This window comes from Panulirus ornatus, chromosome 23 (assembly GCF_036320965.1).
Source record: "Panulirus ornatus isolate Po-2019 chromosome 23, ASM3632096v1, whole genome shotgun sequence".
NCBI classification, from domain to species: Eukaryota; Metazoa; Arthropoda; class Malacostraca; order Decapoda; family Palinuridae; genus Panulirus; species Panulirus ornatus.
The window spans coordinates 6,312,755-6,366,932 of NC_092246.1; the positions used below are offsets into that span (position 1 = coordinate 6,312,755).

Below are 54,178 nucleotides of genomic sequence, written 5' to 3' on the forward strand. Positions count from 1 at the left end.
GATAAAAATCATACTATTATATTTGAACTCTACCACAGATTCAAAGAACAGAAAAACAAAAGGTACAAACAACAATGTTAGCAACTTTCATTCTATTCCACCAAGGCTTAACAGAATACCAGTCATCGCACCACCTCTCATCTTCCATAATGCTCCATCCAAAAATACATTAAACAACAAAGGTGATGTTACTCTCATTTATTCACTTAAGCACAATCAGTATTTCATGTATACACAGCAAACAAAGTATCTTAACACTTTTCTTTGGAAAAAATATGACACCCCAGAGAAAGGATTTTGAGAAATGCCCATTGGTCTTGCCTCCTATTGGTAGCCCTGCTTTCATGATGTCATACACTGACTGCTAGTGACATTTCCAGTCATTTGCTGAAATAACCATTATACTGATTTCATATTTTAATGGAAATAACTATAAAGTGGGACCACCAAAATTATTATTTTTTTTTTTTTTTTTTTGTCGCTGTCTCCTGCGTTTGCGAGGTAGCGCAAAGAAACAAATACGATCCATATTAACACTTTACTAACCCTACAGAGACAAGATGAGTCATGTTAATCTTTTCAAAATTCATTGTACTCATCCAGGAAAATCTATTTTTTTACAGCATGTACACCACTCAGTTTCCTAACACTGTATGCTTTCCTATCAACTCTACCATAATCCTCACATTTTGCACTTACTGTACACATGAAGCATATATCAATTGCTTTATGTATGTAGGTATTTGTGCATTTTTATGTAATACCATGTTTATGCAAATAAAACTCTTGAATACATTAGTTTTTCCTGTAATAGCTTCCATTAATTTGCCACTAGCACTTGGCACTCATAACTATGCAACAGTCTAAGATAATAACAGTCAGGAACAAGATTTCTGCACTCACTTTTAGTCAAACACTGGATGCCATTCAATATACAGAAACACGACTAGGTGCAGATACATAACATTATCAATTACATCAATTAATCTGCCATGTATTTCATAGTCTATTATGCAATTTAAAGGACAATAATATGAATTGGAAAAGGCATAACAAAAGACTGCCACACGTCTCATGTTTCCAAACTACTGCTGTTCCTATTCATATAAATCTACAACCTTATTTTTACATAAGATCTGCAGTGATGGCTTGTGTAAAAGATACTTGTAGCATGAGAACGGGGGAGGTGCGCAGATTAGAAAGGATAGTGAGTGGTGGAATGAAGAAGTAAGGTTGTTAGTGAAAGAGAAGAGAGAGGCGTTTGGATGATTTCTGAAGGGAAGTAGTGCAAATGACTGGGAGATGTATAAAAGAAAGATAGGGGAAAGAGGTGAAAAAGGGCAAATGAGAGTTGAGGTGAGAGAGTATTATTAAATTTTAGGGAGAATAAATAGATGTCTTAGAAGGAGGTAAATAGAGTGTGTAGGAAAAGAGAACAAATGGGAACATCAATGAAGGGGGCTAATGGGGAAGTAATAACAAGTAGTGGTGAAGTGAGGAGATGGAGTGAGTATTTTGAAGGTTAGTTGAATGTGTTTGATGATAGAGTGGCAGATATAGGGCATTTTGGTCAAGGTGGTGCAGATATAGGGTGTTTTGGTAGAAGAGGTGGTGTGCAAAGTGAGGGTGTGGAAGAATGGTTTGGTGAACAGAGAAGAGGTAGTGAAAGCATTGTGGAAGATGAAAGCCAGCAAAGCGGCAGGTTTGGATGGTACTGCAGTGGAATTTATTAAAAAAGGGGGTGACTGTGTTGTTGACTGGTGCACAGTGCCATTGTACAAAGGCAAAGGGGACAAAGGTGAGTGCTCTAATTACAGAGGTATGTGTTTGTTAAGCATTCCTGGAATATTATATGGGGGGGTAGTGACTGAGCAGGGTGGTTTCAGAAGTGGTTGAGGATGCGTGGATCAGGTGTATGTTTTGAAGAATGTATGTGAGAAATACTTAGAAAAACAGATGGATTTATGTAGCATTTATGGATCTGGAGAAGGCATATGATGAGTTGATTGAGATGCTTTGTGGAAGGTATTAAGAGCATGTGGTGTGGGAGGTAAGACATGTGTATGAGTAGGAAGAGAGGAAAGTGATTGGTTCCCTGTGAATATTGGTTTGTGGCAGGGGTGCATGGTGTCTCCTTGGTTGTTGAATTTGCTTATGGATGGGGTTGTTAGGGAGTTCACTGCAAGAGATTTCGAGAGAGGGGCAAGTATGCAGTCTGCTCTGGATGAGAGGGCTTGGGAAGTGAGTCAGTTGTTGTTCGCTGATGATACAGTGCTGGTGGCTGATTTGGGTGAGAAACTGCACAAGTTGGTGCTGAGTTTGGTAAAGTGTGTGAAAGAAGAAAGCTGAGAGTAAATGTGAAAATGAGCAGGGTTATTAAGTTCAGTAGGGATGAGGGTCAAGTTAACTGGGAGGTAAATTTGAATGGAGAAAAACTGGAGGAAGTGAAGTGGTTTAGATATCTGGGAGTGGATTTAGCAGTAAATGGAACCATGGAAGTGGAAGTGAGTCACAGGGTGGGGGAGGGGGCAAAGGTGCTAGGAGTGCTGAAAAATGTGTGGAAAGTGAATGTTATCTCAGAGAGCAAAAATGGGTATGTTTGAAGGAATAGTGGTTCCAACAATGTTATATGGTTGCAAGGCATGGGCTATAGATAAGGTTGTGCAGAGGAGGGTGGATGTGTTGGAAATGAAATGTTTGAGGACAATATGTGGTGTGAGGTGGTTTGATCAAGTAAGTAATGAAAGGGTAAGAGAAATGAGTGGTAATAAAAAGAGTGTTGTTGAGAGAGCAGAAGAGGGTGTATTGAAATGGTCTGGTCACATGGAAAGAATTAGTGAGGAAAGATTGACAATGAGGATATATGAGTCAGAGGTGGAGGGAACGAAGGGAAGTGGGAGACCAAATTGGAAGTGGAAGGACGGAGTGAAAAGGATTTTGAGCAATTGGGGCCTGAACGTACAGGAGGGTGGAAGGCATGCAAAGAATAGAGTGAATTGGAACAATATAGTATACTGGGGTTGATGTGCTGTCAATGGATTGAACCAGGGCATGTAAATCGTCTGTGGTAAACCATGGAAAGTTCTGTGGGCCTGGATGTGGAAAGGGAGCTGTGGTTTTGGTGCATTACACATGACAGCTTGAGACAGAGTGTGAACAAATGTGGCCTTTGTTGTCTTTTCCTAGTACTACCTAGTGTGCGCGCGGGGGAAGGGGGAGCTTTTTCATGTGTGGTGGGGTTGCAACGGGAATGGATGAAGGCAGCAAGTATGAATATGCACATGTGTATATATATATGTACATTTCTGTGTATGTATATGTATCTGTACATTGAAATGTATAGGTATGTATATGTGCGTGTGTGGGCGTTTATGTACATGCATGTGTTTGTGGGTGGGTTGGGCCATTCTTTCATCCGTTTCCTTACGCTACCTCGCTAATGCGGGAGAGAGCGACTAAGTATAATGAAAAAAATAATAAAGATCTGCAGTATAAAATGAAATGGAATTTTTCTTGTTCCCCATATAAATATGCTGCATGCTTTAATAATTCTTCAGGTGAATTTCATAAGTTGCATGAAGTTCAGCTAACAAACTTCTACATGCATTACAGAGTCAGATAATAAATGACTATAAATCATAAATTGCTTAACATCCTATGTTTTTGTAAGTAATGTATATGTTCACATGAAGTACATGGTATCATGAAAATATATGTACACCAGTATTATAGCATGATTACTCAAAATTATGGTGCACTGAATTACCAGTTAATCTGATTACTATTGACCAAAATACATGGAAATCTTAATTCCAGTGCACTAATTTGACATCTATTATTTTTAACTATTTTCAAACAAGGGAAAGGATGAGCAACACAGGATGCTCCAAGAATCAGTTTTGTGGAACTTGAGCCCCTGACCCCAGTACTTATAGGCTGGCACAAAAGCAGGTACAAATTCCCCAGGATAGATTTATTGCCTCATTCTTTATTTTCACTCAAATTTGGTAAATATTACCTATACTTAAAGGTTGCTGAGGTATCAAAACAAGAATTGCATTATCATTTGAGTAGTTAAGTGCAATTACTTAAAGAAATTACCCTAACACCACCACAAATCTATAAATCAATAATCTGTTAGAACCTGAATTGAAAAATCCGTTGAGTAGGTAAGTCAAAGCTCTAAGAAAAATTACCCTTCTACCATCCCATACCTACAGAAAAATATTCATACATATATTCAACATAAGAAAAAATTGATTATCTATAAATATATTACTTCTACCACAATATGATCTCAAGCAAAATACATCATTGTACAATCATTTTACACATTACACCTCTGTAATTTGTTTCGTCTTCAAGATAAGCACTTAACTAGGTTAAAAAGGTTATGATCCAAAGCAAGTTCATCCTTTTAATACAGTGTAATGCAAAAACATTTTTTTTTTATGTAAAGAATTAAACATACTCCCTTTCACTAATATATGCAATCAAAACTACTTCATATAGGTTTGTTCCCTTTACCACAGCATGATCTCAGACAAAACAAATTATTGGAAAGTCCCTTTAATACATTTTCATGGCTCATTTCTTTTTCAACCAAAGCACTTTACACAAATATTATTACCAAAACCATGATTCTAAAGTTCATTCTTTTAATACTGTCAGTATGATTTAAAATTATTCTTGGTATATAAACTAGAGACATTCCCCTTCATTTGTATTTACAGTCAAAAGTACTTTTTATGGTTTTGTATGCTGAAATATCAAGTCTGGAGGTTCCCACAACTAAATAAATATGGCAGAGCAATGATAACCAGATCATATCTTTGTGCAAATAGATACTTACATTACAAACACTGCATATTTTCAAACAAATCTCCTCCTTTGACCGTTTCAGATAACTGAACATGCAATGATATATTTTCTTTTTCAAGAAAAAAGATAACAATAGTAAAGAATAAAATACAATTATCACTACTTATATCAGGTAATTATTTCAGATCCCACCCCTACAGTCAACATAAAAAGGTGTGAATTAGAACAATATAAATATGATAAGTATCACAGAAATGTGTAGCCCAGGTAAACAGTAACCACTGACTTACGTCATCTGTCGAAAGTCTTCTAACACCAAAATGCTGCTCGACAACCTGCAAAATATTTTTTAAACTTCAACAACTTTACTTTAGCCAAGGACTCATCTAATAATATACCCATTTCATCTACAATTCAAAATACTTTATATTCTACATTCAGGTATGTTTTGACAAGCACAAAATAACAGCTCCCACCAGTTCCATCTTAATCTACACTCCATTAGACAAACACACTTGAAACCATACTCCCCAGACAAGTATACAAGTACAAGTTATACTGCCTCAGCTGCATTATGGGGCCACCCCATCTCTCTACCATCAAAAACACTGATTCAGTATTTTACAAAACCTCTCACATCATAGATTTAACTTCCACAGGGAAGACACCTCAATTGTCCTGCACTCACCTACAAAGAGAAACACACAGCACCACACTTTTTGACTTGTGGTCCTCCCTTGTGGAAGAGGCTATCTCCCTAAGCACTGGAAAAACCAAAAAGAGGGTGTGCTGAAATGGTTTGAACAAATGGAGAGAATGAGTGATGAAAGGTTGACAAAGATGATGTATGTGTCAGAAGTGGAGGGAACAAAGAGAACAAACTGGAGATGAAAGGATGGAGAGAAAAAGATGCTGAACAATTAGGGCTTAAACATGCAGGAAGGTGAAATGCATGCATGGCATAGAATGAATTGGAACCAGAGGATATGAAGTGTCCAGGATAAACTATGGAAAGGTCTGTAGGGACTGGTTGTGGATATGGAGCAGTGGTTTTGGTATATTACACATGACAGCTCGAAAATGGATGAGAACAAGTGTGGTCTTTCTTCTGTTCCTGGTGCTACTGCAATAATGTGGGAAACAACAATAAAGTATGAAAAAATATTCATATATTTAATAATATGTGACAAGAGGCCCATTCTAGTATTGCTGATCAGGCCTTGACTCCCCCATCCCAAGAAAAAAAGTGCTGCTGATGTGCCAACCTTTTGCAATGCTGTGTGACGGATCCTACCAACATTCTCCCCTCCTTTTATCTTCAATCCTTCGGAATCATTACCACTCACTTAGCCATGCTGCTTTCATAAAATAAACAATTCAGTATCAGCACAGTGAGTGCATTAACTCACCTTCCAAATGCATTAAAGAGGGAAACAATTTCTCCACGTGACAATTGGAACTTGGTTAGCCTTACTGCTGAGAGATCTAATTGCTGATCCACTGGCTGGTCAAAATTGCCAGAGAATAAGATCTTTAGGGCTGTCCCTAAGCCAGTGACCTGCAAAATCAACAAATGGTATAGAGAGAATGCAAGGTTCCAAAGATCTGTTAGTGTGTCATTCAGCCTACTTATTAAAATAGCATGGCTTACTTTGCAAAAGAAGAAAAAAAGTATTACCTAAAAAGGTCATCACTTAACTTTTGGAAGATTAACTACTAAGACCAGCTTCTTTGTTCTGCAATAGGTAGAACATGGAAGGACAAAACTAATGCAGAAGCTGATTTCATAGGGTTAGATATATTTCAGATGAGGGTTCTAAGGGAATGATTTTATTAAGAACATCAGAGGTGTTTTGTATATGAGCAGAGATGATAGCCTCAGACAGTATAAAAAGTAGTGTGCAAGCCTTAGATCTTGAAATATAAAAGTTGTGAATGTGACTGCATGAACTGCTTCCTTTTGCTTCATCCCACATAAATGGGATGGTATGAAAGATGTTGATAATGGATCAAGAAGTATATGTGTTCTTACACCACTCATTTTTTTAACTTTAATTCTGAACTCTCATAATGATGAAGTCTTGTACTGTGTTTCTTTCTTTACATAGTTTCAGACATGCAGAGGTTCTCTTCTCTCCCAGTTATTCTTTCTTTGTACTCGCACACAGCCTTCATTCTTCAGAATGTTTAGGTATTTAATGAATAATGCATTTTACTTGTGAGTAACTCGAGAGTTACAATCAAATTTTATTCTTAAGGCAATTTTTGTCCAAAAATATTTTCAAATCTTACATATAATCTTTGCCTCAGCAAACACTACACGAGAGTTGCCCTCTACCTGTGGCCTGTTAAGGGTGACACACTAAAGGTTGAGAAGTGGCACTGGAGTTCACTAGTTATGGTAACTATTGCCATTGCTACCCTTTTCAAGGAGTTCTAACTGGAACAGGTGTCACAGATATAGATAGATGGCAAGCTGCAAAAAATTACATGTAGAGGTTACTTATAAATATCCCAGGACCAATTTCTTTGAAAGAGCCCTATTGTTACCCAGGACCTCTTTCTAAAGGCTCATGAAGCCCAAGGCTGGGTACTTCCAGTAGCTGGGAAAAGTGGAATCCTTTGCAGTGGAAAAATCTTTGATGAGACTACACTCCCAATGACAATCTATCTATATCCAGGAACTCCCTCACAGGGGTGGCTACACCAAAAGTCTCCATAACTGGTGAACTTCGGTGCCACTTCTTAACCTTTAGTACCTCAACCTTAAGCTGCAGGCAAAGGGCAACTCTAGCACACTGTTTTCAGGGGCTCCTAACTGGTCTGACTGACAGTTTCAACCTACTGTGTCTATATAATATTCCTACCTAATATTCAAACCTACTACTTTTACCTAATGCTCCTGCTTAATGTTCTTATTTACTACTTTTGCTAAGTGTTTCTACCTAATGCTCCTGCCTAATGTTACAACCTTCTACTTCTATCTGTTGCTCCTACCATTTGCTAAGAGCAGGGCTAGCACACAGGGCTCACTGCAGGAAATTCTAGAGTTATGAAAATGAGTCGCATGAGTTTAGTGTTATAAGTCTTGTGCATGACAATGAAAGACAGTATGCTTGTGGACAGAATGTCAATAACCCATATGTGGGTGAGGTTAGAAAGAAAAGACAGCTATTTGGGTCAATGAAGTGCAATTTGACAACCACTGTAATGCTGGTAAAGCCTCTGCAAAGGTGGATTTTTGCCAGCAAAGTCCAGTAACACCCACGTGGAATTTGAAGAGGTGATTCAAATGATTAAAAAGGTAATCATAAATGTGTCCACAGGACATGAATGCTCCTTAGTAAATCAAACCATTAAGTTAAAAATGTAAACAATTACTTTTATGCAAAGTCAAACATAATTCATTAAACAATTCAAAACAGTCTTAAAAAAAATACCCCAAATTAAGTTAGTTTGCAATAAATGAATGCTCAAAAAGAATGTTTTAATATGTTCTAGGATTTCACCATACCTGGAGTTTACCCCACAACTTGCATTTTTCACATCCCACACAATCCATGATGCGACTTATGTTACGAAAGTGTTCCCGGAATTCATCTTTAAGTTTGCCAGCTTGTTGTCCCCCTGTGAACATAGTCCCTTCTTGGAAATGCTCTGGAAAGCTCCTGGGGGAAAATGAGATACATATAATGATTCCATCAAAAACATTTCACTCTAAACCTCTTAATTATAAACTCATAATCACAATCACTGTAGAAACAATACATTATTTTCTGCTACTGCATACTTCAGTAGTAGCAGACCTGGCCAGATACATGCTTGTCCTTGAGTTGTGTGATAACAGTAATATCTTAACATAGAATCAGCTATTGTAATGCAAAAGTGTCACAGACTGTCTTACCTTAATACCTTTTGTGTAATTTTTGATAACTAAAGTGAGTTTTACTTTTATCTTTCATGTTTTTAAAATGGCTGTTTCATTTCGGAACATTAACATATGATTCTCTATTTTTCCTTTTTTGTTTTCAAATCTAAATGTAAGGTAATGAGCTATGGAACAGGTGATCATGCCATATCCACTCCCAGGTATCTAAAAACTCCACTTCCAAAAATTTATGCAGTAAAAACAATTAACCAAATAATGACCATGCAGTACATTAGCCCCTAACCTATTCTATGATAAAACTGATTGTAATATCTACTGACTGATATTTAAATACAATACCTTTCCAATGCTATGGAATTAGCAGGTGATCAAATTTCACTTACTTAACAACAGTTAAGAAATCTCTGACTGCTTTACGCACATCTGCGTCATCATCTTCATCTCCAGTGTAAAATTCTAGGCTTTCCAAATAGGGTGCAGCTTTTGCCAAGGCTCGTAGTTCTTGGAAGAGATGAAAATTTTATCAGGTCATGGAACTTCTGAGTGGAATGGATTGAGAGATGTCATATCAGGCTTGCACAGATGGTTACAGGGGGAAAGGTAGGGAAATGTTTATAATGTATTATTAATATTATCATTACTATAAACAATTAAACAATGTTCTAATATCAATTATCATTATCACTGCATTATTTATTTATATTATCATATTATACTTTGTCTCTGTCTCCCGCGTTAGAGATGTGCCGCAAGTAAACAGACAAAAGAATGGCCCAACCCACCCACACACACATGTACATACATACATGTCCACACACGCACATATACATACCTATACATTTCAATGCATACACATATATACATACACTGACATATACATATATACACATGTATAAAATTCATACTTGCTGCCTTTATTCATTCCCGTTGCCACCCCGCCATACATGAAATAACAACCCTCTTTCCCCGCACGTGTGCAAGGTAGCGCTAGGAAAAGACAACAAAGGCCACAATCGTTCATACTCAATCTCTAGCTGTAATGTATAATCCATCGAAACCACAGCTCCCTTTCCACATCCAGGCCCTCTCAAAACTTTCCATGCTTTATCCCAGATGCTTCACATGCACTGGTTCAATCCACTGACAGCACGTCAACCCCGGTATACCACACCACATCGTTCCAATTCACTCTATTCCTTGCATGCCTCTCACCCTCCTGCATGTTCAGACCCCGATCACTCAAAATCTTTTTCACTCCATCCTTCCACCTCCAATTTGGTCTCTCACTTCTCGTCGTTCCCTCCACCTCTGACATATATATCCTCTTTGTCAATCTTTCCTCACTCATCCTCTCCATGTGATCAAACCATTTCAATACACCCTCTTCTGCTCTCTCAACAACACACTTTTTATTTCCATACATCTCTCTTACCCTTTCATTACTTAGTCGATCAAACCATCTCACACCACATACTGTCCTCAAACATCTCATTTCCAACACATCCACCCTCCTTCGTACAACCCTATCTCTATAGCCCATGCCTTACAACCATATAACATTATTGGAACCACTATTCCTTCAAACATACCCATTTTTGCTTTCCGAGATAATGTTCTCGCCTTCCACACATTTCTCAATGCTCCCAAAACTTTCGCCCCCTCCCCCAACCTGTGACTCACTTCCGCTTCCATGGTTCCATCCACTGCCAAATCCACTCCCAGATATCTGAAACACTTCACTTCCTCCAGTTTTCTCCGTTCAAACTTACCTCCCAATTTGCTTGTTCCTCAACCCTACTGTACGTAATAACCTTGCTCTTATTCACATCTACTCTCAGCTTTCTTCTTTCACACACTTTACCAAACTTAGTCATCAGCTTCTGCAGTTTCTCATCTGAATCAGCCACCAGTGCTGTATCATCAGCGAACAACAGCTGACTCACTTCTCAAGCCCTCTCATCCACAACAGACTGCATCCTTGCCACTCTCTCCAAAACTTGCATTCATCTCCCTAACAACCCCATCCATAAACAAATTAAACAACCATGGAGACATCACACACCCCTGCTGCAAACTGACTCATTGAGAACCAATCACTTTCCTCTCTTCCTACTCGTACACATGCCTTACATCCTCGATAAAAACTTTTAACTGCTTCTAGCAACTTGCCTCCCACACCATATATTCTAAATACTTCCACAGAGCATCTCTATCAACTCTATCGTATGCCTTCTCCAGATCCATTAATGCTACATACAAATCCATTTGTTTTTCTAAGAATTTCTCACATACATTCTTCAAAGCAAACACCTGATCCATACATTCTCTACCACTTCTGAAACCACACTGCACTTCTCCAATCTGATGCTCTGTACATGCCTTCACCCTCTCAATCAATACCCTCCCATATAATTTCCCAGGAATACTCAACAAACTTATACCTCTGTAATTTGAACAATCACATGTATCCCCTTTGCCTTTGTACAATGGCACTATGCATGCATTCCACCAATCCTCAGGCACTTCACCATGAGCCATACATACATTAAATATCCGTACCAACCAGTCAACAACACAGTCACCCCCTTTTTTAATAAATTCCACTGCAATGCCATCCAAACCCGCTGCCTTGCCGGCTTTCATCTTCCGCAAAGCTTTCACTACCTCTTCTCTGTTTACCAAATCATTCTCCCTAAACCTCTCACTTTGCACACCAACTTGACCAAAACACCCTATATCTGCCACTTTATCATCTAACACATCAACAAACCTTCAAAATACTCACTCCATCTTCTTCTCATATCACCACTACTTGTTATTACCTACCCATTAGCCCCCTTCACTGATGTTCCCATTTTTTTCTCTTGTCCTACACTCTTTATTTACCTCCTTCCAAAACATCTTTTTATTCTCCCTCAAATTCAATGTCACTCTCTCACCCTAACTCTCAATTTGCCCTCTTTTTCACCTCTTGCACCTTTCTCTAGACCTCCTGCCCCTTTCTTTCATAGATCTCCCAGTCATTTGCACTATTTCCCTCCAAAAATTGTCCAAATGCATCTCTCTTCTCTTTCACTAATAATCTCACTTCTTCATCCCACCACTCACTACCCTTTCTAATATGCCCACCTCCCACACTTCTCATGCCATAAGCATCTTTTGCACAAGCCATCACTACTTCCCTATATACATCCCATTCCTCCCTCACTCCCCTTATGTCCTTTGCTCTCACCTTTTTTCCATTCTGCACTCAGTCTCTCTTGATACTTCCTCACACAAGTCCCCTTCCCAAGCTCACTTACTCTCACCACTCTCTTCACCCCAACATTCTCTCTTCTTTTCTGAAAACCTCTACAAATCTTCACTTTTGCCTCCACAAGATAATGATCAGACATCCCTCCAGTTGCACCTCTCAGCACATTAACATCCAAAAGTCTCTCTTTCACGCACCTATCAATTAACATGTAATCCAATGATGCTCTCTGACCATCTCTCCTACTTACATATGTATACTTATGTATATCTCTTTTTAAACCAGGTATTCCCAGTCACTAGTCCTTTTTCAGCACACAAATCTACAAGCTCTCTACCATTTCCATGTACAACACTGAACACCCCATGTACACCAAGTATTCCCTCAACTGCCACATTACTCACCTTTGCATTCAAATTATCCATCACTATAACCCGATCTCGTGCAACAAAACTGCTAACACATTCACTCAGCTGCACCCAAAACACTTGCCTCTTATGATCTTTCTTCTCATGACTAGGTGCATAAGCACCAATAATCACCCATCTCTCTCCATCCACTTTCAGTTTTACCCATATCAATCTAGAGTTTACTTTCTTACACTCTATCACATACTCCCACCACTCCTGTTTCAGGAGTAGTGCTACTTCTTCCCTTGCTCTTGTCCTATCACCAACCCCTGACTTTACTCCCAAAACATCCCCAAACCACTCCTCACCTTTTCCCTTGAGCTTTGTTTCACTTAGAGCCAAAACATCCATGTTCCTTTCTTCAAAAATACTAACCATCTCTCCTTTTTTCTCATCCTAGTTACATCCACACACATTTAGACACACCAATCTGAGCCTTTGAGGAGGGTGAGCACTCCCTTGTGACTCCTTCTGTTTCCCCTTTTAGAAAGTTAAAATACAAGGAGGGGAGGGTTTCTAGCCCCCAGCTCCTGTCCCCTTTAATCGCCTTCTACTACACATGGGGAATGCAAGACCTATGATCCAGCACTGTTTGAAATTGTTCGGTTTATTCCCATGAGCCTGCAAAATACCCGTAAACAGCACAGAAGGTAAGACAGGTAACTTCAGAATGGATGTGTCACAGTTTGATGAGTTGATCTTAACACACCTTAGTAAACTTGTTTATGTGTCATATAAAATTACATAAAGAAGACAGCCATATCTACATATATCTGTGTACAACAGGAATTAAAATTTTTCACTTACCTAGTAAATATAAAAAATACAAATTTTTCAGACGTTGAGGTCCCTCCCCTCCAGTCAGCTCTGGGTCAAACCTCTGTTGGAATTCTTCTACATTGTAACCCCATAAACCTTCCTTCGATTCCGTGAAACCTTCCTTATCTGATAATAAACATTACTATGATGAAACCATTACAAATTTCACCAATACAACATACTATTCATCATTCAAGAAAATCTCAGCATTATGGATCACTGGAATGTAAAAGCACTGCAAGAGAAATCCTTAAACTGTAGTAAAGTCATTAATTTCATCACTTGTTTGGATGACTGGATATTGCCATCATTGAATGTACCAATGCATCAGCAAAGTTTTATAACTTTTGTGTAAACTGATACATTAATACGATTTTTCATGCATTATTGTGTTGGTAAACTAACATACCAATTATCCTTTATATCCTATCACAATCTTTTATACATTTCAATCCTTTCATTATGCCAAGCCACTATTCTAGTGTGACACAGAACTATGCACTGCACAACCATTGTGAATCTAAACCTTCAGGCTTTTATATGAATTTCCATGCAAAGTATGATTCCAAATTTATCCAAGGATGTCACAATGAACCTAACAACAGCTGGAAAATATATCATAATACACATAAACCCATAAATTATTTAGAGAATGCAACAATAAGCCTAATGGATACTGAAAGCCACATCCTAATTCTGTTATCTGTTAATGATCTCAACAAAATACATTTATGGATTTTGGGTTGTGCATTGCATGTGTGTGTAAGTGTGTTATGTGTACATGTTTGTATGTTAGCTTACATGTATGTATGTATACATCAAATCCAGTGTTTGTAGTTAAAGGCAGTATCTTAGATACATTTAAAATTCTGCTTCATGAATATTTTGCTTCACGTACATGACTAACACTAACTGCACCTCGTTAGTCACACGGAGAATTTGCAGGTTTTCCTCTCTGAATCATCTGTATGTCCTCTATTCTTAAAATCTAAATCTGTGCGTTTCTGATATCTCCACTATCATAAACAGCCTAGAAAAGAACTCAAGAAGTCTATTGCTTTTTTAATTCCTTCCTTTGTACACTTTTGGGGATATAGCTGCAGAGTAATGGGGCCACATCTCTTCAACTGACCCTAGTATCATACAACATTATACACTTTTGTATAGTGTCAGCAATCACAATTTCATTCGCTTAGCTTATTCCACTCATCTGTGTGTAAGTGCAGTTAATTATCTGTACAGTTTAGGAAGAGGGTCAGTAGTTGTTGGGCTCCATGGCTTGAACTTTATCATACAACCTTTTAAACATTTGTGTGGTGTCAGCATTCACAATTCTATCCCATTATCTTTCTGTACAAGGAGAAAAGGAAGACTGGAAAAAATGGTCACATATATAGAATCAACTGACTACAGCTCAGCATATTTCAGACATAGATGCCAGAGGAATGACTGGAGGGAGAGAAAGTACAATGGAATCATGTAATTTCAGGTTGTATAAATAGAGATAGTCTCACTTGACAAGAATACAAAGTCCAGGAAATCTTGTTTTAACATACTGGGAAAGGGTGAGCAATGTTGAGAGGATGTGTGTACCTGATCCAATTTAATAAATTAAATTGGGAATGGAGTAATGATAATACAGGATGATCTATATTGTGGTTGATTTGGGCAAATGTCTTTGGTTATCATTACCTCTTATGAATAATCAAAGAGGGTTTGAAGATTTTTTTTTTTTGATATTCATAAAAGTTAGAGATTCAAACATCTGTTAAAATAAATTTTAGCTTTCTGTTAAATAAATTCTCTCTCTAATTTAAATGTTACATTAACATGAAATTCTGGTAATGAGCTATATGGGGGGACCCCTGTACTTCTCTCGAGGATGTTTTTCCAAAAGCAATGAAGGTGACTGTATCTATTGCCAACTAAAAGTGCTATTTGTTAAAGTCATGTAATTTTCATGATATGTATACAGCATGTGCAGAGGAAGCTTCTCTGCTATATGAAGGTTCTAAATACTTATCCTTCTTTCATGAGAGAATACTGTAGAATATCAATCTGTTACAGAATTCAGTTCCCTAAAAAAAGTTTACAAATAAACAGACTACCATCACTGTACCTGAGAGAAGATAACGAGCTGAAAGATGGATATTGATGCTTGTGTGGAGCCCCGAGATGGCACGGTAGAATGCACGCTTTTCTAAGCACATATCTGAAAAATTGTACATAAATGGCTACTCTTAATCATTTCTATCATACACAACACTGAAGTGAAAAGTCATAAAATATAATGTCACAATAATGAAACTGACATATAACCTCATTTCACAAATACATTCATATCTTACCCACAGATTAATAACATTTATGAAAAGGAAAACTCGAGTGGATATCAAGTGATTTTCATGGAAAGAAGAGTTATCAAAAACTTACAAGAACTATTTGCTAACAGAAAGTTTTGTGGGGCCTGGATGTGGAAAGGGAGCTGTGATTTTGGTGCATTATACATGACAGCTAGAGACTGAGTGTGAACGAATGTGGTCTTTGTTGTCTTTTCCTAGCACTACCTCACACATGTGCAGGGGTTGTCATTTCATGTGTGGTGGGGTGGCAACGGGAATGAATAAAGGCAGCAAGTATGAACTATGTACATGTGTATATATGTATATGTCTGTGTATGTATATATATGTATACATTGATATGTATAGGTATGTATGTGTGTATGTGTGTGAGGACATGTATGTAGGTGGGTTGGGCCATTCTTTCATCTGTTTCCTTGCACTACCTTGCTAACATGAGAGACAGCAACAAAGTATGAAAAAAAAAATGTCACAGGATAAAGCTAATTAGTATCCATTTAGTATTCCCAATTATAACATGTAAAGATAAGAGACTAAATAGTGAGTTACAACATACATCATCATCTAAGAATATATCATGAAAAACAAAACTTTTTCTGAGACTGAAGAACAAAAAATAAATTGTTATTCTATATACCAATACCAATAGGATGGGGTAGTGCCAGGAATGGATGAAGGCAAGTAAGTACGAATATGTACATGTGTATATATGTATATGTTGATATGTATCTGTATGTATATGTGTGTGTCTGGGCATTTATGTATATATGTATACGAGTGGATGGGCCATTCTTCATCTGTTTCCTGGCACTACCTCGCTGATGCAGTATACGGCAATCAAGTATAATAAAATAGAATGAATATAAATATATATCCCTCTGGGGATAGGGGAGAAAGAATACTTCCTACATAGTCCCTGCGTGTCGTAAAAGGTGACTAAAAAGGAAAGTTGCCGGGGGCTGGAAATCCTCCCTTCCAGGTTTTACTTTATCCAGAATAAAATGTTTATTTATTCATTATACCTCCCCCACCTTTTAGAAAGTAAAATACAAGGAGGGAAGGGTTTGAAGCCCCCTGCTCCCACCCCCTTTAGTCCCCATCTACGACACGCAGGAAATACGTGGAAAGTATTCTTTCTTTCTAAAAGGAGAAACAGAAGGAGACAAGCAGGGAGTGCTAATCATCCTTGAAGGTTCAGACTGGGGTGTATGAATGTGTGTGGATGTAACCAAGATGAGAAAAAAAAGGAGAGATAGGTAATTTGTTTAAGGAAAGGAACCTGGATGTTTTGGCTCCGGGTGAAACGAAGCTCAAGGGTAAAGGGGAAGAGTGGTCTGGGAATGTTTTGGGAGTAAAGTCAGGGGTTAGTGAGAGGACAAGAGCAAAGGAAGGAGTAGCACTCCTGACGCAGAAGTTGTGGGAATATGTGACAGAGTGTAAGAAAGTAAACTCTAGACTGATAAGGGTAAAACTGAAAATGGATGGAGAGATGGGTGATTATTGGTGCCTATGCACCTGGTCATGAGAAGAAAGATCATGAGAGGCAAATGTTTTGGGAGCAGCTGAGAGAGTGTATTAGCAGCTTTGATGCATGAAACTGGGTTACAGTGATGGGTGATTGGAATGCAATGTTGAGTAATGTGGCAGTTGAGGGTATAATTGGTGTACATGGGGTGTTCTGTGTTGTAAATGGAAATGGTGAGGAGCTTGTGGATTTGTGTGCTGAAAAAGGACTGGTGACTGGGAGTACCTGGTTTAAAAAGAGAGATATACATAAGTATACGTATATGAGTAGGAGAAATGGCCAGAGGGTGTTACTGGATTATGTATTTATTGATAGGCATGTAAAAGAGAGGGGGAGGTGTGTGGTGATGAAGAGAGTGTGGTTGAGAGAGCAGAGGAGGGTGTGATGTGGTGGTTTGGATGCATGGAGGGGGTAAGGATCGACACGGGGATATATGTGTCAGAGGTGGAGGGAAGAGGGAGAAGCGGGAGACCAAATTGGACGTGGAAGGCTGGAGTGAAAAAGATTTTGAGCGATCGGGGCCTGAACATGCAGGAGGGTGAAAGGCATGCAGGGAATAGAGTGAATTGGAATGATATGGTATACCAGGGTTGACCTGCTGTCAATGGATTGAACCAGGGCATGTGAAGCATCTGGAGCCTGGATGTGGAAAAGGAGTTGTGGTTTCAGTGCATTACACATGACAGCTAGAGACTGAGCGTGAACAAATGTGGCCTTTTTGTCTGTTCAGTCCACTGACAGCAGCATCAACCCGGGTATACCATATCATTCCAATTCACTCTATTCCTTGCATATCTCTCACCTTCCAGTAGGTTCAGGCCCTGATTGCTCTAAATCTTTTTCACTCCATCCTTCCACCTCCAATTTGGTCTCTCACTTCTCCTTGATCCCTCCACCTCTGCCACATATATCCTCTTTGTCAACCTTTCTTCACTCATTCTCTCCATATGTCCAAACCATTTCAACAAACCCTCTTCTGCTCTCAACTACACTCTTTTTTAATACCTCCACATCTCTCTTACCCTTTCATTACTTAATCAAACCACCTCACACCATATACTGTCCTCAAACATTTCAATTCCAACACATCCACCCTCCTCCACACAACCCTATCTATAGCCGATGCCTCGAAACCATATAATATTGTCAGAACTACTATTCCTTCATACGTATCCATTTTTGCTCTCTGAGATAACGTTCTCTCTTTCCAAATTCTTCATCGCTCTTGGAACCTTCGCCCCCTCCACCACCCTATGACTCGCGACTGTTTCCATGGTTCCACTCACAGCTAAGTCCACTGCCAGATATCTAAAACACTTCACTTCCTCCTATTTTTCTCCATATAAACTCACATACCAACTAACCCTGCTGAACCTAATAACCTTGCTCTTATTCACATTTACTCTGAACGTTCTCCTTTCACATGCTTTTCCAAACTCAGTCACCAGCTTCTGAAGAAAAAAATAAATTCATTTCTTCATATGTGAAAGCTATGAATGGGGTTTCCCCAAACATGCAAATTATCAAAGTCATATACTATATCACTGAGGAGGTGTAAAATAAGAGACAGCAATAGATGAGCATCAAAGCACTTCCAAATAAGAGAAAAATAAGTACTATGAGATCAGTAGCAACCTCCCACAATTACAATAACAACTCAACAATGCATTCCTCCTCATCCTTCAATTCTACTACTTCTTTCACTCATTCTGTATACTGTCTAAACACAACTTCCTCAATAACTTGGACAAGATATCTTGGTGGGGAAGACAAAATCTGGTTTAGTCAAATGCCTCCAAGACTCGGTTTCTGACCACTGCTAGCAAAAATTCCTCACAACTTTCCACTCTCCATCGACGATTCTGTAATTGCACTTTTTGACGCAATGAATATACTTGGTTTTACTGTAACATCCACACTATCTTGAAAGCCTCACATTACAGAAACAGCTATGTCTACCTCTAGGAAACTAGGAGTCCTGTTTAGATGTTGAAATTTCTTTGCTTTCAAGCATTTGTTCCGATTATACAATGGATTGATCCGACTATGTATGGAGTACTGCTCTTACATCTGGAGTCATTCTAGCTCCACATCCTTACTTTATAGAGCTGAGTTGAAAGTGGTCCAAGTTATCAGCAGTCCCAGGACAATTTCAAAATCTGATCCACTTCCCCAGTGCTGCAATGTTGGTTACTTTCCTTTTTCTATGGGTATTACTTTGCTTTTTACTCCTGATAGCTAGTTGCTTGTGTGCCCCCACCACTAGCTAAACTGCACAACACTTGGCAAGCTGCTGTGTCACATGATTACTGTGTGGCCAAAGCTAACCCAAGGGAGGGCTGTTTTCATTACTTTTTCTTTTCCCATAACTTGTAGCTCTGGAAAACTGCCATCTCATGTCCTTCCCAATAACTATAACCTTGCACCTTTTCAAAGACAAGTGTTTTAATTCCTCCAAAATATGGAAATACTTTTCCTTTTCTCTTTCTTTTCCTTTCCATTAACCTCTTTACATTTCAATTATGGCTTGGCCACAATGTGGACCTTCGTCCGTAACCACAGCCCCCAATGGAAAGAAAAAAAATTTCCTTTGTCTACCGCAACTTAGCCACTAACTATCATCTTCATAATATCAGCAGTGATCCTCACCATTACAACTATGGCTCTACTGTCCATGCATTATGCCTCTCCAAGTGATAAAAACCTTTGTGTGCTGACTACCATAGCATTATGCTTCCCTTTCTTAACTAAATTGGTGATAATCTACCAATGATATCTTCATTACACAAGCATTAACCTTCTCATCTTCATCCTGAGGCATTCATTTAACCAACATAAGTACGATCTATCAATCTATATCTCTGAGGCCCATTCCTTTCGGGAACTTGCACAAGGGGTGGTCTCGGCAAAAGCTGCTTTTTAGCTTTTTGTACCTCACCCTTAACATGCCACTGGCAAAGGACAACTCAAGCACAGTGTTTTCAGAGGCTCCTACCTAATGTTCTTGCTGACTACTTTTGCCTAATGTGTCTACAATGTTCCAACCTACTACTTTTACTTAATGCTCCCGCCTATATTGATACCTACTAATACTACTGCTACCTAATGTTTCTACCTAATGCTCTTGCATAATGTTCCTATTTTCTCTCCATCTTGACTGAAGGTCATATCCTTAGACAAAATATTCTAATTAAATGACCCTTTGTTAATGATATAAAGTGATTTTAAAAGCAAATATTAAGTATCGGTGCAATGAACATAGGTAATGATAAATTATATCAAAACAGCAATAATGGTATAATCAAATACCTTTGGTGTCACTTACCTCCAATATTACTGAAATCTGGATATGGTCCACGGTTTCCCGTTGGTCTGCAAGAAAAGACTGTCATATGCAAATCCTTTACAAAATAAAATGGCTACAACTGTAAGTAAAGAGGATACTTAATTTGGGAGTAAAAATGCTCCTTGTTTTTCTCTCATAAGCATTAATACTTTCAAAAGAGATGATTTTTGCAAAGCTTTAAGAAAACTACATCTGAAGAATTTCATGTGAATAATATGAGCAATCACTAGTTAGAGAAAATGTAGAAAAGTACATAAACCCCCACACAGCAATGTCTCTTTTTCCCTAATAAATCTTAATCTTGGATATATCTGTTAACAATCAGTTTACACAAAAATGCTGCTTGATGATATTAATTTCTGCATTCAACAAAAATTCTTCAGGTGTATAAAAATAATGCAGGTTCTGGAGGACCATTTCTCTATTGTAAGTGTAAAAGAGAAATAGGATATGGGTAACAGGTGTTTGTTTTGAAGAATTTTAATGAGAAACACTTATATATGACAAATATATCCTCTCTGTCAACCTTTCCTCTCATTCTCTCCATATGTCTAAACCATTTTAACACACCCTCTTCTGCTATTTCAACCACACTCTTTCCATTACCATATATCTCTCTTATCCTTTCATTTCTTATTTGATTATACAAATTCACACCACATACTGTCCTCAAACATTACATTTCCACCAGATCCACCCTCCTCCACACAACCCTACGGTTGTAAGTACCATCTAAATGCCTCTCTTTTCTCTTTCACTAGCAACATCACTTCTTCTTCTCACCATTCAATACCTTTTCTAATCTGCTCACCTCCCACCTTTCTCATGTCACATGCATCTCTTACCCATACCATAACTGCTTCCCCAAATACATCCATTCTTCACTCACTCCCCTCACTTCATTTGCTCTCACCTTTTGCCAGTTTACACTTAATCTCTTCTGGTATTTCTTCACACAAGTCTCATTTCCAAGCTCACTTACTCTCTTCTCCCAAACATCGTTTCCTCTTTTTCATAATCTTCTACAAATCTTAACCTTTGTCTCCACAAAATAAAGATAAAAAATCCCACAAGCTGCCCCTTTCAGCACATTTACATCCAAAAGTTTCTCTTTTACATGTCTACATACTGATATTTTTTATATTCATTATTTTGCTTTGTCGCTGTCTCCCACATTAGCGAGGTAGTGCAAGGAAACAGACAAAAGAATGGCCCAACCCACCCACATACACATGTATATACATACGTGTCCACCACGCAAATATACATACCTATACATCTCAACGTATACATATATATACACACACAGACATACACATATATACACATGTACATAATTCATACTGTCTGCCTTTATTCATTCCCATCGTCACCCCGCCACACATGAAATAAAAACCCCCTCCCCCCTCATGTGCACGAGGTAGCACTAGGAAAAGACAACAAAGGCCACATTCGTTCACACTCAGTCTCTAGCTGTCATGTAATAATGCACCGAAACCACAGCTCCCTTTCCACATCCAGGCCCCACAGAACTTTCCATGGTTTACCCCAGACGCTTCACATGATATGTGATTGATATGTAATCTAATAATGCCCTCTGATAATCTCTCTTACTCAAATATGTATACTTGTGTATATCTCTCATTTTAAACCAGGTATTCTCAATCACCAGTATTTTTTGGCACAAAAATCCACAACCTCTTCACCATTTCCATTCACAACACTGAATACCCTATGTACACCAATTACACCCTCAAATGCCACATTAATCACCTGCGCATTCATATCATCCATCACCAATATCCGGTCTCATGCATCAAAACTATGGACTCACTCACTCAGCTGCTTCTAAAACATTTGCCTCTCATGATCTTTTTTCTCATGACCACATGCATAAACACCAATAATCACCCATCTCTCACCATCCACTTTTAGTTTTATCCATATCAATCTAGAATTCTCTTCCTTACATTCTATCACACACTCACACAACTTCTGCTTCAGCAGTGCTACTCCTTCCGTAGCACTTGTCCTCTCACCAATGCCTGAGTTTACTCCCAAGATGTTTCCAAACCATTCTCCTCCTTTACTCTTGAGCTTTCTTTCACTGAGAGCCAGAACATCCAGGATTCTTTCCTCAAACATACTACCTACTTCTCCTTTCTTCACATCTTGGTTACATCCACACACATTCAGACACACCAATCTGAGCCTTCGAGGAGGATGAGCACTTTGCGCTTGACTCTGTCTTCTGTTTCCTCTCTTAGAAACTGAAATACAGAAGGGGAAGGTTTCCAGACCCCAGCTCCTGTCCCCTTAACTTGCCTTCTTTCAAAATCATCATCTACTCTTTCTTTGCTTTCCTCTATCAGTTTAACATTCTGCTTACACATTTTATATTCTTCCCTCCTCCTTTGCTGACCTTCTATTGGTACATTCCTTAAAACAATTTACCATATGCCTTTTTCTTCTCTTCAGCAGCATTTTTAATCTCTTCTGTTTACTATGCACTGCCCTTCTTATTCCTATATGTTACATTCCCTGGGGAGAGGGGAGAAAGAATACTTCCCACATATTCCCTGCATGTCGTAGTAGGCAACTAAAAGGGGTGGGAGCAAGGGGCTGGAAATCCTCTCCTTCTTTTTCAAAAGAAGGAACAGAGAAGGGAGCTAAGTGAGGATTTTTCCTTCGGTTTGGTTCTCTCTTCTTAATGCTAACTTGCTAAAGCAGGAAAAGGCAAATGTTCATTAAAAACAATCTCATGACCTTGTCTCCAACTACTATTTCTGCAACCTTAAATAGTATTACTCTATACATATTAAACACCTTATTCACATTTGACTGTCCCTACTTTCACTGTACTTCCATCTAAGCTTTCAGTTACGTTCCTTTCATACTCCTCCCTGCATTTTTTCAGTCTCATCTTTTTGCTTGCTAACACTTTTACTTCTCCATTCTTTCTTACACCATACTTCCACTTCTCCCTGATCCTCACCCCCACAAGAGCCATGAAATGGTCAGTCCCTTCAGAGAATCCTCTCACAACTCTAGCATCTAGCACAGACTTTCTCAATCTTTCATCCACTGCCACATAACCAATCACAGTCTTTTGCCCTTCTCTTCCAACATTCATCATCCATGTATACCCGTAGATTATCTTGTGCTTATATACGGTGTTTGTAAAGAATAAACACCTCTCAGCACAGATATCCACAAGACTACTTCCAATCTCATTTACTTCAGGCACTCCCCATTTACCAACTATCTCACCATTTTCACCACATCCCACTTTCACTTTACCCATTACGATCATGTTTCTCTCATTCAAAAACTGTTTCCACTGTCATCCAAATTTCTCCAGAAATGCTTCATTTCATCCTCACCTCATACAGTCTTCAAATACACAGGTGCATAAACACATACCGATGCATAATTCATTATTCCTGTCTTTCCTTTCACCCACACTATTCTTAATCCATTCTATCCATACTCTGTAACATGCTTCCACACTCTCAGTGATACCAGATTGCACACCATTCTTACCCTCTTCCCCGATAAGTTTCATTCATTCCCATCCATAAGACTCCTCCTTCTATGCCCTCCCATGACTTGCATTCATCATTTCCATTTTCACTCTATACATCCTGCCTAAGGATATGGGTTTCCCCAATCCCTAACACAAGCTTTCTCCTTTTTACTCTCGCTGGTCACCCCATTTACATTCACCACCATCACCCTTAATCACTCATCTCTTTTACTCCTTGGCATAACTAGAAGACTTCAGTGCAGTTTCTTAGCCTTTTGTGCCTCACCCCTGGCAGGCCATTGCCAACAGAGGCAGCAAGGCTCAAAAACCGTTCCTCCCCCCCAAAAAAAACTAAAACGTCCCAGCACACCTCAAGTGTTTGTCTGCATTTAGAAAAGTTCCAACACTATAAGTGTAGTAATGAGGTCATCAGAAGGTGGGGTGAGACTTTGATACTTCAGAAAACTAAAGTATTCCCTGGAGGCACTAAAACTTGGAAACTTTCACTAATTCTGTGCTTATTCACAGTAGCAGCAGCTCCTAACCTCACTGGTTATGATACTGCCATTGTGCAAAGCAGTGGCTACATCTTTACAATTACTATGCAACTTACTGTTTGTCACAGAATGCTATCTATGTAACTTTAGAGGTATTAATCTAAGTACTAGCTCATTCTAAATCATCTTTTTCATCTTGTTTAATGAAAAAAAGAAAAGTTCATTCCTACTTGTTCAAACCAATTAATACACCTAATAAATGATAAAGAATGTGAAAAAACTTAAAAGTGGTTGTATACATGACAAAAAAAAATTACTTACTTGAAGCAATTTTCCTGGTATATGCTTCTCCAAATGCGATGTGCAGAGGGTCCTGCATACCCAGTATATCTCTCAGGGTTCAGAAGGAGGTCAACATATTCACTGTCTGCAGACAACTCATCATCTAAGTAACAAAAGCTATCTTGAACACTATCGTGTGCAGCCCAGCGCTCAAACCCATCAATCGATTCTTTGCTGCAAATGAAAAAATAACTGAGCTGTGGTAATTACACAATACTAAGCTGAACGAAAACACAAGACCTAGATATGATGAACTTAGCATTGGTAATGAAAAAAAATTCCCAACACTACCAGAAAGCATCATAAAAACAACACATTAGCATAGATTTCTTTTTTAATCCACTTCTGCCTTCGTAAGGTATGATCATTTGCACACATCCACTCACCCTCATCCCTTCCCACCCGCACACATCCCTTACTGTCCTGATAAAAACTCATCAATGCATTTAATTGCTTTCATTTACCCTTTATATTCACAACAACTTCTACAATGCCTCTACTTTTTCCAGATATATAAATGCTACACACAATTCACCCTCTTTCTTTAAGTATCTACCACACAAATTCTTCAAAGCAAACATCGATTCCATACATCCTTTTAAAGTTCTTCCCTCTTCATATGTATTGTGCCTGCCATCACTTTTTGAATCAACCCTCTCCCATGCCTGTTACTTGGAATACTAAACAGCCTAGCACTTCTGTAGTTCGAACATTTCCTTTTACATCCCTTGCCTCATACAGGAACACTAAACATATAGTCTGTCAGTCAATTACCTTCTGCCACATAGATCCTCTTTGTCAGTCTTTCTTTACTTATCCTCTCCATATAGGGGTCAATGTGCTGTTAATGAACTAAACTAGGACATAAAAAACAGTCTTGGGAATATGTACCTGGTCTGTTGAATTTACCCGCAGATGGTGGGCTTTGCTTTCTGTGCATATACATGATAGCCGTAGAGTATATCTGTGAATCAGTAACACTCTAGTTATGATTAAAAAAAATCCCAGATACAACATATTTAGTGATCTTACCTGAGAGTAGTGTTGAGGTAGCCTAAATCATTTTCATCATCACAGTCCTTAGTGTTCATATGAGACTTTTTCTTTAGTGTTTGTGACTTATCAATTCCATTACGGATGACAGTTCCCTTAATACCCTCAGGAACCTGGAAGAATTGGAAGTATTCAGTTTTGTAGCTAAATCTATTGTTCTCAGAGGCAAATTATTTATGGCAAAGCTAAAGTTAGTCACTACAATAAACAGCATGAATTCACCACAGACCAAGAATACTTATCGGAAAATGTACAGAAGACAGTAGACCCCCTACCACAGACCAATGCTAACATTACACATGGTTTTAATAATATATGTTAGTATATTCATCTCTCCGGCATCAAACACTTTTCAAAGAACAGCTCTGAAGATACACTGAACAAATATCTACGAGGTAACAAATACTCATGACTGCAAATTATATCACATATGGCCTTATCAAAATCCATCCTTATGAAACTCCCTAAAATGTTAAGTCATGTGTTCAAATCATATAATTTATGTCCATATACCATGGAAAGGTCTGTGGGGCCTTGACGTGGATAGGAAGCTGTGGTTACGATGCATTACATAACAGCTAGAGACTGAGTGTAAAGAAATATGGCCTGTTTTGTCTGTTTTCCCAGTGCTCCCTTGCTGAAGTGGGGGTAGTAATGCTACTTCATGTGGGGCAGGGTGGCACCAGAAATGGATGAAGGCAAGCAATTTCAATATGTACATGTGTATATATGTATATGTCTGTGTATGTGTGAGCATATTATTTATTTACTACATATTTTATCACGCTTTGTTGCAATCACCCGAGTATATACATACATGTCCACAAACGCACATATACATACCTATACATTTCAATGTATACATATATATACATAAACAGACATATACATATATACACATGTACATAATTCACACTTGCTGCCTTTATTCATTTGCATCGCCACCCCGACACACATGAAATGACACCCCCCTCCCCCCGCACGCGTGTGAGATAGCGCTAGGAAAAGACAACAAAGGCCACATTCATTCATACTCAGTCTCTAGCTGTCATGTATAATGTACTGAAACCACAGCTCCCTTTCCACAACCAGGCCCCACAAAACTTTCCATGGTTTACCCAAGACGCTTCACATGCCCTGGTTCAATCCAGTGACAGCAAGTCAACCCCAGTATACCACATCATTCCAATTCACTCTATTCCTTGCATGCCTTTCACCCTCCTGCATGTTCAAGCCTCCATCGCTCAAAATCTTTTTCACTCCATCCTTCCACCTCCAATTTGGTCTCCCACTTCTTGTTCCCTCCACCTCTGACACATATATCCTCTTTGTCAATCTTTCCTCACTCATTCTCTCCATGTGACCAAACCATTTCAATACACCCTCTTCTGCTCTCTCAACCACACTCTTTTTATTACCACACATCTAGCTTACCCTTTCATTATTTACTCGATCAAATCACCTCACACCACATGTTGTCCTCAAACATCTCATTTCCAACACATTCACCCTCCTCCGCACAACCCTATCTATAGCCCATGCCTCACAACCATATATCATTGTTGGAACCAGTATTCCTTCAAATGTGCCCAGTTTTGCTCTTCGAGATAATGCTCTCGCCTTCCACACATTTTTCAACGCTTCCAGAACTTTCATCCCCTCCCCCACCCTGTGACTCACTTCCACTTCCATGGTTCCATCCGCTGCCAAATTCACTCCCAGATATCTAAAACACTTCACTTCCTCCAGTTTTTCTCCATTCAAACTTACCTTCCAAATGAGTTGTCCCTCTACCCTACTGTGCCTAATAACCTTGCTCTTATTCACATTTACTCTCAGCTTTCTTCTTTCACACACTTTACCAAACTCAGTCACCCAGCTTCTGCAGTTTCTCACCTGAATCTGCCACCAGCGCCGTATCATCAGCAAACAACAACTGACTCACTTCCCAAGCCCTCTCATCCACAGCAGACTGCATATTGCCTCTCTTTGCAAAACTCTAGCATTCACCTCCCTAACAACCCCATCCATAAACAAATTAAACAACCATGTCTGCCCTTATTCATTCCTGTCGCCACCCCGCCACACATGAAATGACAACCCCCTCCCCCGGCATGTGCTCGAGGTAGTGCTGGGAAAAGACAACAAAGGCCACATTCATTCATACTCAGTCTCTAGCTGTCATGTATAATGCACCGAAACCACAGCTCCCTTTCCACATCCAGGCCCCACAAAACTTTCCATGGTTGACCCCAGACGCTTCACATGCCCTGGTTCAATCCATTGACAGCACGTCGACCCCTGTATGCCATATCGGTCCAATTCACTCTATTCCTTGCATGCCTTTCACCCTCCTGCATGTTCAGGCCCCGATCACTAAAAATCTTTTTCACTCCATCTTTCCACCTCCAAGATGGTTTTGTAAACAGAGAAGGGGTAATGAAAGCTTTCCGGATGATGAAAGCCAGCTAGGCAGCAGGTTTGGATGGTACTGCAGTGGAATGTATTTATAAAGGGGGTGACTGTGTTGATGACTGGTTGGTAAGGATATTCAATGTTTGTATGGTTGATGGTGAGTGCCTGAGGATTGGTGGAATGAATTCAGAGTGCCTTTGTATAAAGGCAAAGGGGATAAAGTGAGTGTTCAAATTATAAAGGTATAAGTTAGTTGAGTCCTCCCTGGGGGTAGGGGAGAAAGAATACTTCCCACGTATTCCCTGCATGTCGTAGAAGGCGACTAAAAGGGAAGGGAGCAGGGGGCTGGAAATCCTCCCCTCTCATTTTTTTTTCCCCAAAAGAAGGAACAGAGAAGAGGGCCAGGCGAGGATATTCCCTCAAAGGCCCAATCCTCTGTTCTTAACGCTACCTCGCTAATGCGGGAAATGGCGAATAGTATGAAAGAAAGAAGTTAGTATGAAAGAAAGAAGTTAGTTGAGTATTCCTGGGAAATTATATGGGAGGGTATTGATTGAGAGGGTAAAGGCATGTACAGAGCATCAGATTGGGGAAGAGCAGTGTGATTTCAGAAGTGGTAGAGGATGTGTGGATCAGGTGTTTGCTTTGAAGAATGCATGAGAAATACTTATCATCAAAACAGATGGATTTGTATGTAGCATTTATCCCTGGGGAGAGAGGAGAAATAAAACTTTCCATGTATTCCCTGCATGTCATAGAAGGTGACCAAAAAGGGGAGGGAATGGGTGTCTGGAAATCCTCACCTCCCTTTTTCAATTTTCCAAAAGAAGGAACAGAGAAGGGGTTGTGACGATTTTCTCTCTAAAGCTCAGTCCTCTGTTCTTAACGCTACCTCGCTAATGAGGGAAATGGCGAATATGTATAAAATATATGTATGTGTAAGTGTATATGCATACATGTATACATATTATATATATATATTCACATATGTGGATGCCTTTCTTCATCTGTTTCCTGGTGGTACCTCACTGAAGCAGAAAACAACAATCAAGTATGAAAAAATATACATATACCTACACATACCAGTATATATATGAGAGTTACTGGACTCTGCCTGAACGAGATTACATCGAGAATAGAATGTCATCTTTTCTGAAGTATCATCACCAATGGACGAATAGAAGTAAATTCTCTCTCTAAAGGAGTCCATCATCTCCCTACTACTGATTGCAGCATAGCCTTAAAGTTGTAGGAGCCCCATGAATCACACATGCATAGATATATTCACATAAGCTCTTCTTTCAATTACCTTCCACTCTCTGCACACAGACATACACACATCATAACACTATGACTTGTGGTCCTGAGCGGTGGGGTGTGATCAGCTTCCCAAGTGATGCAGGAGCCTCACGTGGATAGAAAGGAGTTCTGGATAGGAAGTAAGCAATAAGTAAGCTCTTTGTCCTGCCTCACCAAATTACCATATAAAACAAGGAAATACCAATGGCATCAGCATTTCAATGTACTTTAATTTCCAAGGTAAAAACACTGACAATAAAAGTATGTATAGTACAATCTAAACTTTAAGGAATTATCACACAAGGAGAATATTAAATAAACACAGCAAAATAGAAAGCCAGAATGAAAACAATTGTTAAGAGCAGAATGAATTCTATAAACAAAACAAATTAAAAAAGCCAAATTCAAAACAGTGACTGTGAAGAGAGGAAAGAGTGTAATTTGAAACTGTGCAACCAGAAAAATAAACCCTTAGCCTTGGTGCAGTGTTAACAATCAAAATCAAAGAAATGTGCTTCCAGAGTTTTAAATCAAAGCAGTAGTTATTCATTTGTACATTTAATGCATGTACTTTTTACTAATAGTTGCTGGATTAATCAAATGAAGCTTAAAAATGAATAACTAATGTCGAAATCAAAGGGAAATACTTAAAACAGGAATGCTTAGGGAAACTGAACTACGCAACATCAATGCGATATTTTCGTCCATATTAACCTCTTCACATGGTTCCAAATCTTCATTAATGCTCATATTCATTCTTGAGCTATTACATGCCAAGGTGAAAGGACTGTCTTTGTTCTTGGATGGATTTATCAACTCCTCTTGCTATAGTGTAAAGTAAACAGATGAATGCATAAATAAAACTGAAATTAGGAAAAACAAGGAACAAATGAAAATGGGAAAAAATTATGATACATAAAAGAGAATAAAGCCATCTTCAAAGCATTAAGGACCATGCTTGTTTCAATTGTAGGCATTTAAAAGTAAGTGCATTTACAACTGATAAGACATTTTCACTCCACTGTAAAACAAAATGGTTATAAAATGGACAACAATAATCAGTCTAGGTTCACACAGAGATTTTTTGGTAGGGAACATAAATGATTAATAATGAACAACACTACCCCTATAAGCAGGCACATAAATTTCCTAGTGTTCTTTTGTAAAAATGGATTTTTTCAAGTAAAGGGAAAACATTATCTTTCATGAAATGAATGAGCGTCATATGAGAAAATCCAAATGGAGAAAAAATTGTACGTCTCAACTTACCCATGGAGAAATAACAACTGGTGGGAGCATAAACGATGAAAATGCATTGGCCATTACACATTCTAACAAATACAAGTCATACATGCCACTACCTTGTTATTTTGTTGGAGGGAGAACACATTTTCTTATTTCTAATACCATAAATCATAACTCTTACACACCTGTCACTTGCACAAACATCTCATCATAACTGTACAGAGAAAAAAATGTAAAGAGCTCACAGGGGGAAAAGTTTAGAAAAATGCCCAGTCTACGGCTGATAATGTCATACTAAGAGTAATGACATACTGCAAAATATGCAACCTCTTTCTTTATCCTACCCACTGTTAATCACAAACAATTAGTCTCTCAGACAGGATATTCATATAACATACTGTCAGATTCCTGTGAATCTGACATTCATCAATCAAACCAAGACTAAACATGCCATTTCCATTCTTTATACAGCACAATTCCATGGAAAACTGCACATAATATCTCAAAGGTTCATTCTCATACCACCAATATTCCGAACCAAGTTCATGATATACAATGACTGTAAACAAATTCTAAAATCATCTAAGGCTTTCTCAGCTATCCTTGACCATCTATCAAAAAACAACATATCACCAACCATACAATCCACACAAAAAATGAAATGAAAAATGTTTTACTTACATCTTTGCATGGCTGTACAGTGCAGTAGCGAACAGCACACTTGCCGTCATCCTCCCAAAAGGGACAGATAGTTTTCAAATTCACCTGTTGAAAATATTCAGTATGTACATGTGAGAAAGCACAACTACATAAACAGAGGCTAACACAGATGTGTACCAATAAAAGGCATGCAAACCTAATTATCAGTCCATTAAAATGACATGAAAATTAAGTACAAAGAAAGAGAATGGATACAGTTCTTCTCAATTTTGTAAAGGCATCTGATAAAAGTAAACCACTGAATTTGACTAAAGTAAGTACCTAAACCCAAAATCATGTGAAAAGTAGGAAGAGGAATTAAAGAAATTTCAACTAACAAAAAGTTCAATGTACTGCAGTAGCACATCGAACAATGTCAGATGATATCTTACAAGGGGAACCTTAAAGAATTGTGTTGGCCTCAATTCTCTTTATAATAATGACATGGACAGTGACACAGAAGTAAAGATAGCAAAGTAAGCTATGCTGATGACACTAAAGTAAGCAAAATAATCGTATCAAAATTTGATGAAATGGAGTTGTAAAAATACCTAGAAACAATATACAAATGAAAAGTTAACCTGACAACATTCAGTAAAGATAAATTTGGGTAAATAAGTTAAGAAATGAGGAAGAATATTATGGCAACACCATACAAAGGCCCAGCAGAGAAAGCAAGAGGATCCAAGACAAGGAGGAAAGATTTGCATGTCTTCATAAAAGAGAAACTAGGATTCAAGACATTTTAAAAAGATAATGCTATCGAGCCAAGTAATGACTGGTATGGTTCTGAAAACTTTCACTACATGAGAAAGAAAACTACTGATGTATGTGTTTGATGCATACAAAAGAAGTGTGTTAGTAAAAATGAACATAGTTGCAAGAAGTAGGCGATTAAGACTAATGCACAAGGCCTCAAGAGGACTAACAAAGAGACAAGTGTTTTGGGTGGAGATGAGCGAGTGTGTCAGCACTTTTGATGCAAGGGATTGGATATTAGTGATTAGTTATGAACTGATCAAAGAAAACCAAGGAAAGGTCTGTGGGATTTAGACTGGGATAAGGGATGCTTATTTCAGTGCATCATACATGAAAGTTATAGAGTGGGGGTGAACAAAAGAGGCCACTGTTCATTCTTCCCTAGAATTACCTTGCTATATGGGAAATGGCAAAAAGTACGAAAATAAAGGAATATTTTAAATTATACACAACTCTTTCTCCTGCCTTAGCAAGGTTCTGTCAGGAACAACAAAGAATGGCCTCATTTGCATTATACATTATATAGGTGCTTTGTGGAATTTTGTGAAAACAAAACCTACCCACCAAGGATAAGCCCCACACACTTTTTCTTGATTTACTTTAACTGCTTCATATATCTTGGTTCAGCTCAATGATAGCAACCCCAACACCTGCATATCATACTGATTCCAATCATTCTATCCCATGTATGTCTCCCTCTCCTTAATGTTCAGGCCCAGATATCCCGGTGCCATCCTTCCATCCCCTTCCCAGTTTCTCCCTCCTCCTTGCTCCCTCCCCCTTTGACCTTCTTTGCTTATCCTCTCCATGTGTTCAGACCATCTCAGCACACCCTGGTAAACTCTCTCGATGCCACACTTCTTACATCTTTATTCTTGACATGATCAACCCATCTCATGCCACATACTCTCCTCTAGCATGTAACTACAGTACTACTACCACTACTACTAAAAAATGATAATGATGCATATGACATTCATGTCCATATAACAAATACCAACACAATGACAACTAAACGTTCTTGTATTATTTACAAGCACCTGTTTTGAACAAGAAAAAGAATCCCATTGCACTCTCAACAAACAATTCACCTCTATCCAAATCCATGTATCACCTGCCTAATCATCCACGCTCATAGCAATGGATACAAACTCATGGACAAACATTTTACCTCAAATGAGGTGATGCAGTTTTTCAACAGTATTATTGCCATAAGGAATGATTTGCCAATTAGAGCACTTGAAAGCAGTAGTGCAGATACATTTGAGGAAAACTTGATGAAAATTTTGCTTTAAGTCCATGAATGACATTATGTACATCTACTTAGTCTCAGGAAGATTTTGCAAGCAGTACTCTTTGAATTCACTGTGTGGCTTCTAACTTTTACCACACAGCTCTGAGCCTCTTATATCTTCCACAGTCACAAACAGCCTTGAAAGATCCTAATACTGTGTCCCTGTTTGAATTCATTTGTATTTTGTATTCCTTTGTAAAGGCAACAAAATTACAAACCGCAAATTACAGAGCACTCATAACAACTGCCACTTGCTTGGCAACCAAAAAATTAGCATTTGCATAATATAACAATAATAATTCCCAAACAATCCCATATCAACATGTTTCAAACTTAATTCTTTTCAACAGCACAAGACCTCTACCACCTGAGCCAGTTCATTTGCAATCATGAACCTTTAAGAAGATATATGAAGTTGTTCCCTTCCTAATGCCTGCAGCTCCTCCTTCCTGTAATAAATGCATCATTGACAAAACATTCACACTGCACTAACTTGGCAAGCACTAAATAACCAACCAATTCTTTTTATAGACATGTACAAGTTACTCTTTCTCATATACACTCTTGACATCATCCATCTCTCTATCATTGCAAATATCTGATCAACATATCACATAACCCATCATGTGAAATGTGGAACAACATAAACACCGAACACCAACTCAACTATCCTGCAGTCATACTGTTAAGATAATCAAGCAATGTCACTGCCCTCCTTGATTTGTGGTGGATATGGCTAGCTTCTTGACTGATGAAGGAGACCCACAGAAGGGGCTTGTAGAGAGGGAAAGTTATCATATAAAATTCTGCATATTAATGCACATACATTTAGATAGGATTTATCTTAGGAGATAATACTAGGAGTAAAATTCTAACAACAGCTCTACATCTTACCTTCCAGTACCTGAAGAAGTTTTTCTGTAAAAGGCTATTGAGTCTCGGATAAATTCTGAGGTTGTTGAAACTGTCGATGGTCTCCACTGAGCATGAACAATCATCTACAGCACCTTTAAGCTATGGACAAAAGTACCACTTTTGTTAAACAGCATCCTGTGAAAAGCTAAGGTATCATAAAGCATGAACACAGAGTAAAATTATAAAAAGTTAAATACACAAACACAACTTCCTCATTTGCTAAATCTTAAAGTTAGGTATTTCATGATGAGAGTTTCTACAAGAATAGAATTTCAGGTGTTTAATTTGTTTATGGATAGGGTGGTTAGGGAGGTAAGTGCAAGAGTTTTGGAAAGTGGGGCAAGTATGCAGTCTGCTGGAGATGAAGGGCCTTGGGAGTGAGTCAGTTGTTTGCCAATGATACAGCACTGGTGGCCAATTCGAGTGAGAAACTGCAGAAGTTGGTGTCAATTTGGAAGTGTGTGAAAGGAGAAAGTTGAGAGTAAATGTGAATAAGAGCAAGGCAATTATTAGGTTCAGCAGAGCTGAAGGACATGTTAGTTGGGATGTGAGTTTGCATGGAGAAAAATTGGAGGAAATGGAGTGTTTTCAATATCTGAGAGTGGACTTAGCAGCAAATGGAGCCATGGAAGTGGAAGTGAGTAATAGGGTGGGGGAAAGGGTGAAGGTTCTGGGAGCAATGAACGTGGGGAAAGAGACAATGTTATCTCAGAATGCAAAAATGGGTATGTTTGAAGGAACAGTAGTTCCATAATATTATATAGATGTGAGGCATGGGCTATAGATAAGGTTGTATGGAGGAGGGTGGATGTGTTGGAAATTACGTTTGAGGACAATACATGGTGTGAAGTGGTTTGACCGAATAAGTAATGAAAGGGTAGAGAGATGTGTGGTAATAATAAGTGTAACTGAGAAGAAGAATGGTGTGTTGAAATGATTTAGACATACGGAGAGAACGAGAGAGAATAGGTTGACAAAGAGGATATATATGTCACAGGTGGAGGGAAAAATAAGTGGGAGACCAAATTGGAGGTGGAAGGGTGGAGTGAAAGAGATTTTGAGCAATTGGCGCCTGGACATACGAGGGTGAGAGGCGTGCAAGGAACAGAGTGCATTGGAATGATGTGGTACACCGGGGTCGATGTGCTGTCAATGGATTGAACCAGGGCATGTGAAACATCTGGGGTAAACCACGGGAAGGTCTGTGGGGCCTGGATGAGGATAGGGAATTGTGGTTTCGGTGCATTACACATGACAGCTAGAAACTGAGTGTGAACGAATGTGGCCTTTTTCTGTCTGTTTTCCTGATGCTACCATGCTGATGCAGGGGTGACGATACTGTTTCCTGTGGGGTGGGGTGGCGCCGGTAATGGATGGAGGCAAGCCAGTATGAATATGTGCATGTGCATATATGTATATGGCCATGTATGCATATGTATATGTTGATATGTACATGTATGTGTATGTGCATGAGTGGTTATACATATGTGTATACATGAAGAGATAAGTCTTTCTTTGCCTGTCTCCTGACGCTACCTCACAGACACTGGAAATGGTGATCAAGTAAAATAAATAATAAAAACCTTCATTTTCATACCTCTAAGGAAAATTCTTTTTATTTTCTTCCTACAGACCCATTTTCTTCCCCTTTAGCTCAACTCTCAGACCCCAACCATTCTACTTTCATTTGTGATTATGATTTAATAACTATGAATGTTCCACAAAAGTGAAACAATTGGGGTAAGGGTTATGAATAACAATTATTTATAGTAAACAAAAGTGAAACACCCGTAACAAAATCAACAAAACCTATGAAAACGTCACCCAACTTTCATAGTCGCTAAGATCTACGGTAAAAATATACTAACATTAATGTACTCTGCTACTGGAGACCATGTGGATTGGCAGCCTGAGGGGATGGTTTGGCACTGGTGTCATGAATTTGTCAACTGTTGGTAGAAATTCTTTGGCAATTGGTACAATGATCAATCTTATGTGTGTCTATTTGGACTAAAATATTCAAAATCAAAATAAATCTGTCAAGAAAGTTAGATTTTCATGGATTCTGTTGAGTTTTTAACAACCATTTTACCTCTGTTGCCATAACTAATCCATATTCTTGCTGATATTCTTGACCGTCATCAAAATTTACCTTATTCAATACCGCAGATTAAATTAACATTCCTGTTATGTTCTGCAGATGTTCACCTATTCTATACACAATACGCTAAAAATGTAAATCAAACTAGTTACTATGAGTAACTGCACTGGTAAAGGTATATACATTACCAGTTTACCCATGTATAAAAACTATCTTTATATACAGAGTGATTCTGGTCAGCAATGCTAATGTATGTAATGTTTAGGGAATGCAATAATGTTGAAGAACGTCATACAGAGAAATATGCTGTATTCTACAATGTTAGATAAGGCAATGATAGTGAGGGTTATGTATATAAAAGGAAAATACTGGGTTAATAAATGCAAAAGGAAGTAAAACAGACCAATCTAAAGTCGGTATATTTATATACATCTTTGGTACCTGCAGATGTTAAATGAAGTTTTCTGAATTTATGTTGATTCTTTTGAACTACTCAGCTAATCCCGCTTTAGACTAAGTCAGGTTTTTCTTTAACACCACATTTCCCATGTCTTATAGCCCTCCCACAGCCTATCATACCCTTACTGATATGAACGAGAGTTTCCTTGAATTTTACCTTCACATGTACTAGTGTTCATACCCTGTGATATGATTTCGCCGGTATACTAAGAAACTATAACTATGGTGGCTAATGAAAGTGCTTTGTATTGCAAATATGAAGTCTACCCTCATTCAGGCATAAAGTAATCTAACCTACCTTGAAACGTTTTTAATAAAACTCGTTTTACTACGTTTTTCTCTCGTTAAGAATTACACTATCATGATCAGAAATGTGGATGACCAGTGTAATACTCACTTTACGACTGAAAACAAACGTTGCATGTTCTCTGCTATGGAAAATGGGACAAAGGTTACTTGGTAGCAAGTTTTGATCAGTGTAACACTAAAAATAAGAATAACAAAGTGTGGAAACAGCATGTTTTAATCCCTTACCTGACAGAGACATCTATCCCTGGCAGATTTGTCCTTTATCGTGGATTTTGAGCCATACCACTGCCCTCTTGACGTTCCAAGTAACACTAGTCCTAAGAAAACACTAACAAGAGTCCTTGACCACATTATGATGAAGATAATTTAACAAAACTCGTCGGGATGGGGAAAAAATCACTCTTGTCTGTGATAAAAGTGAGAAGGTGTGAGTACAATGCCACCACATTCAGGTATGAACCATTACCACTACCACCCAGCTGGCTACTGACCGCCGCCCGTCACTCACCGCTCTCTTGCGTCAGCTGGGCCGCCTCCCTCCCCACTGTAAACACTATTACGCAACACAAAGTAGTTTTTCAAACATGACTAAAGTCATGATTGTAAATGTCTCCAAACGCACTCAGAGGTAAAATTTCAGAGTGTTTTGATATTACTCTACGCGTCTTATTCGCCCTCTCGATTCTAGAGGGTATGTGATCTTATAATATTATATCATTGGAAGAATACATCTGAGGGGGTTTGTCTGACGTGTACAAACTCTCGCCTAATAGTCCCGCGACATTTGAAATTACTCACATGGTGACTTAAAGGTAAGAAAATGATGTGTATTCACCCTCTATTTAATGAATACTGTATTAGAAACCTAGTGTTAGAAATGTATTACAAAATTACAGACTGGCAAAGATCAGGGATTTGCTGTCGGGTTGCGTTTCCATACCGAGGCTAATTACTTCAGATATAAGACAAATTACTGGAAAAGGAACACACACACACACACACAAAAAAATATGTCTGATGTTGAAGACTAGGAGGATTATTGTCACAACCGTAAATCTTCATTAACTCTTTACAGACTTAATATTTTTCGACTCTTCTGATCTAAGTTAGCTAAGGCTATAAGTGAGTGTTCCTCTAGGGTATTATTCCCCTTCAGGCACTACCTTACATACTTATAATTCTTTATCTAATAATGACCCACCATCCACGTGAATTGTAATCTTACGACTCTTGGGGAAATCCCTCGACTCATGTGGGAAAATAGTTCAAGAACAGAACTGGTTCTCCCGCAGCTTGTGTGTACAAGATGTGTCTGTATTTGATTTCCTATTTGTGCACTAAATGTTTCACTGTTATCCGTTCCTAACTTTTAACTTTTGTCATACAGTATTTTTTTTTATTATTATTAATGTTTCCAGTATTTGCCATTTGGCCCGGCCCTCATGCCCAAAGGAAGCCTTAAACTTTGCATAGAAAAAGTTAGAAAAAACATTTGTTATAGAAAAAACATTCAACTCATTTAAATTTTTTGGTCTAGTGACCATATTAATTTGTTATCATGTGTTATATTTTTCACATTTTTCACGTTTTTAATGTTTTTAACATCTCAAAAAAAATCTATTATTACTTGTTAAGGCTTCATTTGGTTTTATTAAGCATTGTTCATGTGATATACACCAATTCTCTCGTTTTATATTTGTTACGTTTTATATCAATGTACTAAAAATCTAATAATTTTGCTGTCCAGATGCACCCCTTACTTTGTGATAGCGATTAGCGTTCATGGTGTCATACTTCAATTTAGATTTAGTGGTCATTGTGAATATTTTCGAGAGCATCTTTTTTTCGCCCATACACTTGAAAATCATTTTAATATTGGCCCGTATAAATGGCTTACTTCCCCAGTAACTGTGAATATGTGCTTCTCGGGTTAAGTCAGGAACTATATCAGCCCCTATATCAAACCATATCAAACAATAACACATTTCTACCATACTTAGACCATACCAAACAATAACACATTTCTGCCATACTTAGACCATACCAAACAATAACACATTTCTACCATACTTAGACCATACCAAACAATAACACATTTCTACCATACTTAGACCATACCAAACAAATAACACTGCTACCAGAAGTAGACCATACCAACTTCAGTTTTTTTTCATTAAAATATATGGACGAATACGAATGTTTCCATTAGTTTCACCTATAGTGCCCCTTCCAAGCTGAGGACACTTCGCTTAAATGGACGATTTATGAGAAGTCGTTAACCTTCAGAATGAGTGATTTTGTAGCTTCAGGGAGATGTAGACATACTTTCTGCCCTAAAAAGAATGAATGAAAACGTAGTTGTCGGCATATATTTCTGAAAAGAATAGATCGTATAATAACTATGTTGACATCCAAAGTGAGGTAGTTTTAATTTTCAACGCAAATGAATTTTTACGCAAGGAAAAACATATTAGGGTAGGTCACCGGTGTTGCGTCAGGTGCGTCACCGTCTCTTGACATTCGATTGGAACGCACCCACCACATTCCACCTCCTCACCCCCGACGGCGGTGCAAGTGGAAAGCCACCACACCACATCTTTAATACACGTCATTATTCGGAGTCTGGACTGTATGACAGGGTATCATATAAGTTATTTTTATTAGTCAGGGTTAGATATTGTTCTTATTAGATGATGAAGACTGATTTCATGTAGATAAATGCTCTGGCGATCCGTTACGTGACCAGAGCCGCCGCGCGTTCGAGAGGTTCCTGCCAAACTCCGTGCTGTATGGCACGTAATCTTTTTTCCCCCTCCATTTTTTTTTATATATTTCCTTTGATATACATAATATCATTCCCAGATAAGTCATCTACATGACTCTCACTTAATGGTTCCATGAATATTGTACGAGGGAGACTTCACGTTCATAACTGATAAGCGTGGAAACACACACACACACACAAAAAAGAGAAAAACATCCGGTGTGACCCACAACGAGACAGACTCTCATTAAAGGTGTCACAGATGAAAGCTGGAAGAGAGAGAGAGAGAGAGAGAGAGAGAGAGAGAGAGAGAGAGAGAGAGAGAGAGAGAGAGAGAGAGAGAGAGAGAGAGAGAGAGAGAGAGTCTCATACTCCTAGCCATAAGGAAGATAACAGGAGATAGAATGGATAAGAAAGAAAAGAAGAATCCTAGATCTAACGGGCACAAGCATCTTTCCCCGTAGATCAGGGAACACTCAGCCTCACTCGACTGATAAACAAACTCAGCTGCCCAAAGATTTTACTTCTTAACTCATAACTCATAACTCATGAGTAAGAACTGGACTCATGAAGAAGTTATGCTATATTCCAATCAGTATGGTTGAGGAAGCACAATCATATATATATATATATATATATATATATATATATATATATATATATATATATATATATATATATAAGATGCCAGATAGATGCCTCCGTGCAATTGGACGAATTAAAAGGTAGAATAATAGCTTTGTGTCCCGTAATGTTTTTATGAATGAGCCCTTTCTTACTCTGTTCCTGGCGCTACCTCGCTAACTCGGGAAACGAAGAACAAGTACGAGAAAGGCGTTCAGTTAGAAACAGTAAAGGGAGAACAATGTGATAAGAGAGGATGAGCGGGGAAATATAAGTTTGTTACGAGGAAAAAAAAAAGACTTGGCTGTTGTTGTTATGGGATGGAAAGTTGAATGGTGGTACTGGGAGAGCAGGTAGTTATTGAGAGGAAGTTGCTGGTTATAATGGAAGGGAGGGAGAGGATGGTGGTCGTGTAGGACAGCGGGGTGTTGGTTACAAAAAAGGAAATGGAAGGGGTGATGTGAAACGAGAGATGGAAGAGCAGTATAAAGACAAAGAAGTTTGAGAAAATGGGGAAAAGATGTTAAAAGAAACAGAATAGGCTTAATGAGCAGCTCAGACAGGGAATTAGATAAAATTAGACTGAGATGAAAACCGGCTTTTATTTAAAGGTAAATTCATCATACTCGGATAAAAATAGTGACTGTGTTGAAATGCAGGTAGGAGTGGCTGCTGGGTACACAATGATAAGCAGCCGGTCTTGGGTCTCGTCTACAGTGCGTTATTAGATATATGTCAGATCCCACATCTCCCTTCCATCATTCTCATCCGTCTAGTACAGGAGGATGAGAATTGCGTCATTTTTTTCCATCCCGTGATCAACAGCAAGATCGTTTTACGTAACAAAACATAATCGAATAAAATGAAAAAAAAAGATGATGATAGTTTCCTTAAGCGATGGAAATAAGCTGAAAATTTCTTGGGGGAAAACTTGTTTCTTTATTAATTAATATTAATCAGTTGGTGTCGGAAAAAAAAAGAAATGGTGATTACCGGTTAAGATGCATGCGGCAAGTTCGCCTGCGGTGTTATCTGTGTTGGGTGAGCAAGCAAGACTTGCATCACCCATGGGAGAGTGGTGTTCGTGCTCCCTGGCACGGTGTCCTGCCTCTTCCCACAGAACTTAAGTTAACAATACTAGTTTTGTGAGTTAACTTAATATGATACACACTGTCAGCTTCGTTAGAATTTCACAATGCTGACTCAAAATTCGTAAGTTTAAACTCACAAAGGGGTTTGAACTATGCTTGTATGGATTAAGTTTTCCAGCACTAGGTCTTCAACTTTTACGGTGGCCCCCCCTTTTTTTTCTAATCATTTAAATGTAGGAACATGTACTGGCATCGTAGCATGTCCCTGTTTATCCTGGAGAGAATACTGTATAAGCCCAGGTCTGTAAACATCAGCATTAAGATGACATCGACTCATTTAACAGTTTTACTGGTAACTTCTGGTGATGGAAGGAACCTGTAAACAGTTCTCGTGCCCTTGATGTAACCAGGTTTTAGTAATAAAAGTATTTTATCACAAAGGGAATGATTGCAGAAAACTTAATCTGCAGTGAAAGAGAAGAAGTAAATTTCCAGTGCCTGCGTTCACAACGATTTTCTAGATGATTTAGGAGGTACAGGTTCAGCCAGCGAAGTTTATCGTCTCATCACAACGATAGCGATCATTGATTATCTTCAGCCATGAGTAAAAGCCACACCTGTGAGAGGATTGGGTTGATCAGACATGGGACTGGGTGGGTTGGATGTGCAAATATATATATATATATATATATATATATATATATATATATATATATATATATATATATATATATATATATATACAAAGACTGGTTGAGAGAGCAGAAGAGAGTGTATTGAAATGGTTTGGTCACATGGAGAGAATGACTGAAGAAAGATTGACAAATAGGATATATGTGTAAGAGGAGGTGGGAACGAGAAGTGGGAGACCAAATTGGATGTGAGAGGATGGAGTGAAAAAGATTTTGAGCGACTGGGGCCTGAACATGCTGGAGGGTGAAAGGCGTGCAAGGAATAGAGTGAATTGGAACGATGTGGTATACCGGGGTCGACGTGCTGTCGTTGGATTGAACCAGGGCATGTGAAGTGTCGGATAAGGCATGGAAAATTTTGTTTGAGCCGACATTTCGTGGTTAAAGTTGTCATATGTGACTTTTTCACCCAAGCCAGTGAACTTGACAAAGAAAAGAACTAGTTCTCTCAGTGTTCAGCTCCAGAATGGCATATCTGCAGGTGACGAATCACGTAGAATACAATCAAGATTCGTCCGTTTCATATCCTTTCCAAGTGAATTTTTTTATATTTTTTTTTTTCGAGGACTTAAGTTTGTTTTTCAACTTTAGTGTGAAAGGCGTATTTCTTTTTTCTTTATGCGTGCAGATCCCCGCCCCCATGAGAGCGGGCCCCGTAGCATATGCTAGCTATGCTGATACACTAATCCAGCACCGAGGCTGGGTTAATGGACCATTACCTGCGGGCGCCCACATTTCCAAGCCGATGTGTTATTCATCTCCTCCATTACTTGGACCTACCTTTGCAGTATGGGACCAATTCCCCCAATGTCTTAGGCAATAAACCCTTCTCAATCATGACTCTCAATTCCGGTTGCAACCATCAAACACAGTGGTAAACACTCGCTCTGTCTAGAGATGATCCTGGTTGCCACAGGCGCATTCATACACGCTTAATTCTTGGGCATGCAACCTTAGGATTTCTCCCACGGGTTAATGCAGCTGCAAGGTTGCGCTATAATCAGCAACAGGGAATTGATGGATTCTTTTAGAGTTAAACGTTCCTCGGCGAGATTGTACTCCTTGTCCTCCACTGATAGAGATACATCCTTGTCGAAGGTGTCTTTTCATTCACGTGCAGGCGGAATGCGGCAGCCTCCATTCATATATATATATATATATATATATATATAAATTTCTCTGTTAATAGAAGCCGTTATTTCAGAATCATCTGTTTTAATAAGGGCCTATGGGCTGATTATACACCCTTTGATGTGTAAGGGTTGGAGGCAGAACCTAAACGTCACAAGGTCACGGGTGCACTGAAAAGTGTGTCGGTGTGTGTAAGGCCAACCATGGAGGCAATATGGTAGAGCAGCTCCGACACTGCTGTTTGGGTGCTAGGTTTAGCGGCCGTATATGTAGAAGAACGGGAGGGGGTGAACGTGTTGGACATGACATGCCTGACGGACAAGAGGACAATGCGTTGGGTGAGAAGGCTTGACTGTGTGGGCAATGAGAGTGTACGAGAGAAGTATAGCACTATATGCGGAGAATGTTTTGAGGGAGTTGAGAGGGTCGGAAGAGTAGTGATGACATACTTGCTGATAGGATATATGACTCAGAAGTGGAGGGCACAAGGCTCAGGAGAATGAATTAAATGATCGATTGAGAGGCTGGGAGTTACCGGGGCCCGAAGGTTGGAGAGACTGGAGCGATGTGGTATATAAGAAGGCGACGTTCTGTGAATGGGCTAGACCAAAGGATATGAAGTACTCAGGGAAATCCAAGGGAAGGTCTTTGGGGCTTGGCTGTGGGTAGGGGACTCTGGTTTCAGTGCAGCATATATGACATACTAGAAGGCGGATGTGTGCGAATGAGGCCATTCCTCGTCTGTTCTTGACGCTAACTGTTGTTTCCAGTGGGACAAGGTGGAGTGGAGAATGGTTGACGGCGAACAAGTATGAATAATTACACACACACACACACACACACACACACACACACACACACACACACTCAGGTTCTGGGAGTGTTGAAGGATGTGTGAAAGGCGATAACGTTATCTAAGAGAGCAAAAATGAGTATGTTTGAAGGAATAGTGGTTCCAACAATGTTATATGGTTGCGAGGCATGGGCTATAGATAGGGTTGTGCGTAGGAGGGTGGATGTGTCGGAAATGAGATGTTCGAGGACAATATGTGGTGTGAGGTGGTTTGATCAGGTAAGTAATGAAAGGGTAAGAGAGATGTGTGGTGATAAAAAGAGTGTGGTTGAGAGAGCAGAAGAGGGTTTTGAAATGGTTAGGTCACATGGAGAGAATGAGTGAGGAAAGATTGACCAAGAGGATATATGTGTCAGAAGTGGAGGGAACGAGGAGAAGTGGGAGACCAAATTGGAGGTGGAAGGATGGAGTGAAAAAGATTTTGATCGATCGGGGCCTGAACATACATGAGTGTGAAAGGCGTGCAAGGAATAGGGTGAATTGGAACGATGTGGTATACCGGGGTCGACTTGCTATCAATGGATTGAACCAGAGCACGTGAAAGGTCTTGGGTAAACCATGAAAAGTCTTGTGGGGCCTGGATGTGGAAAGGGAGCCGTGGTGTCGGTGCATTACACATGACAGCTAGAGGCTGAGTGTGGACGAATGTGGCCTTTGTTGTATTTTGCTAGCGCTACCTCGAGCGCGCGCGAGCGCGCGCGTGCGGGTGGGTGGGTTGCAGTTTTTCATGTGTGGTGGGGTGGCGATAAGTTCCCTAGTGCACTTTCGTGTAATAATCTCATCGTCAAGGGAGATAAAAGAATGAGACAGAAGTCGTGGAACAGTCAGTTGATATTCAAGGAAGAGACGTTACCCAAACACTACTGTCTGGTAACGCTTGTTTACCAATGGCGTCTTAGCTACGTCTCTTCCCTGTATATCAACTGACTGTTGTTACGTCTTCTGTCCCATTCTTGTATCTCCCCTGACGATGTGATCATTATACGAATGTGCACTTTGGGAACTTATTGTGTTTCATTTTCCTAATGGTTTTATGCATGTACTAGATCACTCGCACCACTGCAACCTCTTGCAATACATATGTTGCAATGGCGTCCTAGCCACGTCTCTTCGTTGTGTATCAACTGACTTATATTTCTTTCTTGTATCTCCCCTGGTGATGTGATTATTACAAGAAAGTGCACTTGGGAAGTTATCTTGTTTCATTTTCTCCGAGGACTCATAGGAATATACTTGATCATGCGCAAGATTATGATCCTTTGCAATATATATATATATATATATATATATATATATATATATATATATATATATATATATATATATATATATATATATATATATATATATATATTTCTTTTCTCTTCTTTCTTTTAAACTATTCGCCATTTCCCGCGTTAGCGAGGTAGCATTAAGAACAGAGGACTGGGCCTTTGAGGGAATACCCTCACGTGGCCCAATTCTCTGTTCCTTCTTTTGGAAAATTAAAAAAAAAACGAGAGGGGAGGATTTCCAGCCCCCCGCTCCCTCCCCTTTTAGTCGCCTTCTACGACACGCAGGGAATACGTGGGAAGTATTCTTAATCCCCTATCCCCAGGGATAATATATATATATATATATATATATATATATATATATATATATATATATATATATATATATATATATATATATATATATATATATATATGTATATATTAGAGGCACCTTCCTCCTACACTGCCACAGCTGCTGGTGAGAGGGGGGTTGGGGGGAAACTCACATGAATACCATGATACACATGTGTTGCCTCACACCTTGTACTGGGCGTCCACACACCCACCCACTTGTCCTTACACGATCACGCTAGGTTTATGAGCGCGTTCTTACCCAGCTGTGGCAAGATGATAGATGTTCTGGATAGATATGTTCCTAGGAGAGTCATGCATCACATGCATGTTTCGTATGTTGTATGCATGTTAAAGACGCATGTCTACACAGCTGTTCTGACAAGACGATGCGATGCCTGGATACATATGTAGTGAGTTTCTCATGATATCGACTTACACCTGGGTTTATTCACTGTTGAGTGTATTCACTGTTGGGTGAGAGCGCCTGTTTGTTACCTGTTTGTTCTACGGTAACGAGAGGAGAGTTCTAGTACATTCCTGATGATATTGTCCTTAAGGACTGTGTCGTTTTACCGAAGGATCGTACCGTCGTGTTGAAGGACGGTACAGACGCGCTCGAGTCGTATCTGTCGTGGTTGAGGCTCATGCCGTCGTTCGCGAGAGTCGTACTGTTGTGCTCAAGGGTCGTACCATCGCACTCAGGAGTCGTACTGTCGTGTTCGAGAGTCGTACTGTTGTGCTCAAGGATCGTCACGTCGCACTCAGGAGTCGTACCGTCGTGTTCGAGAGTCGTACCGTCGTGTTCAAGGGTCGTACTGTCGTGCTCGAAAGTCGTATCATAGTGCTCAAGGATCGTACCGTCATGCTCAAGGGTTGTATCATTGTGCTCAAGGGTCGTACCGTCGTGCTCAAGGGTCATTATGCAGAGGTAGCGCGTAGGGATCACCGCACGTCTTACTGGTTTTAAGCAAACTGCTTCTCTGGGCCACCATTACCTTTGCCCTGATCTTCATTTATTGACCCCAGTCACGAGTCTGATGTGTGTGTGTGTGTGTGTGTGTGTGTGTGTGTGTGTGTGTGTGTGTGTGTGTGTGTGTGTGTGTGTGTGTGTGTGTATGTGTGTGTGTGTGTGTGTGTGTGTGTGTGTGTGTGTGTGTGTGTCCGCACTTCCTGTGTGCACATGTTTCTGAAGCCTCCAGGCATTCTATGAAAACATTTTCATTTTGTAATTTTTTTTCTTTCTTTTTTTTTATGACATTCGCAGGCTTTCGTGCGACGTGTTTATAGTCTCTCTCTCTCTCTCTCTCTCTCTCTCTCTCTCTCTCTCTCTCTCTCTCTCTCTCTCTCTCTCTCTCTCTCTCTCTCTCTCTCTCTCTCTCACGACAGTTGATTTTGAAGTAGTTCACTCATCCTCTCCTCGTACGGTTCCTCTTCGTCTGTGTACGTGGGCTTCTCTTCGTCTGTGTACGTGGGCTTCTCTTCGTCTGTGTACGTGGGCTTCTCTTCGTCTGTGTACGTGGGCTTCTCTTCGTCTGTGTACGTGGGCTTCATGATTTATCTTCGTCTGTGTACGTGGGCTTCACGATTTATCTTCGTCTGTGTACGTGGGCTTCATGATTTGGGGTGGGTGGCAGTGATTTCTCGCCGTGACACACACGTAAGTCACTGCACTCCGATCTATAGAGACACCAGCACACGTGCCTAAAGTTCCGCTCATGGGTTTTGAACCATCAAAGAACATAGTTAAGTTGAGGGAGGGGGAAAAAATTATTCATAGACACGCGCGCTACTGAAAGGCCCACCAGCATGGTGGGCTGGTGGTCTACTTTAGCTTCTGAGGTAATGACGTGTTAATATCCCCCCCCCCCTCCCCTTAAGGTGTCTTTCGCTCTAAGAGTAGTTCGTTTAACGCCTCTGTGCATCGTGCGTGGTCCCTTCCTATTGCAACGGACCAGCCAGTTAATTTTTTCCTTTCATAAAGCTCAATATTTTTTTTTAACACACTGTTTGTTCAAGACCAATGCATATTCAACACACGGGCTCTTCTTTTCTTTTTTTTTCAATTATTTATCTTCCAGTGCGTTTTTGCCTCATGAGATAAAGAGTGGATTAATTGTCCTACAATTATTTTCATCTTATCCTTGAAATACGCGAGACGTCTTGGGCACGCAAACACTGCTCATCTTCTGTCAATTATAAGTGAAATGATCGTCAGCTGGGATCCCCCAAGGTGGCAATTTGTGCCTCCACACTCCACACTATGTGCTACACTGAAGATCTATTTGTTAATTCTTGGTAGAGTGAATGCTGGCAGCTTTGGAGTTAACAGAGTAAAATTCTATGTTAATAAGAGGTGTTGTGGAAATAAAAGGATGCTTATGCTATCTTGGCTATTGTGAAAAAAATATATATATAATGATCAGCCATTCGAAAGTACCACAATCCTGTAGACAATGGGTGAAGGTGATGGCAAACAATTTTTGACAGTTGACTACCGTAAAAAAGATACCTTCATTAACAAAAGTAATTTTCGTATGTAATTATTCATTACGTCACGATGGCTCCTTCGCTGTCTTTCAAACCTTCGGAAATCGGCACTGGTTAACGTCAAGTTGTTCGGTACTTAACGAAGGGAATTGATGGATCACGCGTTGTAACGAACTGCGGACTGAAACATTGCACACAACGTAAATGGAATCCACACCGCCCAGGTCATTCTCGATGTGGCGTACTTCTGTTTGTGTGAGCGATATCAGCTGTTGTGGATGGTGGACGTAGCGGTGATTACAGCAGACATCTTGGTGTGGGAACTTCACAAGTGTTGTGAGGATGTGTCGTATGTTACCAGTTTGCCCCCATATGTGGCCGAGGACGCGTCACTTTCCTCTGCATCATCTTGATTGAATCCCTTAACTTATTATTATTATTATTATTATTATTATTATTATTATTATTATTATTATTATCATTATTATCATTATAATAATAATAATAATAATAATAATAATAATAATAATGATAATAATTATTATTATTATTATTATTATTATTATTATTATTATTATTATTGATATGAACATCAGTATCGTAAGCTGCATTATGTAACATGTTTGCGAACCGAAATTCAGACAAGAATCATAACTTTTGTCTTAACTGCCATGGTTGATGTTGATTTTAATGTTGGAGATTCCTTAAAATTATCTAGACCAATAAACAACCAATATTCTAGTAATATTCACGAAGATCCAAGGTGATGAATGGCTTTAAGATATTCTTTTGGCCATTTATCGTAGTAAACTGATATCATTAAGTGTTTGATTCTTTTAATCTGCTGCATTAACCTCTACTATGTCTGGTCTAAACTAATTATGGTAAAAAGTAAAGTAAAAAGAAAATAGTTTACTATTCGAGTTTTCTAACAATTTCTTCAACAAATTAGGTACACAGAAAACTGTATATTCTGGAGCAGTATCTATGCTAAATTGGGTCTTGTATTGCCATGTATCTCCAAATGTATCATATTCATATTAACGTAATGATATGTTAGATATTTCTTATAAAAGTGTTTAATAAAGAACAAAAGCATATTCAAACACGTCTTTGCCTGTCATACGAATACCTGAATAGGTCTGAATATTAAAAAAAAAAAAAGAAGGGGGAATAGTGAAGGGGTCTGGGTAATTTGTAAGGGTAAAAATGTGATTAGTGAATATAAGGGAGATAGACATAGATAAATAGATAGATAGATAGATAGATAGATAGAGAGAGAGAGAGAGAGAGAGAGAGAGAGAGAGAGAGAGAGAGAGAGAGAGAGAGAGAGAGAGAGAGAGAGAGAGAGAGAGAGAGAGAGTTATCGGCAATAGCTACGGATATAAAGAACCTTTGCGTCACCTTCTGTGGGGTTGCATTCTCGTTACAAAGTTGACGGTTGTTACGATGTATGTCCATAGACTCCCAAGTGTTGCTCACACGTACGTGTTGTATCAGTAGGTGATAGTACTGGAGGTATTATGGTACTGGGATAAAAGGGAAAGATATCTGTGTTTACTACAGGACTAATGTCACGACCAGAGACCACCAGGGTGATTAGATCTGAGAGGACAATTAACCCTTTTAAGAGCGACGGTGTGGCTCTCTTGCACGGCCCGATCTGAAGGGGTAATGTCAGGTAGCCATCACGCTATCGTACCCAAAGAACGTACCGTTACGCTATCGTACCCAAAGAACGTACCATTACGCTATCGTACCCAAAGAACGTACCGTTACGCTATCGTACCCAAAGAACTTACCGTCACGCTATCGTACCCAAAGAACGTACCATTACGCTATCGTACCCAAAGAACGTACCATTACGCTATCGTACCCAAAGAACGTACCTTTTCGTTATCGTACCCAAAGAACGTACCGTTACGTACCGTCGTACCAGATTTGTCAAGCATTATTGCTGTCGGTCAGAGGACAATAAAACTTGTTGGTAAGGGTGGTTACTACATACCAACTCCAGGAAAAGCGAGACTTACTGTACATGTCTGGCAGACAGGCTAGAAATAGAAAATAACAGAAAGAATTTGTTATGGAATGTCGTACAGTATCACAGACGTGTTTATTTTTCAAAAAAAGCTTTACTTGTTAGTCACATAAACATTTGTAAAGATATGTTTATGCCCTAAGTGCACCTGGCACAAATAAACCTGCGTATAAATATCTTCAATTGTTTGTTTGTACTTCATTATTTATGGTAGAATGTTATCATGAGTGGATTACTGTAGCTGCAGTAAGAGCTGAAAGAAATAGGAATATTGCATAATATTCAGATATTTAAAGGTTGGTATGTATAAATGTTGTATTCTAATATTTGGGGAAAACATAAAATACTTTGAGCCCTTTTCTAAAATTTTTGGGATCGTTTGTTGATATATTTGCTTATATCACGTGACTTAGAACATTAAAGTAATTTTTGTTTTAAAAGTTATTTAACGACTTACAGATGACGTCACCCACTAGAAGAAGCAGAGAAGGAGGAGGTGCAGACATTCATATATTGCGAGACATCTGGAAGGACCATTTCAACCGTTCGTATTGATCCCGGAGTGAGCAGGTAAGCAGGGCCAGTTACATATTCATCACATATTGATCAGTGGCGCATGGTATAGCAACTGCCTGGTAATTAGCGCCCGGCTCTCTCTAAATAATGGACACGACATGAGCCATGGTGGTGAGTTGTGAGGCCTGGGTCGTCGTCTCCGCGCCTCCTCCTCACCACCACCTGAACCTGTGTGAGGCGGAGGGAGGGAGGGAAGACTCTCCAAGACGCCGCCTCCCTCACTCACTCACTCTTGTCCCTGCAGCAGTATTATTATCCTCCTCCTCACTCACTCCCTCACTCACTCACTCACTCACTCACCCATGAGGCAGTAGCGTCTTGATAATTCTCATGAGAAACGTCAGGTTAAGGGATGATGGAGGGCCTCATGGCGACTATGAGGTGATGATGATGATGATGATTCAGGGAGAGTGACTGAGCGTGCGTTGAAGGTGACTACATAGATGATAACATGTGAAGGACGAAGACGGTATTTAAAAGAATCGTATTACTCCAGTCGTGACGTCATCAAAGTCTTGGACCTGAATTGTAGTTATGAGAGAATATTTTTTTTTGTTATTTTTTGTTTATTTGTTGCAGTTTGGGGTAAAAAAAAATGTTTATTGATGGTTAACAAAGACGTTACTTTTGTTCTCTCTCTCTCTCTCTCTCTCTCTCTCTCTCTCTCTCTCTCTCTCTCTCTCTCTCTCTCTCTCTATATATATATATATATATATATATATATATATATATATATATTCTACGTTTTCGCCGTTCCCGCATTAGTTAGGTAGCGTCAAGGACAGATGACAGCCTCAGAGGCGGGGGAAAAAAATCCTCATTTGGCCCATGTCTTTGTTCCTTCTTTTGGAAAACTGGAGGGGAGGATTTCCAGCCACCTCTCCCTTGTCGATTTCCGCGCCACGCAGGGAATACGTGGAAAGTATTCTTTCTCCTCTTTCCCCTGGGCGACTAAGAGAGGAGGGAGCGGAGGTTTGGAAATCCTCCCCTCCAGTTTGCACTTTTCCAAAAGAAGGAACAGAGAAGGGGGACCAAGTGAGGATTTCCCCCCTTTCAAACTCAGTCTTCTATGTTCTTGACGCTGCCTCGCTAAAGCTGGAAATGGCGAATATGTATGAAAAGATATATATATATCAATTTTGCAAGTCTTCTTGAAATTGAATCATTTATTTCGAGAAGGCAAAACAATAAAATTCACCGCCATGCTGCTCGTAATGATAACGATAAACATAACAATGGTAAAGATGATAATTTTGTGCTACCATTTAATTTGAGTCTTACCGTCCATTCTGCTAAGATATATCTCGTCTTAAGATGCATAAACATGTAGATGTATATCATCGAAATACCTGCCAAGAACATTCACTTATTTATTCATAATTACCTCACGATCAGTTTCTAGGAAAGAGTCCTGGTGTTATTCAGGCCATTTGTAAAGGCTGCGCTACCTGCAGTAGCAGGGAAATGTACAGTACTTTGAAGTGAGCAGTTGTACGCCCTCGTCCGTACACCCAATCATACAGCATCGCTTAAGTTACTATTCACTCGCGGTGTAACCTCGAGCGGGCGGAGTCCGGTAACATGCGAAGAAATGAATCACCGATAACCAATATGAACAAAAAAATAATGCCATTTGTCTTAACCCTTTGGAACATTAATCATAAACGTTTGATAACTTTCTTAAACTTCCAGTGTGAACAATCCCTCATGTTACACTACCACAGTGATACCAGATTTGTCTAATACCCCGACATGGTATCGCTTGACCATCTGGCGGGAGTAATATCATCTCCATCACAACCTTTTATCACAAACACAACCATAACATGAACGAAACATGTTTATGACTATCTCCGTATATTCATGAGGGCTTAATTCCTCATTGACCACAGAAAGTAGTTCTAATCCCTTTCGCTTGTGAGACGTCTGTTGGCAACAATGGACTGTGGGGGAGGGAGATCCCGGCGAGAGTGAGCGAGACACGACGTTCCCTCTTGACTAACTTATCCTGTGTAGGGCCGGCCTCGCTGTGTTTTGTGGCGGTGCGTGAGTTAGGTGGGCTCCCAGGGAGTATTATGAGGTAGGGGGAGCCTGGGATTTGGACATCGCGTATGCATAACGCTGTGCCAAGCTCATGAATAACGTCTGGCACTGTGCAAGATCCTCAGCACGAGCACATTCGCCCTGTAATTCGTTGGGCATTGGACATGCACATTACGAAATTTCTTTGACAAGATATTTTCATCTTTTTTTGTCCATGTAGTTCTGTGTAATAGATCTTCCAAACGCACATGAAACTGACAGACACGTCCCGATAAACAACCTTACATGTATTTTGCTTTGCGTGCGCTAAAGATCTTAAGAGTATGGCAGATGTACACTTTTTTTATTCTGTTTTGTTTTCATAATAACCTGGAAACATTTAGAATACGAGAGGAAAAGATAACAATCTGTCTGCAGTTCCATTATTTTGAAAGCGCTTCAAACATTTATGAATGATTCTTTGCTTCCGTGACAATGTTAAGTTCCCACGCGGACCTACCTCGTCTTTTGGCACCGAGGCGTGTGTGTGAATATGTGTCAATGTTTCTAAATTGATGTCGTGGGTGGTGTCAAGAGAGATGTATGGTTTTATAGATTTTTTATGTAAGATTATTGACGCGTTTCACTCCTTCGCAAGAAATCCAGGTTGCCCTCGATAAGGAGATTTTACACTTGTCGAGAAGTTTTCGAGTTGTTCTTGTGTCATCAAAACGATAAAACATTCCCATGTTTGCGTTTTATGATACGCTTTTGCAGGCTTCAAGGTTGCGCTACAATCGGTAGTAGGGTATTGATGTATTCCCTTCGAGTGAGAGTTCTCCCTTCTCGTCCACCAACTGATTTCACATTACTGTCGTCATATATATATATATATATATATATATATATATATATATATATATATATATATATATGTATGTATTTTTTTT

General features: G+C 39.2%; 1 protein-coding gene across 2 annotated transcripts; it reads right to left on the reverse strand.

Moving 5' to 3' along the window:
- Nucleotides 1–791: 791 nt before the first annotated feature.
- Nucleotides 792–37,852, reverse strand: Ero1L (endoplasmic reticulum oxidoreductin-1-like protein). 2 transcript variants are annotated; one of them, XM_071676495.1, is made up of 13 exons: nucleotides 37,563–37,824; nucleotides 34,448–34,567; nucleotides 31,483–31,566; nucleotides 30,271–30,381; nucleotides 25,822–25,955; nucleotides 24,769–24,963; nucleotides 20,404–20,450; nucleotides 15,312–15,404; nucleotides 13,181–13,318; nucleotides 9,094–9,211; nucleotides 8,336–8,489; nucleotides 6,231–6,379; nucleotides 792–5,156 (listed from the first exon to the last, which is right to left on the reverse strand). In XM_071676495.1, exons 1-13 carry the CDS (start codon nucleotides 37,686–37,688, stop codon nucleotides 5,108–5,110), a joined length of 1,518 nt encoding a protein of 505 aa, XP_071532596.1. In that variant the 5' UTR covers nucleotides 37,689–37,824; the 3' UTR covers nucleotides 792–5,107. The 2 variants fall into 2 exon arrangements, with proteins under 2 accessions (XP_071532596.1, XP_071532598.1); XM_071676497.1 differs by lacking the exon at nucleotides 30,271–30,381 and having other exon boundaries at nucleotides 37,563–37,852.
- Between the last annotated feature and the right edge of the window lie 16,326 nt (nucleotides 37,853–54,178).

Excerpts from the sequence above, each read along its gene's own strand:
- Ero1L (XM_071676495.1), bottom strand. The coding sequence starts at position 37,688 with ATGTGGTCAAGGACTCTTGTTAGTGTTTTCTTAGGACTAGTGTTACTT. Across the intron at positions 34,568-37,562 it reads GGGATAGATGTCTCTGTCAG|CTTAAAGGTGCTGTAGATGA; the intron begins GTAAGGGATTAA and ends TTTTGTCCATAG. Across the intron at positions 5,157-6,230 it reads CTCTTTAATGCATTTGGAAG|GTTGTCGAGCAGCATTTTGG; the intron begins GTGAGTTAATGC and ends AATATTTTGCAG.